The sequence below is a fragment of the Xenopus tropicalis genome, chromosome 8 (assembly GCF_000004195.4).
Source record: "Xenopus tropicalis strain Nigerian chromosome 8, UCB_Xtro_10.0, whole genome shotgun sequence".
Classification (NCBI taxonomy): Eukaryota; Metazoa; Chordata; class Amphibia; order Anura; family Pipidae; genus Xenopus; species Xenopus tropicalis.
The window spans coordinates 85,698,567-85,770,655 of NC_030684.2; the positions used below are offsets into that span (position 1 = coordinate 85,698,567).

The 72,089-nt window shown below is 38.7% G+C and overlaps 2 protein-coding genes across 4 annotated transcripts in view; one reads left to right on the top strand and one right to left on the bottom strand.

The window, feature by feature from the left end:
* Positions 1 to 27,787: 27,787 nt before the first annotated feature.
* On the bottom strand, positions 27,788 to 52,990 carry galc (galactosylceramidase). 2 transcript variants are annotated; one of them, XM_012968598.3, is made up of 17 exons: positions 52,790 to 52,990; positions 50,116 to 50,184; positions 49,097 to 49,160; positions 46,381 to 46,494; positions 45,777 to 45,916; positions 45,298 to 45,336; positions 41,287 to 41,414; positions 34,646 to 34,801; positions 33,053 to 33,177; positions 32,054 to 32,181; positions 31,500 to 31,589; positions 31,047 to 31,136; positions 30,803 to 30,947; positions 29,945 to 30,125; positions 29,461 to 29,624; positions 28,844 to 28,920; positions 27,788 to 28,382 (listed from the first exon to the last, which is right to left on the bottom strand). In XM_012968598.3, exons 1-17 carry the CDS (start codon positions 52,958 to 52,960, stop codon positions 28,230 to 28,232), a joined length of 2,034 nt encoding a protein of 677 aa, XP_012824052.2. In that variant the 5' UTR covers positions 52,961 to 52,990; the 3' UTR covers positions 27,788 to 28,229. The 2 variants fall into 2 exon arrangements, with proteins under 2 accessions (XP_012824052.2, NP_001072270.1); NM_001078802.1 differs by lacking the exon at positions 41,287 to 41,414 and adding an exon at positions 37,248 to 37,378 and having other exon boundaries at positions 52,790 to 52,975.
* A 9,934-nt stretch (positions 52,991 to 62,924) lies between these two features.
* Positions 62,925 to 72,089, top strand: part of gpr65 (G protein-coupled receptor 65) — a 15,306-nt gene continuing 6,141 nt past the window's right edge. Inside the window, exon 1 of one of the 2 annotated variants that reach the window (XM_012969707.3) lies at positions 62,925 to 63,223. The gene's annotated coding sequence lies outside the window, so the exon portion shown is untranslated. Of the gene's footprint in view, positions 63,224 to 70,403; positions 70,493 to 72,089 lie in introns of those variants that run through there. The other variant, XM_002933193.5, reaches the window with a different exon arrangement.

Sequence of the window (72,089 nt, forward strand, 5' to 3'; positions counted from 1 at the left end):
CCCACCCTCAAACTATCCTCACACTACCTACACCCACTGGGCCTACCTCTGCCCAGGCTCTGAGTTCCATTCACCTCCTTCAACAGGTGGGATCCAAAGAGGCAGAGCACATGTTGGCCTACCCCTTTAATGACACCTTCTGGCCAGTTGCTGTTTAAAACCTTAGGGGACTGCCTGAAAAAAGGTCAACTAAACCTGCAGCCCTTTACATGCATAAGAGAAGACTACCTTTAAGCCTTTGCAGCTCACATGTAAGTCAGCCTCAGATGTAAGTTCTACCTTACTTTTGAGCTAGGCTTACATTATGCTTCACCAATTTGCACACTTAAATAGATTTTGCTGTTCAGACAACTTTAGTAAAAGCTGTCTGAGAGGTTCTTTGCCTAGCAGTTCTTTTCATTACAGAAGCATTTATGAGATGTTAGAATGCTGTGCTATGAAATGTTCAGCTGCATTAAGTGGTTGATTTTGAGATGAGACAGACTGGTGATTTTGAGATGCTTGTTTCATGAAAATCTATATTTGGTGGCACATCATCTGTTAAAAGTTTCCTTTAAGATAAACAATGAAGTCACCATAATATTATGGCATTCATCATACATCTTGCTCTCAGTAACGCTGAATGACTGACAGGGCAACACATAGCAACACGCATGTAATTTACTGTACTTACAGAGATGGGCATGAGATGAATAATGGAATGAAAGTGAAGGGAAAAACTGCATATCTGTTCAACTAGAAGCATTTAAATGTGAAGGCATATTCTGAGCTCTCTTCAATAACATTCGCATATCAGCAAAGGTTTAAGTGGCACCAGCACCAATATAAAAATTGCTTCAAGGTTAAAGGCTTTTTGCACTATTCACTCAATTTTCCCTGCTGTAAATAAAATGAAAATATATGTGACATTAAAGTAAATAACCCCATTCTAGATAGACCAGGCACAGCCAAGCGACAGTGCTCAAGATGTTGTTAAACTCATATTCCCACCATATGTCTGGAAGGTCATTTCTGATCTCCCACTATGACAGTAAATCAGTCGCTCAATTTGCTTGAAAGCATGGCCACTTTAAGGTACCAGTGGGCCTGGGGCAAAGATCTCATTGTTGGGCTCCCACTACCCTGAGAGGGGATGTAAAGTCAAATACTAAACTTAGTGTTTATATATATATATATATATATATATATATAGCCCTAAGATAGGAAAGCACTATATAAAGCACTATATAAAAAAATTTAGATGGCAAAGCATTTAAAGTAGGGTTAAAACACAGCTAACTGAAGCTCTGGATTCCTCAGTGTCTGCAGCTGAATGAGCAATGGGCATGTTTTACTTCCTGCTGGTGTTTCACTTTTTTTTCTTTTTAACTTGTATAGAGCAGTCCCTGATTATTTTTTTTCAAGTCTTCATTAAAAAAAATAATTTTTAATGAGTTTATATTGCAAATGTATTTTATTTGGTCTTAATAACACACAAGGATTATGATTTTTGACTTTACATCCCCTTTAAAAAAGGTGAACAAAATTTCCCATGACAACATTGATAAACATAAGGACTGAGAACCAGCAATTGTCTTTGTACAGAAGACACATAGATAACAGTTAGTAAGCAGAAGAGCCCAGGCTGATATCCCACCAACAAAACATACTGGGCCATATATTCCATTTTAAGTCAGTGTAAAAAGCTTTATGTATATAAATAAATTGTATTATAAACATTGCAAATAATGGTTAGATAAAATACAATGCTCATTCTTTATAATGCCTCCTAATGAATGAACATTGTTGTTATAGTAAGAGCAGTGTTAGGTTAAGCAAGGGCATTGTTGATTATTTATTAGTATAGCCTTGATTCCTAGTTGAGTTCATTACTAGAGGACATTAATTCATTCATTCAATACATGGAGAATGTGGGTGTGACTAGAACAAAGTAGTACAGAGAAGTACCACGCTACCGTAATACAATAAACAACAATAAAGGTTTTGAGTAGTTTTAATTGAAATAAAAGTTTAATTCCAGCTCTTCTGGCTGGGTCATCTCTATGACATGTTAGAAAACAAAGAAGCAGTGAATACCTATGCTTCAACTAGTTTATGCATCCTTTTTACCCCTGCTTTTCTGTTATTTGCCGGTCACACAATGTAGATGGTTGCAGTGAAGCTTTATTTAAAAATAATCACTCTTTATGCAGGTAATAAAATATTAAACAGAAAAGGCTTTATGAAACATATTTTTCTATTATGAGCTGCTGCCAGGAATCCCTACAAGCCTTCTGTGAAGAAAAGGACACTTTACACAAAGATGTTATAGATGTATTCTGCAATATTATATACTTTAGGCAAATCATATACTTTGTTACTGACATATATGCCTTTTAACCTGTTAACATGTGTAACTTACAGATATCCACATATTTAGTAATGTGCTGTTTTTCTTTGCTATTAATTTTGACTAATAATGCATCCTAAAGTCTTAGTTATTACAATTTGTCTTCTTTACTTTATAACGGATTCAAGGAATGAAAGTGTTAATGTTCTTCTGCTTCTGAAACGACAATAGCTGCAAATCCTGTGCTTGCACATTTGCTCCAGGAGACCTATGTTCTGAAAAATATTCCTTGACTATGCAACTGTAGAAGTACTTTGGATAATAAGGTTCGCTCTCTCTCTCTCTCTCTTTATATATATATATATATATATAATATTGTATTCTCCTCATTCTATGGACCTTTTCTCAATAACTCTGCCTTAGGCCTTGTTTCTCTTTGTTCTGCCATAATACCTTAATCCTGTGCATTTTGCTCTAAGTGCATTGTGACATTCACAGAGATGATTCAAAATAGAGCCAATACTTTGGAGGCATGAGAAAAAAGTTTTCAACTCTTCATTTAGGAATCACTGGCATAATAATATTGCTAAACACAAACAGCAAAAAGGCAAATTTAAAAAAAATGTTTACCAACTCTGTGTATTCCAATATACCGTTACTACTTTTATATAAACACAACAGGGGTCATTTATGAACATTGCAGCAACTGTGGCTACTTTAAAATGAAAGCAACTTAATACATTAATTAATATCATTTATTAAAAGCACTTGCAAGCAAAGACACTCCTTATAGTTGAACTCAGCACCAGTGTGTCCATCCTGCCCCCTCATCTGAATCACATGCAAGTGTGGCTTTTCATGCAGAAGAACCCAGCAGCTACCACCACCTTCAAGCTGGCAGTGATTCCAGGATTCCTTCTATGGGCTGCAACAACAGGTGTAACATGCTGGCACCCAGTAAATCACACATACATTTCATAATAAAACAGACCACCAAAAATGGCACAATCCCTCTTTTGACTGATAAAGCAATTATGTCTGATTTATAAAGACATGCGCTAGAAATTGCATTGGCTTAGACGCATCACATGCAATTACATCAGACACAGATCAGTATTGGCATCAATGATGCTGGAAATGTGGAAAAAATGCTGGCTTGCACTTTGCACACTGCACTTGAGTACATAAATATAACCTAGTGCACATTTTGGGGATCAGCCCTTCTGAAAAAGAAAGAAATAGCAAGGGGCACATGCACAACAGCTCTGGTGTAAACCTTTGACTTTTTGCTGTATAATTCATCTGTGTTCATGTATCTTTGTTATTAATTCTCCAGTCTAACAATCACAGTTTTTCTAGTGTCATGCATTAGTGTCTAGTGTCATGCCTTTAAGAATGGACACTGATGGCCAAAGACCCATTTCAACGTAATTAGCCTTGTTACTAAATAACCATGTTTCTGTTTTATGAAAGATATGTTAGGTTAAGGATGAGGATTGTAGAGTCATTTGTCTTGGAAGCAGGGTGAAAATTTTGTTTAAGGTCTAACTAACTACTGGTTCTAATTCAAAGCTATTTTTTCAATCGTACTCTAGATCTCTAGATGTAGTTCTAAGAATTGTTTTGATTAGATAATGGAGGTGAACTGACCTTATATTCACCCACCTATATCTCAGCTTTGTATCTTAATATATTGTGTTGCATTATCAGTCACTGACCAGGTCAAAGGCAATCCAACTCTCCCTGTCTCTCGTGCTAATGATGTAAGGTGGTTCTTCTCACTGCACAAGCAATATAAAGTAAAAGATTTAGACATATGCTGACATGCTGCCTGTTTGCGCTGAAAGACTTAATACTAAGTTTTGTGCAGATAATGGATTAGTAAGGTAATGTCCCTGAAATCATCTGAGAACTAAAGAAGGCAGGAAGTGCATTTGGCTTTTTGATAACAAGACCTGGAGGAGAAGCACTCCATGCTGACTAGTTTTCTCATGCACACTGAGCAGCTCAGTCATATCTGTGGAACTAAAGCTCAGTCAGAATATAGTCCACCCCCTAAGGATACATTATACAGCTCCCATCCCTCCCTTGGAACTCTTGAAAAGATAAAAATTTAAGTCAGTGGCATTTTCACAAAAGCGGAAAGGGACAAAGGTTTCTTCTATAACTGGATGAGGCATAAATAAAAGGATATATATTCTATATTCTTTAGCCTGTATTATGAAAGGCAAGTTAAAAAGAGCAGAGGGAGGTTGAAATGCATGAATTAATTGTTCCAGTGTAACGGCTGCTGGGGGAGTAGATGGGTTTGCAATGTCTGAAAAACCTCCCTGTGATGTCTTAACACTCTGAGTACCAGAAGATTTTGAAACCAATTACAATTACTGTTTCTGTGTCTGTAAGCCCTTGGCTTACTTAGTGTCTAGAGCAGCGGTCCTCAAACTACGGCCCGCGGGCCGGATCTGGTCCCCCCAGGGGAATTTACTCGGCCCCCCGCTGCGTCCTCACCCCTGGCAGCGGAGAGCGAGGACTCAGCGGGGAGCAGGACGGGGGAGCTGAGAGGGAGGACAGATGGCAGGTAGGACTCAGCGGGAATGAAGGGAGTGCTGGGGGGCAGGGGTAAGGGGGAAATGTGACCAGGTTGGGCCACATTTTGGGGGGTGTGCTGTTGATGGCGGTCCGGCCCCCCAACAGTCTGAGAGGCCCTTGATACGGCCCCTTGGGTCAGAAGTTTGGGGACCCCTGGTCTAGAGAGTAAAATGATTCACATTTGTTACAAAATAACAAATACATTTAATAACACCATTGGGGGTAAAGCAGGGATTTTATTTGAGCAGTAATTTGATTGTCTTTATTGTACCATGCATATAAATGGTTTCCAGGTCCTGTATCCTGTAATGCTTTCTACTCCACTTTTATTTCAGAAAGCTCATTGCTACTTAATGTGTTTTGGCAGTGAAAGAGTGCAGTAAAACTGCCCTTGCTCACATAGTGATTTACAAGGTTTTCACAGGCACTGTAAAAAAGACAATTAAGAATACAGTTTGTTTCCCAACTGCCTGTGAAAACAGCCCATAAATTGTGGGAATAAAAAGCACAATAGATTGTGTTATTTTTATTATTTATGTCTTTTTGGGAGGTTTATGGGAAATCCATATCTGACAGAATTCTTCACATTAAACTTTTAGCAGCAAAATAGCAGATCATACTGTATGTGATGGGCAGCGTGCATGAATCAGTCAGATTACGTGGGCATCACAGTTTCTTCAAGCACTTTGCCTTAAGGTGCTATGTATAATTCTGATTACAAAAAGACAATGTGTTGCAGCTAAACTTCATGAAAACAAAAGCATGAAAAATACTGTCTAAAATACTTTAGAGAGAAACTATGCTATATTTCTAAGAAGAATTTATGTTTCCCTTTTATATAGAAAATAAGAGTATAGGGCTTCTTTATTACAGGCAAGGTGAAAAAAAAACAGGTGTGCTTGACCCCTATGAATTATGCCCTGCCATTGGCATATGTAATTGTTTGTGCTTATTTCTGGGAGCGCCTTTGTATGTATGTATGTGTGTATATACTGTATATATTTATATATAAAGCGCTACTTATGTATGCAGCACTGTAGACCTGATTGCCAACACTGCACACAAGCATAGTGGCACCTGGCCGATACATGGGTTACACATACCCCCTTATACACCTGTTCTGTGTACATAATTGGTTACATAGAAATTAACCAGTCCAGGGGTATACAAGGTGCTTCTGACCCTGCAATTGACACCTGCAAAAGTTCCAGTGAACTGTGTCCCCTTCCATGTTACAATGTGTTATCCATATCTGTATCTATACGTGCCATGCTGCTTACATTGGCCCAGCTGTTCATCAGTAAATTACAGGGGGTACTCCAGAAATAGCTATTGGGTGGGAAGCGGGCAGGCTATCAGCATAATGGACATGGCTGGGGTGGATCAGGGGCATGGCTATGCTTGCTCATGGGTTTTTCTTTGTTGAAGTTCCATTCTACTTGTTGGCAGGGCTCTCCATTCCGAGGTCCTGAGTGACCAGTGGGCTAATAATTGGGATCCACTGGGGGAGGGCTCTGCTAATTTTGTTATGTGATTACTCATGGCGGCTCTGCAGTAGGGAATGCATTTAATAAGGTCCAAGCTCATAAGCAGAAATGCAAATATGAAGACAATAAATATTCTGTTCACCTTCAAATTTATCTTTTAATATTAAACTAAGCATTTAACAATACGCTTAAACTAACCGCACATGAAATCTTTGTGCCCAGATTTTTATTTACAGTAACTCCCAATAATATATGTAATGCAAAGATAACAGTTTTCTCTGAGCAAACTCTCTCTTAAGTGTTAATTTATGAATAACACCTTGCCATATTAAAAATAACCCCACAGCAGGACAATATGAGTTCCTTGTGCCATGGACCCAAAGACTGGATCAAATCTATAGTGAGCAGATGGATAATTACAAATGCAAATGAATCATAACTTTTATTGAAAATGGACAAATAAAAAAATGTTATTCCAATGAACACACACTTTTAATCCACCAATATAGTTTGTATACTTAACGGATTACTGAATCCAGGATTTGTGCTGCGATTCTGTCAAATCTTTGGATTAGGAGCAAATTTAACCAAAGATTTACAGGCACAGCGTGTAAATTGTGAGTTTTAGTTTAGAATCCCAGTGCTGTGCATACATGTTTTTATGAATCACACACAATTGGAGTTGGCATCTTTAGAGTGAGGATGACGCCACTTCCAGTTTCACAAACGCATGCAGCATCAAAAGAGCATCAGCATCCTATTAGGCACAAGTCAGCACTATCTACTGACACAAGCTCCTGTGGGAAACCTGAAGGTCCAAAGTTTCCCAGTGTCACTAGGCACACTTGCACTCTTTGCATTACAGCAGGCTAGACAGGTATAGTGATGTTTTAAAGCCATGTTACTAGCTCTTGACCATTGAATGTGACAGTTTCTGATGTATAAATGATGTAACATTTTTATTCGCTAAATGAAAATATGCAATTTGAAATGTAAAATTACATGGCAACTTGACAAACAAGAAAACATGTTAGTAATGGGACTCCTTTTTGTTTGTTCTCTTTGTTACACATTCATCCTTCATAGTCTCTTCTTTCCACATAACATTTCTATTTCTATGTCCAGTGCCTCCTTGTCTACATCACTTTTCTCTGTTTTTTACCAACTCATTGGACCATATTTCCATATTTTTTGTCAAAGTACTATATAATCTTTGCTTGCTGCACATGCTCAGGACTGTACAACAATATGATTTAGCTAAGGCCATGGCTGGTCAATTGCACAAAGACCTTGTATAAATCTTAATGCATTAGTGCCCCCTATGGTAATGGAGGACATCTGGTAAAAGAAACAAAAAAGAGAGGCCAAATGAATTAGATGTCTGAACCCACTGGAAGTTCTCATGGTATCCTGGTAGAACAGTCTAGACATAAATCCATCCACATTACTGCCTCTTGCATCCTATATTTAGTATTTCCCATTTATAGTAAGTGTGCTTGCCTGGCATCCATAGTATGTTGTTGAGTGTTCCAGTTGTTCCCAGTTATTCCTGCTTCCCCTGCTGTTGCATATGGTCACTTGCTGCCTTCTCTATGCTAGTACTATGCACCCCAATGTAACCAGTCATATTATGGCCAATCAATAATTTTGCAATAATCGTAAAATCTATTTAAATACAAGACAACTCATTTCAAAAAGCAGTGTTTGTAATATTTTTATTTTAGCTACATTGCCAGAGGCAAATTAAAACATATTGCAGGCATTAGCCCTGGAATCTGTTAGACGACTAAATAATACAAAATATTTCCTTCTCAAAAACCTGCAAAACATATCTTGATTTGCAAAGCTCAGGGTTTGCAATATATGAATGAGACAACATTTTTTTTACCTTGCTTGTCTTTAGTAACTCCTGATGAATATGGTCGGTTAGCATATTCTAATGAAAAAGCACGTAGTGGATAATGCAGGAAGCTTTTCTGATTGTATCATAAGTTAAAGTATAAATGATATGCACTCTGTTAGCAAAGTTGGCAGAAGTTTTGTCTCCACAACTCCTTTTATAAGAAAGAAATTCTTTAAACAAAGCTATTTCAGATTTTGTAAATTTTTACTTAAGAAGCACAAGTAATTATAGTTATTATTTTGTGTATATTGGCAATACACCAAGCAGCTCTGGGGAAATGCATAGAATTCACAGCTACTTGAAAAGTCAATTTATTTGAAGGTCCAGAACAAATAATGTGTCTGCCTTGAAGTTTAAGGGGCCTAATTCTAAATCATCAACAACAGCCAAAAAATTATCAGTATCGTAATTTTTTTCCAAATTTGTATAGGCTTCTATCGACTGAATTGTTTATACTGTAATAAGTAGAATTTCAACTCCAGTTTTCTTACTTCAGCCTGCATATAATGAACTTTAGCTAACTAAGAGACTTCTATCTCTTTCACACTGTTGATAATCTGGTAGAAGTAGTTGAAATGATGATACAATGACAGTTTAAGCTTTATAAATAGGCCATTTCAACACTGCCGGAACCCAATAAAGTTCATTATAAATAGTGCCCTAAAAGTCCACTATTTAAAGTAAAAACAGAAATTACTGGAATGTGCAGCAATAATTCCACAGAACTGGTAATTTTCCAAATTATTTGAGCATAATCAGCCAATGTTTTCATGTAAGACATATTGCTGTCTGTAATATCTGCTTACTGGGAAACTCACAATATCTCTTTCCTAATGTGGGTTTGTGATAATAGGCAGGCACTGAGGGGTTGAACTTGACGGACAGTTTTTAAACCCTAAATCACTGTGGGACTAATAGTTTAATAGACAAGTCAACAGTTTTTACCTTTTTTCAAAATAAATAATGTTGGTGTTTCTTCAATTTTTTATTTTTATTAGTGTGGTGCCACTTGTTAAACAAAATCTAATCCAATACTGAGAGCTATAAGACCAGTTATCCAGAATGCCTTGGACCTGGAGTTTTCCAGAGAAGGAGTCTTTCTGTAATTTGGATCTCCAAACGAAATAATAATTTAAACATCAATTAAACCCCACTGGATTGTTTTGCCTTTAATAAGGATTAATTATGTCATAGTTGGGATCAATTACAAGGTACTGTTTTATTATTATAGAGAAAATACATTTCAAAAAGGTAAATAAATTGCTCATAATGGAGCCTACAGGAGAAGGCTTTCCTGTAATTCAGAGCTTTCTGGATAATGGGTTTCTGACTAATAGATCCCATACCTGTATAAGGATTAAATTAGTAATAAGATTCAAAAACTCACTGGATATTCCTGAGGCTTATCTTCCCAGAACCATAACACAAATGGCTTTTACTATGTTGTTGTTGTTTTTTCAGTTCACACAAACTGGAAATTTCACAAAACTTGAATGTTTGCTTATTTATTAAATAATGTGAATCTAAAAAAAATTGACTGACTAAAGCCATGAAAGAAAAAAAACTCAAAAGCATTATACTCATCATTTTCAATGAGTCTATAAACTCTCAAAAAAAATACAAAATTCAAAAAACTTAAATTTAAAGGAGAAGAAAAGTCATTTTGGCATTTGACTGCCAATAGATTTGCCACATTAGTGCCACCTACTGTAGAATGCTATATTTATTCTGCAGAAAGCATTACCATACATTACCATAAAGAGCCTTAGAAGCTTTCACTATTTGTTTAAGATTGCAGCAACCATTTTAGCTTGGTTTTCTGCTGTATAGCTCCAACCCTTATAGCTCAGATTACACATTCCTAAGGGAGGGGGGAGTGAGTTTTATGAATTCTTATGGGAGGAGGGAGGAGGGAGGAGGGAGGAGGAAGCAGGAGAAGGGAGAGAGGAGAGAACTGTGCAGACTCTGGCCCTAAGAATGAAGGATTTGTCTGAGAGAGGAAGTCTGATACCCAAGAACATGTTTACAAAATAGGAGACAAGAAATCCTGTGTTTCTTTGAATAGAGGACTCAGTGCAGCGTTTCTGTGAGTGCTTATGGCTGTATTTACATAGACCTTTCTGATAAAGCTTACTTAGTTTTTACCTTTCTTTCTCCTTAAAAAAAAGGCTTATATTTTGCCTAGGACAACTGCCAATGACTACTACATGAACTAACAAGCCTATAAATGCTGAAGTTTCAATTCAAGTTTTCCAAAATCATGCTAAGTCTGAAAGTTTTGGCCGCCGCTTACGAGCGCTCAATACGAAAAAGTCGCGACAAGATACGAGCAAATCGTAATGGCTACGAAAAACTCGAGTTTTTTCTCGAAAATCGTATTGGTAATGAAAAAGTCGCGACAATTTCCGAAAAGTCGTAAAGGCGCCGAAAAAAATCGCAAAAAATACGAAAAAGACGCAAAATGTTCGTTTTCCAATCGGAATTTTTCCAATTCGGATTCGAATTCGTGTCTTAGTAAATCAGCCCCTTAGTGTTAGTGGTTGTATATATAGTTTATGTATGTGAGTGTATAGATTGGTAGGTGTGGGTTGTGTGTGCTGGGTTTACTTGGATGGGTTGAACTTGATGGACTCTGGTCTTTTTTCAACCCTATGTAACTATGTAACTATGTATGTCTCAAACTTTCTTTCAGTGACCTGAATCTATCAATCTACACTAAACCATTTTATTGTTTAAGTGTTGACTAAGCGCTAATACGACTTGCTCATAGTCTAGATTAGACTTGCAATATAATGGAATGTCATGGATTAAGATATATTAAGGAGCTCCTGTGTTTTGATTTGTAATATGCATATATCTCAGTTGCTTGATTAAAAGAAATTCTTTCTTTCATTTTGATGTTACAAAAGAACATATGTACATATCTTACTCCTGCCACTACTTTATGTGATTAGGCCATAACACTGCACCAGAAAAAGACTAATAAACCTCCCACACAACTGATTTCCCACTGATGTCACAGTTGCTGCTGATCTGCAACTACAGCTCAATCAAATGTTCTACAGATATCCAGCTAAGGATACATAACCCAGGATTTGCTTGGTGGTAATGCCCCTCTTGTAATTTGGAATCCGGTAGCCTGATCCCCTTTGCATTAATAGTACTGAGCAGGGCCGGAACTAGGGGTAGAAAAGAAGAGGCAGCTCTGGCGATTAGGGGGCGCCAGACAGGAGCCTCCCATGCCTACCTCTAGTCCTCCTATTTTGCATTGCACCCACTGCTTGTCATTAGCGGTGGGGGCAATGACCCATCGCATTGCACCCCGCCGAACTGCGCATGCGCCAAAGCACGGGGGGTTGCGAGGTGGCCGTCCGGGTTGCCTAGGGTGCCTGGTCGGCTTGGCCCGCCCCTGTTACTGGGAACTGGGAATTACAGTGCAGTGCCTCCACCTAGTGGGCACTGAGGAACACACCCCAGGGGAATTCCACTAGGAAATAATCACCAATAAGCAACAATATGCTGCTTGGGAGTTCTCTGATCCCCCTACAATATAATAACAAATAGTGAATTAAATCCATTGTCATTGGCCACTAATTAATAACTAACTAACTGTATTTGTTTGTTGGTTCGTATAACATCTGTCCATATTAATCCACTGCGGTATACTCTAACTTGCTAAAATGAAAATTAGGTAATAGTAGAACAGGTTAGAATGGCTATAAGGTGTTTGGTCTTTTTACAAAAACTTTAAATCAAACTCTATAACTCATGAAGTGAATAGCTTTATTTCTTCCTAAAAGTACTTCCTGAGCTAGGTTAAATCATAGTGTTTTATATACTGCAAGTCTTCTTATAATCCCCTTTCAGGAAGTAACACTAGGCCGGATTTTCTATTTGTGTAGAGGGAAATAAGATCTGAAAGTCCTCAGGGGAGTGATGCTTGTGTGCATCTTTGGAAGGGCAATGAGGCTAAAATATTAGCAACTTTTTTTCAATTTCACAGAGCAGTGCGCCCCACTTCCTGAATGGTTTCTGCATGCAGTTAATGGTCCGAGGCTGTTTTAGGAGGTAACCTCCAAGTCTAGTGTCCTGGCCTCGTACACCTCCGGGTTTCAATCCAGCATCACCGCACAGATCGTAAATTCAAAAGCACAATAGAGAAAACTCTCATAGTCATAAATGTCTAATCCAATTGATTACACATGTGTATAAGCTCGACAGTGAGAGTCTACGGTCTTTCATCTAGTGACAACAGCACAATGCAAGCAGTTTGTATAGCATTCACCAAGAGCAAAGGCATAAAACTAGCAGCTCTATTTAAATAATGCAGATCCACCTGAGATTTACTGAGACATGAGATAGAGTTGTGGAGGTAATATTGTGCTCAGTCGCACTTCCCTTCCAAGGTTTTGGACCAGAAAAGGTTTATGGCTTATTTTAGTAAATCTAATGCAACACAAAAAGGATTTAATTTTCTATGTGGCACTTTGAAAGCCAGACAGAACGAGCAGATGCTGCAGACTAGAACCCTCTGGCTAGAGAAGGGTAAACCCATAAACTCTGCAAAAAAATCAGCTCGTGTAAGGTTATCATCAAGGCAGTAATCAAATGAACCTTGATAAAATGTAGCAAATGAAGTTCACACAACAAAAGGGGGCTGTGTTGTTTTTTAGATGCTGAAATGAACAGGCATAGCAACAGAATTTAAACTAAAACTTTGCCTATCTGTGTGCAGGCGAACCTGGCAATATGCCTGTGATGCTATTGTTTTACAAAGTCAAATTCAAAATGCTTCCCAACAAACTGGTTTATTGCACTGATCTCTGTTGTGCATTTGTACATTCAGCACTGCAGTATATGTCAGTGCTTTCTAAATATGCGTTAATAATAATAACAACAACTCGCAAAGAAATTATGAAACAAGGACATTTAACAAATTTGAAGCACCTGATTTTTCAAAAAATGCCCTGGTGCACAGTAAAGGAATTTGAACTCATAAGAAAAAAGACCAGGAACCATGTATGTACAACTGATGTGTCAGTCCCTGTTTGGGATCTTTCTCAAACATAATAAATAATTTTAGGAATAATAATAATAATAATAATAATAATAATAATAATAAATATGCTATAAATGGGTATGTCCTATCAAAAATCAAAACAATAAAGAAAGATTGTTGTGACAGAAATGTATATTGCTGCAACACCAAAAACCCCTGCAAACAAACCCAGAAAGCTAGCAGGAATATAGGCTGCAAAATTCATCATCAACAGTGTGAAAAAAGACTAAGTGCATTTCTTAGATATCAGTAATAACTGATAGATAACGAGATTAATAGCAGAGTAGAAAGAAGGAACAGCATTTCTTTTGCATGAAAGGTAATCTTGTCATTAAGGCTGATCCTGTACATCACTGGCATTTTTCTAAGGGCCTTGGAGCTGCATCATGGCGACCCCTGTATACAGTAAGTTATGACTTTGAACACCCATTAATTGAACAGCACTGCAAAATATGTTTGTGTTTGATAAATATGCGCTAATAAATAAATAGGCAATGAGTCAAAAATGAAAAAATGCTTAAATAGGTAACTATATGAAATAATGTAACAGATTTTGGAAGTCTAATTTTGGGTGTAAATCAGTATATATTTATGTATATATACAACCCATTTATAGCTGGGATGCTGTGTAAAATGTAAACAAAATGAGAATGGGTTGATTTGCAAACCATTTAAACGCTGTATTTAATTGCAAATAGTACGAAGACAACTTATCACATGTTAAAACTGCGGCATATTACTGTTTTTTTGTTTTTTTTAAATGATATGCTTATTTTGAATTTGAAACATGCTGGATAGCGGCATGTTTCCCACTGCGTTGCATCAGCTCTTCTTAGCTCCACTCCTTTTATTGCTTTACAGCAGGGGTAGGGAACTATGGCTCGGGAGCCAGATGCGGCTCTTTTGATGACTGCATCTGGCTCGCTGCCAAATCTTTAATAAAAAAAATTAACTGGGGGCGTGGCCTGCGCTCGGCGGATAGAAGACATGTTCTAAGCCTTAAAACACATCTTCTTTCCGTCAAGCGCAGGCTACGCCCTCCTCTGCATCGCATCCGGCATCCTTGGCACCCACCCTACCTTGCCCCTGCGCTCGGCGGATAGAAGACATGTTCTAAGCCTCTTCTATCCTCCGAGTGCAGGCCACGCCCTCCTCTTGGGACCCACCCTACCTTGCCCCGCAGCATCCGCAGCCAGACATATTGTATGGCTCTCATGGAATTACATTTTAAAATATGTGGTGTTTATGGCTCTCTCAGCCAAAAAGGTTCCCAACCCCTGCTTTACAGAGTGTGACACACTAAACCATGTACATGCCATGGAGTTGGCAAATACATTATGTGATTTTATTTGGCATATTAACATCCATATTGTTATTGATAGGGTTACAACCTGCCAGTTTTTTAAGCTGTCTATCAAAGGTTGGGAAATTAACAGTTCTGCATTTAACCCAAAAATTACTGCCCCACCCCATTAAGATGTAAAATTACAAATGTAATGTTAGATTGTAAGTTTTCTTGAGATGGATCCTCTTCACCTCTTTTATTAGTTATCAGTTTTATTCTTGTAAGTAGCCTGTACGTTTATTGTTTACACCCATTTATTGTACAGCCAGTGTCCAGCACAGGTAGCGCCCAACATTGATCGCCTCCCCCCAACATTGAAGTAAGAAGCATGGTGGAGGGGTGGCTTGCTGACGAGCGGGGGACTATACATGGAGATCTAGTGGGGATTCAGGGGTAGCAAAGTGAGGGTAACTTCTGAACTAGAGGTAGGCAGAAGAGTTATGGGCTTGGCGCCCCCCACCTCTATTGTGCCCTAGGCATGTGCCTCTTCTGCCTAACATTCCTGTGTACATCGCTGTGAAATATGTTGGTGCTTTATAAATAAATGATAATATTATGTTAACTTCTGTAACAAGCACCCTCTAGTGGCAGTAGGTCAGCAGTTACCAGAATGTGTCTAATTTGGCTGCACCAATATATGCTGCTGAGAAATATTTATATCATACACCAAACTGTCTGTCACATCTACAGATTTGTATTTGTGTACAAGAAAAGAGCGCCCACTCTTGGGGCACTGAAAAACAATGCAGATTACTGATGTCTGTGGCATTCACAGCTCCCAGATGCCACAGAGAGAAATCATAAAGCACAGGCCTTTCTGGGCCTTAAAAAATATCTGCAGAATTTAATGGGTTTTTCTCTGAGATCTGTTATCATTGTGCTCTTTAGATTTATTACTCTGCCTGCTACTCCAGAACAGCTTGGATGAATTTATAGTTATGGATTTTAGGTTACAGTGACAGAAGACCTTCTGTGCAAGTGGCCCCTTGCACTTAATCAGTACATAAAATAAAAGCTCTTTGACAGTTCTCTGTTCTCCAATGGCTAAGGGTACATGAAAAACAAAAATGATAACATTAAAGGGGAACTATGATCTGGTATAGAAGTGAACTGAATATGCAGAAAATGCTTTCCTATGCATTTAATTTTGAGAAAACAAAACTATAAAAGGCCAAAGTCAGTTGGCTGTGCTGGGCTCTGATGTGACAGAGCAATGTCATTGAGCCAGGATGTGTTTAAAAGCAGCTACAAAACCCCTCTTCATGCCAATAATGTTGGCATTAGGAACGTAACATAATTCATCCAATGAGGTTTGCAAAGATATATATTGCAATATAGCTTATTGAGAAACCTTTACTGCACCTCCCACAATGTGTCCTTAATGAGTGTAGACAGATGCAGACAGAATTTGGATCAGGCAACAGAATTTCATAAATAGTACCCAGGTCAGAAACCAGAAGATGAAATTTGAGTCAGGCCAAGGGTAGCAACAGGAACCCAGCAGAATTGCAAGTTTAAGTGCCAGCTACAGCAAGCTAGATCATCCACAATAAGGGGTAGTGTTGGCATCTATTTAAACCATGAGTGCATGTGTCCAGGTGTCATGACGTGCACGCCAAATCACGTATGCACACACACAGCATAGGGGTGCACAATGGCAACCACATGTAGTCAAGGTCTGGACTAGTGTGAAAGACAATAAGGTTTATTTACAAAATGATCACAAAATGCCATCTGTGTTTGGCAGCACTGTAATCATGATGGGTTGCCCTTATCTGTCCCGTTTCAACGTAAAATTCGCGAAACGGCAAGAAAATTTGCGAAACTGCAAAAAAACTTGCGAAATGCATTTGTCGCGCAATTTTTTGTTGTTGCCTGTGGCTATTTTTTTGTCGCCCGCATCTATTTTTTGTCGCCCGCGCTTTTTTTTTGCCGTGACCGCACCCAATTTTGCTGCAACCGCACCCTTATTTTGACGCGTGACAAAAAAAATTTGTGCAACGAATTTTCACAGTTTCGCAAAACAATTCGCCAATGGCGAAATGTGGAAATTCCTGGCGAAAAAATTCGCTCATCACTACTCCTTAACTGTCGATTAATGCAAGTGCAGAGGCAAGTGGAATTTCGGACACAAGTCAACATGTGTTTTTTACCCAAAATGCAGGATTTTCTCCAAATTCAGTGAAATTAGAAATCTGTAAGAGGAAGTTAAAAAGCAACTGCAGCTGATGCATCAAAATGAGTGCATCTTTGCTTGTGTTTTGCCACAACAAAATTGCCTGGAAATTTAGGATTATGCCATATCAGGTACTTTGTTATCAAAATGACATCTCTGTTTCATTATTTAGGCAAAAGTATGCTGCATGTATTTGATGCACACTACTGTGGGAACCCTGGGGCTACAGTTGCTGTCATAAATGATCACTTATGTCTCTCAGCAGGGGCACAAAATGGGTCAGGCTATCTTCTTCTAACCTTAATGTAAAATAAACCATTGAATATTTGATATAACTTTTGATCACTACCATTGCTATTATGGAACTATTTTGATCATTTTGATAACACAGTAATCTGTTTGGCAGAGACACAGGCAGCAAACTGTTTTGTTCCTCGGATCTATTTATGCACTTTGTCTTTCTTTTGTGTTGAAATAAAACATCTAAAAGTGGGTATTTTCTTCTTTTAGCCTGATTATATGTGTCAAGGAGCTAATCTACAAAAGGGTTAAAGAGCTTAATTCTGTAGATGAGATGAAGACCAAGCTGGATTCTAACTGCGCTGACCACTCAAAATTCTGCTTTAATCTGAAATAGGATCTCTGCCTTATCTTGCACACTCGGCTCCACAGCTCACTTGCACTGCAGACACTGGAACACAGCAATGTTCTGCTCTTCCATCAGATGCTTCAGGCTTCAGCTTACTTCCCATCCTCACCTTATCTCTGCATCCTGGGTGGCAGCCTGCCTTTAAATAACAGCTAGCAAAATCATTGATGCATCCTAGCCAGAGGGCTGCCTTGCAAAGCAATAGAACACTGCCTGCCTGAGAGTGGAACTGAGAATGTTTAACCTGCACAGTTGCAGGGTCTTTAGTTTCCTGTTGGTCTGAGCTGCAGTTACTGGTACTTCATGTACGTGAGCATGTAATACAAGGGCTGAAGCTGTTTTAGCTCTTCTTACAAATGATGTTCTCAAAATAATTATGCATACAAATGTGTCCTACAGTTTGAATATTCAAGTGCTTTCCAAATCATTAACTAATGTGAATGTTTAAAAATCGACAGCTGTCTCTGTGAAAAAGAACAGATTTGTTATGGAGCAATTGCTTGGCTATGGAATCCAAGCAGAGAGTGGCTGAGTATTTATGTAGGGCAGGGGTCCCCAGTCTTTTTTACCCATGAGCCACGTTCAAATGTAAAAAGGGTTAGGGAGCAACACAACCATAAGCCTATAAGAGGTTCTGTTTGTCATTACACCTGTTTTTTGTGCAAACAAAACTTGCCTCCAAGCTAGGAATTTCAAAATAAGCACCTGCTTTGTGGCCACTGAGGGCAACATCCAAGGGGTTGGTGAGCATGTTGCTTATGAACCACTGGTTGGGGATCATTGATGTAGGGGATAGGAAAGAAATGACCAAATCGACCAACAATGAATCAATATAGATCCTAGATATCCACACATACATTATAAAAAACACTAGCTAACATGTAACATCACTATTTTGTTCTTATTGTATGCATTATTTATATTAATTCCAACATTTTTTTGCAGCAGAGGAAGCAACTGAGACAAGTGCAAAGGGAACTCTGGAGATGGCAAATGAAATCATGTAATAAGGGAGGAGCAGCTACCACTTTAGAACTCAAGATGACCATTGCTGCCACTCTTACCCGAACTGGCAGATTATTAACCTAGTTATGGCCCCAAAATATTCGATCAGGGTTCAGGATAGTTGGAAAATCTAGTCAGGTTGGACCACACTGGGATGTGGATGCAGTCTCCTCTTGACAGGTCTGGTGAGGGCTACTATCATGACCTGGGGGCCAGATAGATCAGACAGATTTGACCCACCAACCATCTGGAGAAATACTGCAAAGATCTCACTTTGCCATGGCTGAAAATCATTGTATAATTTCTGGGCCAATTTAACAGTGATACAGGTTCTTGGATTTATGTGGAATTTTCTCTCAGGCTAAACATGAAGCAGTTGGTGTTCCCATAAATAGCTTTAGTTTTGTTTGGTTAACTAATAATAAACAATTTAATTGTACAGAATTGTAATGACTATCTTTCCTTCGCTCTAGAAAAAGCATGAGGAAGGGATTAATTCCTCTAACCTGGTATTATGCCAAATAATGACAAAAAAGCAGAGAAGGAGAGTAAAGTGGGGTGACGAAGACAGACAGAGTAGATATAAAAAGGAGAAGTTAAGTAAGCAAAAGGGAGAAGCAAAGGAAGCAAAGAAAGAAGATGGGTGGTTGCAGGAGAAAAAGAAATAAAAAAGTAGTAAAGTGTTTATAGCAGGGTTTTCAAAGAAAGAGAAGTACAATAGGAAGAAAAAGGCATAAGATTGAGAAAAAAGTGAATTACTGCTTAATATGCCAAATAGCGCCACTTTAATATCATGCTACATTGTGCAAATACTATATACTGTATTTACACAATGCCTGGCAGGTCATTTGAAAAAATTGGGGACAAGATATATGTAGCCAATAAATGATTAGCTTAAAAAAAACAAACCATGTTAAAAACCAAGGTGATTCAGCTTCATGCCAGCATTTTATACTGCTATTTAGGTCAGAAATTCTTTGCCATCTGAATTTGTTAAATTGACTTTAATTTATTTAATATGTTCAATTGGGCATAACTGACCATGACCAATCCTTCATTAAACATGCTGATTTGCTCTTTGTAAAGAATAATTTCCATGAACCATTAAGCAGGCTTAAAGATGGCAGGGGTAAGTGTAAGTTACTGAGCCTAAGGCAAATCACTTTACATTAAAACTCTTGGGCCCTCTGTAATTCAGGGCCTATGGCAGTTGCAGGTCCTGGAAGCAGGTCGGAGGGTGGGGGCCTTGCAGGTCAGGGATGCAGGTGGGGCAGTCACATGGGGTGAGTAAATGAGTGGAGTGGGTGTGGAAATGGGCGGAGTATAGGCAGGTCTGGCCTTATAAGCGGTAAACCATCTGCAGAGAGGGTCAGGAAGGGAGGGATGTGTAGGGTTTTACAAATTTGTAATACTGGCCCTGGTACTAGCTGGCGATTTACTGTCTAGGCCGGTCAAATACCAGCTGGGTGGTAGCCCTAGTTTTGGTCCCTCTATAGTAATGCCCCATATGCCCCATTATGATACAGTGTTTGTGGCACTATATCTTACACACCTTTATAATTTTGCCTTTTCAAAAGTTCTTTTAACACCTACATAACAGCAAGCAATCATTTTGTATCTCCACAAAAGAGAAACCCTTTCAATTCCAACCCCCCACCCCCACCCCCGACTTACTAGTGTAAAAAAAACAATTTTCCCTTTCCAACTCAACAGCAGTGTATTTGATTTAGTCTCAGGAGTTTGTCACACTGAATACTTAGACTTCAACAAAGACATTAGTCATAAAGCTTCCAGTCCAAAGGCTCCTTCAGCTGAGAGGGAACATTATGGGCAAGTGAAAAGCAGACAGAAAATAAGCACGTCGATAACCCCATTATAAAGCTAATTAAAATAAAAATGCCAGCAATCTATAAATACAAGTTTCAATCTGAAAATCTCCCTTTTTGAAGTCTATTTTTTTTTCTCGTTCTCCTCCATCGTTCTGACCTAGACCTTCTCAAAACACAAACATAGATGTTGCTGTGGAAGAAAAAAAAATATTCTTAAAGCCCTTTCATTGTTGCAGACAATCTGTTTGGAACAGATAGTAAATGGAGATGTTTCTTCTAACACAAACGGCTGTGTGTGAATTGAACCTTCGGAGTTGCTGACCTCCATTTATTTTACCCATTGTGTTCTATTCTCACCTCAATCCCTATAAACAAAAGGTACTATTCTACCAGGCTGGCCAGCTGCTGGATGTGTAGTAATACTGCCCTCTGCTGGCACAGCTGTGCAATTGCTAATGTTATTTTTTCTTCATCATAAACTTGTCAGGAGAGATAAAAAGTCTTGGAGGTTATGCCACTCTTCTATTTTTCATTTGGAAACCAATCTCAGTGATACCTCTATGGATTTTTCTGAGCACAGATCAGGCAGGCTGTAATGAGTTTTTTTTTTTTTTTTTGTCGCCTTCGGTAGGAGGGTGTACGCCCTCTTGACTTGCTCAACTGGTGCCTTCAAAGATTGCCGGTCACATTTAATGAACTGCAATAGCACGGGTGTTGTTTATCTATTTGCAGTCAAGGCTAAGAGGCTTTTATATATATAGGAGAAAAGAGGATAAAAAGAAGTGCTTTTAACCCTTTTAACTATAGGAGACAGGTAAGCAATTCTTGCTTCTTTTTCTGCAAAATATTTAAAGGCACCTGCCTGTCTCTCTGTACCCTTCCCAGTAAGTTGTATTATGTGCCGCAATTCTAATTCCCTATATAAGCTGGCATTCAGAGTAGCACGTCTGTCCCTGTTACATCTATAATGCTGAGGAAACTCCCAATGGGCACTGCTGCACATGGAGGCAGGTTGAATTGTTGAATTAATTATATGTACACAGAAAATGTGGCAAGTTCTAAAAACATACATTCACCATGCTCAGAACAAGATGGCCTGGACATGCAGAAGTGCCAAAAAATATATATAGTATATATTCATGTATGGTGGGTATAAGGTCTGTCCAGACACCATGTTCCTAGATAACAGAAAAACACTAATATTCTTTAAAAACAGAACCTCAAGCACATACATTCACAGGTGTTGGTACAGACATGCACATGTTTCCCCTGACACTGTATGTATAAAGAACATTATTTAGTATACACTCTGCTAAATACTAACTTATAGAACTATACATAGGACACACCCTTATAAATAGAATGGTGAGCTGCATGTAGTATAAATGGAAAGCTATCACATATAGTAGCCAATAAGTGGTAATTACAATAGAGTGAGGCCTGGACCACTCATGTTCAGAAGGGGCCGTTCTTGGAGGTAATAATTACAATAAGCCATTGTGTCTGTAGGCATGCCTAGGGAAAACACATTTTTTACCCACAGATATTTACACCAATGTGTTTTTATGCATTCGCAGAAACATGGTCTTATTCTGCACCACTGGTTTGCACAATTCAATGCAACACTAAGGTGTAGATTTATCAAAATGTGAGAGAGTTTTCCACATTTTCTATTCATTCCTATGGGATTTTTAGAAGTATATTTATCAATGGGTGAAAGTTAGACTTCACAATTTAATAATTATACTTCTAAAAAATCCCATAGGAATGAATAGAAAATGGACATGTTTTTCTGTGGAAAACTCTAATCTAACATTTTGATAAATCTGCCCCAACATTATTGCTCAGTTGTACACTTAACCTAACAGTATAGCACTCTTGTAGGACGTTCCCTTTAGTACTGTCCCTAAACTCGTACCCATTAGTGAACTTATACCCATTAGTGAACATATACAGCCAAGATGTATCCCCCATTAAAGCACATGAACATGATCAGCCCTAGAGAAAATGCAAATATTAAAGTAAGAAAACTTGGTAAAACTCCAGTGATTTTTAACAAAATCAGAAGTACTTGTATAACCTTTTTTACCGGTAATCCCTTCAATACCATATTGGTCGGAAGCAATGCAATTAAACACTTATGTGGCTTCATGAAGGAAAAAAAGAAAAACACATTCATACAAATGTAAATACTTATTACTAAGGAATGTTTTGTTGCATTTAAAAGCTCCCTATAGCAACTGACAGCTGTATTAGCCAAGCCAAATTTCTATGCTTGCTTACAAAGTTCATGGAGTTTTCTTTCCCTTTGTTAAAGGGATACTGTCATGATTTTTATGGTATACTTTTTATTTCTAAATTACACTGTTTATATAGCAAATAATTCACTCTATCATTTAAAATGTTATTCTTGAACCAACAAATGTTTTTTTTCTAGCTGTAATACTGGTGTGTAGGCAGCCATCTCAGTGCATTGTGCCTGAGTCTGAGCTTTCAGAAGGAGCCAGCGCTACACATTAGAACTGTTTTCAGGTGAACTATTGTTACTCCTACTCCCATGTAACTGGAGGAGTCCCAAGCAGGACTTGGATTTCTGACTATTGAGTTCTATTCTGATATCTACTGGGAGCTGCTGTCTTGCTGTCTTCCCATTGTTCTGCTGATGAGCTGCTGGGGTGGAAAAGGGAGGAGGGTGATATCAATCCAACTGGCAGCGTAGCAGTAAAGTGTGACTGAAGTTTATCAGAGCTCAGGTCACATGGCTGTGGCACCCTGGGAAATGAAAAATATGTGAAATTTCAAAATTAAAAAAATCTTTGTGTGTTTGAAAAACAGATTTCAATGCAGGATTCTGCTGGAGAAGCTCTATTAACTGATGTGTTTTGAAAACACTGTCCCATGACAGTATTCCTTTAAGGAAATCACTGGAATTTCTCATTTGTCTTTCCCTAAACCACCCCATACTCCAGGGACAACATATTTGCTGCTGAAGAATAAGATCAGAGTGATCTTTTCCTTTACTACATCCTTGGTCCACACTTTCCTGTACATCCAGGTGCTCCCCCAACCCCACCTACTTTAATGTAATCCCCTTCCTGTTCACAATCCAAGACTATCCAGCCATAACAGGATTACCAACTTCACCTCTGTATGTCAGCAAGCACCCTCCTTGATGTTCAGCATGGTCACAATTTCCTGCTGTAGTATAACAGTGACATCTTTATTTCTATGCCACAAACAGAACTGATTTTGCTTATATGAGAGCAAAATGAAAAGATAGTTGTTCAATGAGACAAATTCCTTCTGAGATACCCTTTATATGTATAGTACTCAGCAGACATGTATACTGGACCTGCAGTGGTACTGAGTGTCATCCAATAGAAACAAACTTAGTAAGTGCTAATGGGCATATCCCTAACTAACTAGTGGGTTTATCAATTAACTGGCTGTATAGCTAAACAAAGGTAGACATTAAATGTGGTTATTTGGTGGTGGGGCCACATGTTGAGGTATATCCAGAGTCACAGCTGTTGAGATACCTAGGTCAGTCCTGTGCCAGCTAGAAGGTGGTATTATATAAATGTAAGTATTGGTTACTCCTATTAGTGTTAAAGTTATTTTGTTGTGCTTAACAGATTTCCTGTGGCAGGAATATTAAGTGCAACTTCCTCTGCTTTTTAATACAAATGATATTTCGGCTTTTTGATTGGCCAGATTTGACATCCTAGTAATAATCACTACATGCCTTGATTCCTATCATGCAGTCAGAAACAGACAACACATTAGGTATGGCATTTATAGATCTGTACAACAGTAAGAAGATGTTCACAACTGTCAGAGTAACTTGGGTTTAAGTGCCCACTGTGGCTAATAATGCTCTGAGGGAAGCTGCAGGCCATTTTATCCATGTATTGAACACTTAACCTTTGGCAATGAGAGAGGATATTTCTGGAGTTTAATATTTTTCTCACCATAAACAAACACAGCTAAAGGGGTACCATGTGCAGTCACTCGCCATTTATTGATCACTGAAATCCCTCCATTTTTCACATTGTTTGACTTGTTTTTGGCCTCACCTGGCTTTCCATTCAATCTGCTAGAAAATTCAACCTTGATACCAGCTTATAAAACAATTTGCAGGCAATTTCCAAGCTATGGATCGGTGTAATGCAAATCTATACTCCAACAAGCCCTCTTCGATCAGCTAACAGCCTCTGCCCACTTCAGACTGTTTCCCTCGTGCTCCTTTCAAATTACATTTCCTGCCCTACCACAGCTGCATTTTCAGGGAATCCAATCTAACATCTCTCAATTTTTAAAATTCCAATTGCTGTTGAGCTCAGCAATTACTGCTGAATACTCAGCGTGCTCCGTATTCCCTTACAGATGGGGACGTACAGTACAAGTATGTGATGAACATTGCCTGTGTGCACTAAAGTAGCTGCATAAATTCTGTGTGGCTACAAAAGTTACAGACACGCTGCTCTATGGATGCACACTTTTTATAAATTCAGACTGAAAAGCACTTTCATCATCTGCCTAGTTTTTATTTCTCATGGAGGAATGAACAATGCCATTAAAATCCCAACCACCCCCACGCTACTGCTATAGCTATGCTACTGTGCTTTTCCAAGGCAAACTGAATCAGAGGTGTTATTCCAATATACTGCTGTTATGTCTGTCGCACAGAGGAGCAAACCAGCTGCTGTTTGAATCTAGGACTGATTCTGTGAAAAAGAATATATATAACTACTAATTATTTACTAGTTCAATTAAGGAACTTAAATGGCATAAAAGAAAAAAGATGCAAATGAAATAATATGTAGAATTACCTTCAATATAGAGGAGGTAAAAATTCCTTCCCTGTATTCCCTCACTTGCTAAAAAGCCATTCAACCCCTTCTTAAAGATATCTAATGTATCAACCAGTATGACTGATTCAGGAAGAGAATTCCACAACTTTACAGCTCTCATTTCTTCACTTTCTTGAACTTATAAGTTCCCCTTTAAGAGGGGCTTGGATGAGGTCTTGAACAAGCATAAAATCCAAGGCTATTGTGATACTAAAATGTACAATTAATGTTGATATATATGGTTTATGTATGTGAGTATACAGATAGGTTGGTATGGGTCTATGTGTATGCCCTGAGGTTAGCTTGGAAGGGTTGAACTTGATGGACTTTGGTCTTTTTTTAACCCATCACAAAACTTCACACATTGGCAGTGCACTCCATGTCAGCATAAAATGCCACAACAGTTAATATTAAACCTTTATTTACACATCTAAAAAACACAGCTTAAGGTCTTATGCGTTTCGTGACAACGCACTTCCTGAGAGACCTTTTTTCAACCCAACCTAATTATGTAAGTTAACACTCGCTCTGTTCCAAAAAAAGTTAAAATGTAGTCTTAGGGGCCATTTACTAAACATCGGATTTTAGTTTTCTTATATTTTGCGCTAAAAGTCACAGAAAAAAAAGTTGATTTTTTTTCCAATCGGCTAAAACTTGACAAGATCATGTAGAAGTCAATGGCAGATGTCCCTTCCCTTTCCTGAAAGGTTCTTCTTTTGGCTCAAAACTTTAGAGGTTTCAGATTTTTTATGCTGGTTTTTGTGTGACAATTAAAAAAAAATTTCTGGGTAACTTTCGAAAAAGCTGCAGATTTTGCAACTTTTTCTCACTTTTTCCATTCATGGAAATTAATTTGGAATTAAATTATTATACATCAAAATATGAGAAATGTTATAGGTTTAGTAAATCTGCTCCCTAGTGTAGGGCTAAAATGAACGCACAACTTGCTATGCAATGTTCACACTGAATCTTGTTTTCCATTTTGCTGCCCAGTTTTCCAATTTTGTCAAATCGCTCTGCAAAGTGGCAGCATCCTGCATGTGTATAGTTTTGCACAATTTAGTTTCGTCAGCTAGAATAGAAAATGTGCTCTCTATGCCCACCTTCAGGTCATTAATAAACACCACCACTCTTTGTACTCTATCCTTCAGCCAGTTCTCTATCCAATTACAAATATTATGTTCTAGGCCAATATTTAGGCCTCAATTTGATCATTAACTTTCTGTGAGGTACTGTATCAAACGTTTAGCAAAGTCTAAGTAGATGACATCAACTGCCATTGGGCTTTTTCATTACTAAAAGTAACCCTGAACATTTTAGGTCTATAAGAAAAAGATAGTAAAACAGCCCATACATAAAAATAGTTTTCACATAAAACATGATAATGTGATTATCCTGGGGTGAAAAGCCACCCTCTCTCTAACTCAAGCCACACAAACATGGTAGGCTTCATCACAGAGCTGTGTCTTTTGTTCCTATATCTCTGTTTGCTATAGTCAGAACCTGCTTATTCTAACACACATTACAGAAAGAAAGTGGTTGTCTTAAGGTTGATGTCCCTCCCTTCTGGTTCAACCTTTGCTCAAAACAACTCTACAGATAAACCATCAGTATAACAGTCATCCAACCACAGGGCCAACAATAACTATTACAGAAATGCAGGTTTTTACACCAAATCTTACCCTAATTAAAACATATAGGCATCTTACCTAAATCTCCCTCTAACTGGGCTTCAGATTGGGTCCCCACAGCCTCACAGTTTGGAAACCACTGGTCTATGCCTAGGTGGCCTAGTATAGCAACTTTTAATAAACCATTTTTAGTGTTAACTGCTGATTGTTGTTAAGCATTGTTAACATGATCAAGCTGCCAATGCTGCATTTTTAGGCAGCATAGTTTAGTTATACATACCAAGTGTTTATCTAGACAAATATCAGTAATAATAATGCAGTGCTTAAAAAGGTCATCTCAGATGAAACCTAATTAAACTGACCTTTTACCAGTACACACAGAAAAAGAATTTGCACAGCCAAACAGAACAAGCACTGAACGCAGAATAAAGTCAATATCAAAGGAACTGTTGCCAAGCACAGAATATTCAAAGGGTAAGGTTACTACATTTATAAATAATTATTCTTAAGAATAAAATTATAGTCAATTAAACATGTAGTTTTCTTCTGTTGTCTTCTCTAAGTCTAAACTGCAAAGTATTGAGTGCTGCAAAGTAACTTCTGCCAGTCTGCCACTTGTACAGTTTAACCTGATCAAATACTTATAAAGATGCTAAAGTGAGCCACTATTCTGTGGACTGTGGCACTGACCACCATAATTTGGTATATGGTATGTGGTATATTCTTTATAGTCATACTGATGCTTTATTGTAACATGCTACAGAGTTATGTCCAAGACATTATGACATAATTACACATGCACTGATGGTTTCAAACCCACCCTGTGTGCTGGTATGCTCTGAATGTTAAAACAATACAGATTCAAGGTTTTACAGGAAGATAACATCATCATATTAAAAACCTTCCTGGCACTAAAACAAAACAAGCCTCAGTTAGTAGGAGAAAACATTTTATTTTGTGCCTGTAAAAAAAAGTCTCAAAGTCCAGACACTAACTTACAGCTATCATGGTCCAGAAAGTTCCTTATCATTTTTTTGATTTACGTAAACAAAAGTATTGCAATTTCCATTAAGAATCAATATCCTATGTACCCGTTTTTATAGACAAAACAATTTAGCCCCTTCAGGGGTCAAAATATACTTCTTTTAAATATCTTGCTCCATTCACAAAAAGTGAAAAGGAGGGTATCATTCAGTGCAGACAGCATTTGTAGGAAATGCTTCTAAATTCTGTTGTGTTAGAAAAATATATCTTCATATCCCCAGTTAACATGACATCATTTGCTTCAGTTTATCAGTCTATGATAGAACTGTCAGTTCTTCAGTCTTCTATGAGTTTATACAAGACTTGCAAATAAGGCATTCTGAATAAGGCTCACTCAGAATCTTTGACCTCAATCATAAAGTTATCAAACTGTGCAAATTCAAAGCAGCTTGTCCCAATGGCAGCCCAGCCATTCAAAGGTCCTCCAGTCACAACTTCTTTCCACAAGGGATTTCCATTTAGCAGCCCAAATGCATTAGTACCCTGCAAAAACATAATAATGTTACTATGAAAACAAAGGTTTAGGCCCAATGCTAATCTACTTTAAATCAACGGCCTATCAGGCAATATAAATGTAACATTAGGTGCAGATTAGTTTTTGCTTTGCAGCAGCCAACATGTTTTCTGATATTTATTCTATATTTTCCCTTTTCCTGCATGGCTGGGGTGAAAATTTAATGGACAACAAAATATATACCAGCTTACTTTAATATTAATAATACTTTATTTCTCTCTCTACACTTAGGATTGTACTACAGATACTTCCGTCATCATCTGATGACTTTTTAAGTTAATGATAATACTAAGTCATAATTACATTTACATTTCCAAAGGGCAAAAATGAAATTCTATAAAAAATAAAATACAACAAATAAACTGAATTTTATAAATAAACAGCATGTTTACTTCAGCAAATCCATCCAACTTCTTATTCTCCTACTTACATCAATATGTAGGGTCAGTGTATGCCAGCTTCTAGCACGAACACCTGCCAGCCCCTTGCACAGAATAGTCTGGCCCACTGTGAAAGAAACTTCATATTAGTCACCTGTGAAATGAATATACTTTATCCACCTGAACATTACCTTAAAAGCCAAACAGTATATGCATCAAACAGTCACCAGCAGCAATGTCTTTAGTCTTGCAAGGGTTATTAACCAGGTGTATATGGGTTGATAAAAGAGAATCAGAAATGTAACACTATTACCACAATTTTAGCAGACACATATATATATATATATATATATACCTATATAGATGGCCATATTGCATCTATCTACTTAAACAAGAAACATTTTATGGGTAAAACTGTAATTGGAACTTCTGCTTATAGATCACTGAGACGCTGCACAGTTTACCAGATTCTCAACGTATATGGCCACAAGAGCAGATGGTCAAACAGCAAATAAAGAAAAGCAAAATGGAGGTACAGCTACTAGTGAAGTAACCACTTATGGTGCATGCACTGGATTTTACAGGCAATGCTGCAAAACTGTTTATAGCCAGCTTAGGCTGATTGCCAACCAACAGAAGTATTTATCAATGTACCACACATACTTACTTAAATCCCCAGTGACTTTATATGTGCCATCAGCAAACACCCAGAAAAATATACCCTTTGCCCGGTCAGTCGGTGAGCCTCCCTGATCCACTCTAGCAGCAACAAACACCCCTCCGGTGTCCGGGGTTTCAATGTAAATGTCACTTGTCACTGTAACATTAGACCTGAAATCAAAGCACTGTATTAGCTTTACCAAAACTTTTAGTTTAATGTCTTACTTGTGCTACATGCACTCACTGTAAAAATTCTAGGTAGAGATGAGCATAACAGTATAATAGTGCTATACAGAACCAGCAATACTACTACTACTACTATAAAATACAATTTTATTTTCACACACATAGATCCTTCCCCGTGGCCAATATATTTTTAAAAAACGTTTGATTTCAGTGTTTTCTGTACTGACAGTGTCTGTGAGACTTTTTTGCCCTTTACAAAACTCACACATCTCCCTTGCATGACATGCCTATGTATTGCCACTCACCATTGGTAGTTACCAATCACACTAATGGCTTGGTTAGCATCCGATGCCCAAGTAATAGGACGTTGAGTGAGAACTTGGCGAAAGGTGAAGACATGATCGCCTGGGTCAGAAGTATTTGTGAAATATTCAAATACACCAGACTGATCTGCAAAATAAGGGGCCTCTGAGAAGGGGGGGTTTCCTGTAAAAGACAAAGCATATGAGCAAATACATTAACATACATTATCAGCACAAAAATGTCAAACTCTGGTTTACAGGCTAACAGTGGTCACACACAAGCTAGGGACCGGTATCACATCAGCTGTTCCACAGCCCATATTTGTGTAATACAATCACATGTGGATGACCAAAGTGCACTAAACTGAGAGCTTGGTACTTGCCATTAACTCATTTTATGGGGACACAATCTGATCAGATGATTCTACCAAAAAAGCAGTCAAACAATATGTAATACCTGTTCATGTGGATAATATTATGATAATGCTATTAATTCTTTATGACCAAAAGTTTACCGAATAGAATTTTGGCACCTATTCCTCCTCACAACTCACTATCCACCTAGCAAAATTGAATGAATGAATTCAGTACAGGTGGCGTTTCAACTTTGCCACCCTTATCCTATGCCCAACACATAAGGTAAGGAATGACAGAAGCTGCCCATATACTCCAAGGTATAGTACAGTTTTTGCATTTTTTGATATTGACTACCTCAGGATTATGACAATTTTCTTGCCATCATTTTTTTTAGTCTATATTTGGAAAACAATATGTTCAGATAACCTTCACATTTAAATTCTTATAAATCCTGCAACATAACAAAAGTTCATTTAAGGGGAAAGAAACGCACAGCAAACTTACTGACACTGAAGTCATCCTTGTATTTTAGAGGGAAAGGTTTGGATTCAGGTGGATCAGGAAATGAACCCTTCTGTCCAGTCAACAGGGTTGTTATTGTGTAAACTTCATTCACCCCCAGCTGCAATGTGAAAGAACCATTTTGTACCTGAAAATATTTAGACAGAAATGGTTATGCGAGGGCATTCTTTGTAAACCTTCAATAATGAGATCACAAGGTATAAAACCAAAATATACAAAGGGGTACCTTTAGTGGAGACAGTTTTTTGAATGTAACAGGTTTGGTGTTGTTGATGTCCAGACTTGAATACCAAACCTGCAGTTCTTGCAGGTTTTTCTAAAACACAATTAAGACCCAGTTTTAGGTGTTTCCTGTCTTATTTACTCACTCAAAGTAACAGTTAATCAAGACCAGTAAACCTCTAGCTAAATAATTCACCAAAAAACAATCCCGTGCCTTCATTTTAGAATGAAAAGATATGCAATTCATTGTTTGATGCCAAATGTCCAAAACTCACATTTAGGTTTTTTTCGTGGACAAACATAACCACAGCTATCTTAAAAGTGTCTTTTTTGTCTGGAGCACTGTTAACCTGTATTTGTTATTACTAACAGCACGCTGCAATCCAGATAATGCCCAATCAATTCATTTTATCATCTGTTGATGTATCAAGCTATGCGCCAAGCAATCAATACTCACAAAGGAGCCTTGAAGGTAGAACGTAGCATACTGAGCTGAAACATTATAGTCTGGCAGTGGAGGACGGATGCAGATAGAGTTGTTGTGTGACTGTAGAGACAAGGAACATTCAGGATTATTTGTTGTTCTGCATATAACCTTTCAAGGTAAATCACCTAACAGTCTGAAGTTTCCAAGCTTTTATATAACAGTTTCAATATATGCATGCTCTGTTTGCCTTTCATGACATTAACGTACTAAAAATGCATAAATAAATTGCTTTAAGTATTTCACTGTTAGAGATATGCAGAAGAGAGAACTGTATAGCTGTAAAAATTCTGAGAGGAGGATACAACTTGGGTTATTTTACTTCAGATAAGTCTGCTTTGGTTATACTAAGCACATTGAAAAAAATATGATTTGTTTTTATAAGCAAAACAAGGGAAAAAAAACTACAATATACCTATTTAGGAAAATATTCTATATAAGGTAATATCACTGGACTCCTGATAATTAAGTGAAGTATTTTGTCAAATCGCCTGTCAAATGCTTTAATGAAAAAGGGAGAATCTCACCATGGTCTCAATGACAATCGTCAGGTTTCCCAACCGGTCAGTCAGTGCCACGTAGCTTCCACCTTTGTCTAAATGTCCAACCGTTTTGAGATAGTACCAGCCTGGCTGCGTGAACTGGGTAGTGTGTGCTAAAAAAGAGAAAACTGTTAGTGGTGCACTGTCGATAATACTAAAATATACAAACAGTAGTTAGAATTCAATAAATCCGTTTAACAAACATGTATTTGCAGTGCATAATTCAAATATAGCATGCTTGAATCCACATCTCCTTGGGTGTATGTTTATAGCAATTGCTGTTCTTTTTATTACATAATTACAGGTATGGGACCCGTTATCCGGAAACCCGTTATCCAGAAAGTTCCGAATTACGGAAGTGCCATCTCCCATAGACTCCATTTTAAGGAAATAATTCAAATTTTTAATAATTAAACAACACCTTGTACTTGATCCCAACTAAAATATAATAAATACTTAGTGGTGGCAAAACAATCCTATTGGGTTTATTTAATATTTAAATTATTTTTTTAGCAGACTTAAGTTATGGAGATCCAAATTACAGAAAGATCCCTTATCCGGAAAACCACAAGTCCCGAGCATTTTGGATAACAGGTCCCATACCTGTAATTATTAGTGTTAGGAAATGTGGATCCAAGTTAGCTGGTGAGCTAAAGGTTGTTTAAGTCTGCTCCACACAACTATTTATCAGATATAAGAACCAGTAGAGTTAGCATTTTTACGGTCAGTTATGGTTTTCAAACTAGGAGACTTTCCCTAAGTTATGAATGACCAAAAGGCAGGCATCTAAATTGCCTCAGCATTACAGTTACTAAACATGTTTAATGCTTCCTCCTTGATTTGGATTTGGATTCAGATTTCTCTTTAATTGAGATTCTGAAACTCACTTTCTTTTTTTTATCCTGAAAAAAAGTCAGGTTGCTTCTTAATCGGCTCTACCTGCATGTTTAAAACAAAAGATCTTGATATCAGTCTGTAAATTACCAGTGATCCATATGGGTGTTGATACCACATAATTTCCACTCCATGGCTCCTTGGCAGTCATCAGCCCTTCCAAACCAAAAGGTAACTGTTCATAGTAACTGGCCACCATATTCCAAGAGATAGTCCTAAGTCAAAGGAAGGCAACATATCTGTAAAACTCAGAAAAAAATTATATACTTTAATTACCCCAACAACTGCAGCTTAAACAAGCCTCCCTGAATAAACATCAGTAGCACACAGGGTGGATTTTTGCCCTGTAGATAAACTTAAAAAAGCTTTTGGTTGTGCCTGCTCCTGGAGCCACTGCGTCAGCCTGTGTGCAGGCACACACAGCAGAATCCGGAGCAAAACTGTATACGCAAACAGTTTGGTGCTGAATTCCACTGTGTGTGCCTGCACCCGGGCCAACGCAATGGCTACAAGGGCACAATCAAATGTTTTTTTTTACATTTAGGGACAGATTCTCAGCCTGTGTTTGTCAGCAGGCTGAGAATCCACACCGTGTGGCATTTGCCTAAATGTTATACATGAAGTTGTCACTGTATGTGTTCTGGTAGGTATAGTATATACACCTGAAACCACATGTATCATATAATGTGCTATGGGGTCTGCATTGATCATGTCATTTGGGCTAAATAAAAATAGGTATTTTAATTATCTTGGCTCTGGGAAAGAATACATGGAACAAGCACTACATTTATCTTGCCATGTGTTCTGGGGCCAGAGTAGATGAAATTGGCATGTTATGTGTTCTTAGGTACAATATATGAGTTTAACACTACATGTATCCTGACATATTTTCTAAAGGCTTAATAGATGAAATTGGCACTGCATGTAACTTGTGTTCTTGGGTATTATACATGAGAAAGGAAATATTTGTGTACTGCTTTGTGTTCTGGGGGCTGTAAAGATTGACAGTTCTTTTAACCTGTCATGTGTTCTTGAGTATTATATTTGCCCTACCTTGTGTTCTAGGGTATTATACATAGTATTTGGTTACTATAAAAGAATATATGAAATTTATTTTTTAGTCCAAACACAAAACATGTTGAAAAGGGATCCCTTGCATTTATGTAAGTTTTCAATTCTAATTTCAAGCCTGGAACCCAAAAAGTCCCACATACATGGGAAAATGGCTGCTGGGTGAAAGCTTTGATTTATAAAAATGTGATTGTGTGGTGCGGTGAACCGAGGAGATATATGCAGTACAAATTATGCAGTTTGGGTGGGGGACATGTGTCCAACCTTTATAAATGGTAGGAAAATATTGGGTTTACACATTAAAATCCTTCAGCCCTGAGTTGCTGCATGGGTATTGAATATTTGGCAGAATTTAGCTTTTGTGTCCTCTGCCAAAGGAGCTACTAATTGCTGTAGGAACAAATCCTTGAAATCATCTCTATCAGCAATCACCCTTTAAACATGAAAAATGAAGGAGTTCATGATCTCTAGAGAAAATTCGCAATGTTTTGTACATATCTACCATAGTGTGTTTTCATTAGCTAAAAACAAAAACTTTTTTTAAACAGTTTATATGCCTGCATTAATACAGTGCCAATTATTAGAGCACACTTAGTAGGTTGCTTTACTCACGAAGTCATGTTTCCATTCACATAGTTTTGGTTTAGAATCCGAGCCCAACAACCTCCACCGACCTCATCATTGTAAGTGCTGTAATCTTCAGAGGCCCAGAGAGTCTTCCCTGTCAGAATAGCATCCTGTGCTGCGTGGGTTCCAGGATAGTGGGCACTTCATTTGAAAAAAAAAAGGAGAAATAACCACATATACGGAACCATATTGAGAGTTCATAGCAACTTCCAAATGCAAATTCCTTACTTGAAGTGAACGCTAGACCTTTTACCTGTTTCATTTTTTATTGAGATAATGAGGAAACTGCCCAGACCTGGCCATGGAACGGCTTATCAACTGTTTAACTACTTTTGGTTATTTGAAAAGGACTGCACTACATATAAAAAGTTCTGTAATTTCCAAAAAAAAAACCCACCCAATTCCGATGTAAATACCATTGAAGTTAAAGCTGAGGCCTGTAATTTCACTCCAAATTTCTTATTTAACTTCAGCACCAATAATGTATGGTAAATATCTAAAATACCAATAGTTATACTTTTCCAAACTGTACATTAATTTTACATGAAACACTTGTGCAACTGCGTACACAGGAGATATTGGCAAATATAAACCCAAAGGACATGGGTAGGAGCAACTGTTACTACATTATACCCTCCAAATCTCCATTCTATGTAATGAAGCATGCATATATCAAAATAATTAGTATGCTAATCTGCCCGATATTTTGGCTTCTTTGGACTGAGCAATTCCCCCAACTACTACTCCCAATACTGTATATAAGATACCTGAAGTAATGATTTGTGAGTACCCAAGCTAATGGCCAATGTGATTCTTAGAATACACAAAGGTGTATATCTAAATATGCAGTATATTTATTATATGCTTCACAAATAGGAAACCAATTGCTCAGGTGAGCAACTTAAGTATATACTTCATAAACACTTTGTTTCAATAAGCCTACAAGAAAAATGAGACATGGGGCAGAGGACAGAAAGTTATATTCATCCCACAATATAGCATATATTTCTCCCCCCCAACTATTTGGGCACCAGTAACTGGCACAACTGAACACGTTTGACCTGTGAGTGAAACGTAGAGGGGCATGGGTGTATAGTGTTACAGCCCTCTGTGTGGAGCCTAGTACATAACTCAAGTAAAGTACAGGGCTTTGTTGCATCTCTTGCACATGATTTACAGAAGCGGAGCAACTGCATAAGGTATAGAGTTTTACCTTGCACTATGCACAATAATATTAAACAAGGCTCTAAAAGCATGTTACTGTCAGTAGATTGTATAATGTCAAGTGTCTTTCACTTTTCAGTTGTTTGACTTTATGTAGTAATTCTGTATTTGCACTTACTGTGTTAATATGTAATTGTGTTTAAAGGTCTTTTGTATGGTAACAAATTTCTCTTGTACATACATAAACACATACAAGAATCATTACTGCACTAATTAAGTATGTATTTGTTAACCTCTATTAAACACTTCTAACAGTGAATATTACCTATATATAAAGAAAACAAATATCTTAAAATATCATTATAGTATGTTAAGCTTCATAGCCACATAAACATACCCAGTATAGCACAGTTAGCAAGTCCTCCTTCTACCCATTTGACTTTTCTCCTGGGATGGCTCACTTCCATACAACCATACAGAGTTCAGATAAACTCCCTTTGTTATAGTTTTCAAACCATCAAAACAGGGGCATTTGATGCAGTCTTATGTGCTTAAAAAGAATCTGATTGGCTTGCCAGAAATGCCTCTATAATCTATACCTATACACCTATATATACTTTGTAGGGGCAATATACCACCCTTGTTCAACATGATTTTTATGAACTGGGCTTGTGCTGAAAAAGATTTTTTGCCTAATGTTTTAATTACAAAAAATCCATGTTAATATAGGCATGGGTTCTATTATCCATAATCCTTTAAACCTGGTATTTTCTGGATAAGGGTTTTGTTCTGTAATTTGGATCACCACATCTGAAGCCTACTAAAAACATTTAAAAATTAATTAACCCCAATAGGATTGTTTTGGCACCAATATGGATTTGTGCAGCTTAGTTAGGATCAAGTAAAAGGTACTGTTATATATGATGGATGGATTTCCTGTAGTTTGGAGCATCTGCATATAAGGTTTCTGGATAAGTGATCCCATACCTGTATTATGAACCTCCATTAAACCTACAAAAATTGTATCTTAAAAAGTATAGACAAGAAGGTTCATTCCTGACCCCAAGGGGTGCAAGAGTGCTCTACTTAGTGCTCATACAGCACACACTTGTGCCCCCCTGCGCACTATGCTCTGTACTGAGAGCCAAAGTAATATCCAGCGCTCAGAGATGAGCACAACATCACAAGGCTAAGCTAGCCCAATCCTTACGCCTGCCTTATACTGCCAAAAATATTTAAAAGGATAGATTCCCTTTAACTCGCTCCACTGGGCAATATAACTTTCACAGTGCGCAAATTTTTAAAAATGCAGATTCTGCAAGCTGAAGATTTTTTATTTTAATTTTGTTAGTAGTTAGTTTACCCTTTTACTCTGGCGGAACTCAGCACACATTGTTAGGTATAAGAAAGCATAAGGCCATACCCTATAACATCGACCACCCTGAGCAGCTCAGGATCCTGTAGCATATGAAAGGCGATGGGTTGCCATAGGTTATCGCTGGCTATTATCTTCACATGCTCCAAATTGTTTTTATCCAACGTGTAGCGCAAAAGCTTTAAAGGCAGGCACAGTCAGTCAAGAAGAAAAGAAAAAGATTTTTTTAAAAATCAGATTTTGAGATATGTATTTGTGGTTCAATGAGACATGAAACATGAAGCTAAGACGTAAAGGTGTTGCAACACAACTAAAGCACATATAGGGGTGTATTTATTAACATTAGAGACAAACATCACCGGTGATGTTGCCCATAGCAACCAATCAGGCCTTTGCTTTTGTTTTCTAACTTGTAGGTGATCGGTCAATCTAATTGCCGATTGGTTGCTATAAGCAACATCAACCGTGATATTTGTCTCCAATGTTAATAAATACACTGCCAAACAGAGGATGGGGTACCATGTAATAATGCAGTGACAAAGAAGAGGGAAAGAGGGATGCTTTACACTACAGCAATCACAGTGCAACTGTCATTATACAGGCCAACTAGATTTGTCCAATCAAACTGCCTATGGCAAATGGGTTGAATATTTTCTAATTTGTCCAGCCATGCACATAACTAAATAGCATTAATACATTTGTCAGAGGATGAATCTGAACTGGCTGGCTGGGCATTTTCATGTCCCAGCAATCATGGATCACCATTTATAAGCTGAAAACATTTGATACTGCATGGTTAACAACACACCTGGTGATTTTTCTGTGGTCTCAGAAAAAAACAACCATAGTAATCTATTTTCCATGCAATAGGGGTTATACTAGGTGACAAAACACATTCAAAAATACACTCATACTTTTCCAACCCTTATTAAAAAATAAAATATTATGCCAGGTAAGAAGTGACTTACTTACTTATTAACTACAGTCTGGTTTATCCACCCCTAACAGTTTCAAGTCATTTTGTAAACAAGTAACCAGATTTTATGTAATGAATGAAAGGAATGGCCATAACAAATTAATATTCTGCTGGAATGTTCTCTTAATAATGTGCACGTAACAGTAAATCAGATTTCACTGAAGATTAAATAACATATTCAAGGTTGAAATTAGGGATGCACTGAATCCACTATTGTTGGATTCTGATGAACCCCGAATCCTTTGCAAAGGATTCAGCCGAATACCAAACCGAATCCTAATTTACATATGTAAGTTAGGATACATAAAGGTTAACGAGTGCCGCATGTGCCAAAAAAAATTCAACTTCCATGTTTATGAGACAAAAAGTCACATGATTTTAAGGATTCGGTTCGGCCAGGAGCATGGATTCAGTCGAATCCTGCTCAAAAAGGTCGAATCTTGAGCGAATCCCAAACCCAATTCTGGATTTGGTGCATCCCTAGCTGAAATTACTCAAGGGAGGAAATACCAGGCCCCTTGTTCAGTTCAAAGAGGGAACTAAGCACTGTGCTTGATTGATATATACAGGTATAAGATCTATTATCTAAAAGTAAGGTCATTAATGGAATTGGTTTATATTAAGGCAGTCAAACACACAATGTATTTTTTATTCGCTGTGGAAAGCACAATAATATTACTGAATGACCGAACAGGGTAACAAACAAGGGCTGGAGGGTCCTTAGGGTCCAAGCACAATGCATATCCATACAGTACATACTACTGCAAGGTGGAAAGTGCTCGCTGTACTTTGCACCAGATTAAAAACCCAACACAAGGTGGAAAGTGCAGCTTGAACAGGATCAAGGGAGTTTATTGCAGGGCTGCCCATTACCTTGTCTATCCTTGCACTCCCAAGGCAGGGCATTCTGTACGCCGCTCAACATTAGTAACTTTCCAGGGGAAACCTACATGATTCCCACCTCTCCCCCTTTTTGTATGTAGTGCTGCCAATTAAAGGCAAAGCTGAATAGAAAGTGAGGCCACAAGGAGTGCAAAAAGGTTGATCTAAAGATAACCCAAGTGCCACAGTTGAGCTAGTGTTAATGGCACTGGAATGCTCTAGTTCAAGGATATCAATACATGTGCATATATTTATCCATCAAAGAGCTTTTAATAGTGATGAGCAAAAGTTTTCACATGACATGGATTCACGCATAATTTTTTTTACATGCGCAGCAATTTTTTTGCCAAGTGTCATTTTCTGCATTTTCAAACTTCACATTTTTTGGCTAAATGAAACGGGACTGATTAGCTTATTACAAGTTTTTAACACTAATATAGAAAGGGTTATTATTTATATCAGATATGCAAGCAAATATATGATTTGTTAAAAAGGTTTGTTGTTTTTCACCTGTACCCCCTACACATTTTTTGAAACATCTGGAAACGAAATCCACTAATCAATTTTTGGAGTTATTTGTAGAACTTTGTGGCCTTCCTAATTAAAGAAAAAGAACTGAGCTTCAAAATGAGCCCTAGCATTTCACATACACAGAGGCCCAAACAGCCCCCCACAGACACACTAAACCGTGACTGCCTATGACATCTTACAGCAGTTCCTCCGACATTTGCCAGAATCTACAGGGCCTGATGCTAGGCAACTTTGCCTTAAAGGGGTTGTTCACCTTTAAATTAACTTTTAGTATAATGTAAAGTTATTTAGGTTTTTGTTCAGCAGCCCTTAAGTTTGCAATTTCAGCAGATATCTGGTTGCTATGGTCAAATATAACATAGCAACCAGGCAGTGGTTTGAAAGAGAGACTGGAATATGAACAGAAGAGGGAATAAATAGAAAGATAAGTAACAACAATAAAACTGTCTATACATCTGAGGAGCCAGCTAATGAAGGCTTCCTTTTAATATGCCCAGTTCTAGTAATTTAGCTACTGACGCATGGGTCACTCGGGATGAAATTCAAAAAAGACTTGAACATGTAAAGGTAAACAAACGTTCAGGACCGCATGGGATTCATCCCAGGGTATTAAACGAGCTTAGCGCTGTTATTGCCAAGCCCCTTCACTTAATTTTTCAGGATTCGTTGAGGTCTGGCATGGTGCCGAGAGACTGGCGAATTGCTAATGGTGCCGTTATTTAAAAAGGGATCCCGTTCTCAGCCTGAAAACTATAGGCCTGTTAGTCTGACATCAGTAGTAGGAAAACTTTTGGAAGGGGTAATAAGGGATAGGGTACTTGAATACATTGCAGTTCACAATACTATAAGTTTGCCTATCTAATTATGTAGCTTCACAGAGCAATCATTGATGGAGTCAGTGACCCCAATTTGAAAGCTGGAAAGAGTCAGAAAAATAAACAACTCAGCAACTCAGATCATCTTTAAATAGAAGGAATTTCTACTGAAACAATCACATGCCTTGTCACGGTTTCAGTCCAGGCTGTTCTACTAAACTTGCAGTTGAGCTCTCCCCACCAAACAGCCAAAGTGTATGGAAGCTCTAGCTACTCACGGTTTAGAGCTCTGTTGGGTTAAGGATGTGGTGCCTACAGCAAAGTGGCTGCTTGGGGAGATTGCTCAACCAGAGATGCTGCAGAAAGGACTGTGTTGCAATGACAAAAGATTTAAATAGTGAAATGATTCATTTGATTAGCTCCAGGCAAGGTTCCCAAGGACCTTTTATGTGGTAAAGCAAAGCAATTAGAAGAATTCCCAAGGAAACTTCAATGTCTCATAATTATGTTTCACAAAAAAATACAATTTACAAAATCATATTTAGATTCAATAAAATGTAACCACAAAGTTCTTTAAAAAAATTGATAAGAGCATTGCAGCCAAGCTCAAACACATGAACTGAAATTAAGAAGACTATGCACCAGTTAGTCCAGAGAGAAACAAAAAAGGAATGGCCAGAGCAGACTAAAGAAAAATACCAAGACAGGATCCCAGCTGAAATCATCATGCATCCTACAGCACAAGTCCCAAAGCAGAGTAGGAGGGCATGGAAAAGCTGAACACATGCCACACTGCAGACCAAGAGACTAATTTGCAGAGTTTTACTGCCAAGGATGGGATATGTTAAAGGACCTTAAGTTTTATCCTACAAATATAACTTACCCTATGACCTGTACAGCCTCATTAAGATAAGGATCAACTAGCACGTCGTGTGCAATCTCCCAATCTCCATCTGCAGTGATGATGCCAACGTTCGTTAAACCCAGCCTGTCCAAAGTATGCCGCAGAACCTTTGTAACAAATGTTAAAGACTGGCAATTACTGATAGACTGCAATAACCATGGTTAAATTCCAAACTGGAAAAAAATAAAAACCGAACACATTTTAAACTGAAGTCTAAGCATCAGCAAAATTCTTAAATGATTGGTATTTAGGGAGGGACTATGGGAAGCAAATAGGTTTCATTTTAAGCCTAAGCCTTTAGGTTTGGGTCCCTATTCCCGTTATCCAAAAAACTAATTCATCAACTGCAGCAAATGCAGAAACAATATCAGAACCTCAAGACATACCGGACATACTAGTCCTCTCAATACAAGCAAAACAATGCTTAATCTTATCACTGATTTTATTTTAGGACAAAATTTTGTTCGTGATTCATATGAATTACATTTTTTTTTTTTTTTGCAAGATTTAATACTGACCAAATCACTGGGTAATTATTCAGCAGAAAACAGACAAAAAATCCATGTAATTGGTCTTCAAGATTTTAACCACTATAAAATCTATAACAGGGAAGGATCAGCCCTGTATGACTAATCAAACCAGGAGACAATCTTCCCAAGATAATGCAAATAAGCAGGGAATTGCAAGCCTATATAAAATGACCAGAGGTGAATAGTTAGGATGACCATATGGGGTTTACCTTGATGCAGTATGGCAATTTAACAATACAAATATTGTTTTTAAAAATGTATGTATTTGCATATAACGAGCCAAGCAATGGGAAATGATCAATCACTTTTGCATGGCTGAAGTTTGACATTTAATTTATTTATTATTTATTTATTTTTTATTATTTTTTGCAATTAGGCAGTTTAACAAGTAGAAAATATCTAATTAAATTAAAGAACAGGATTCAACATTTGGGTTACTGAACAAATATAATAGCACTATATTCTATCACATCCTTTCTGAACACCAAGAACAAGGTGTGTAGAAAATAACTGTTGGACTGTGGCAGTGCAGCATGGTTTCGTAAGAAAATGTATCCAGGTGTGGGATGCCTTACTGCGAAACCTGATCCAGAAAGTTTAGGAAAGGCCATCTCCCATAAAGTCCATTTTAAGCAAATATATATATATATACTTTTATATATTTTTATATCCTTTTTCTCTGTATTAACAAAACAGTACCTTATACAGGTATGGGATCCCTTATCCAGTAACCCGTTATCCAGAAAGTTGCAAATTACGGAAAGGCCATCTCCCATAGACTCTATTATAAGCAAATAATTCTAATTTCTGAAAATGATTTCCTTTTTCTCCATTATTATAAAACAGTACCTTGTACTTGATCCCAAATAAGATATAATTAATCCTTATTGGATGCAAAACAATCCTATTGGGTTTATTCAATATTTAAATGATTTTTAGCAGACGTAAGGTATGGAGCTCCAAATTACGGAAAGATCCCTTATCCGGAAAACCCCAGGTCCCAAACATTAATAGGTAATAGGTCCCATAGCTGTACTTAATGGCAACTAAGCTAGATGTATCCATATTGGTGGGTAAACAATCCTATTGGGTTTATTCAATGTCTAAATGTTTTTATTAGCAGCCATTAGGTATGGTGATTCCAATTATGGAAAGATCCCTTATTTGAAAACCCCAGGTTCAAAGCATTCTGGATAATAGATTTAATACCTGTACTAAAATAAAATATTTTATTCTCCGGTTAAAAAAGACAAGGTCACTAGGCAATCAAAGAAACAATCACCTGACAATCACCTGGCTTGAAGATTTGAAAAAAAAAAAACTACAGCCCCATAGCCACACTATGGTGTCTTTCATGCAACCTGGCTACAAAGAACAAGTCACAATCATATTAGTCTGGTGCCTCCCGGCTAACACCGGTAATAGAAATAGTTAAATTAGCCAATAGAAAGGCAAATATTAGCTGCAAGGAAGGACTCCCAGAATATTACTTAGGGCAGGGGCTCCCAGACTTTGTCACACTGTGATCTACCCTTGCCACCTGGCCTTTATCATGAGATCTATCTTAATAAAAGTAAGACATCTATCATTTAGCGCATGACGTAAGACAAATTATCACTCTAGATGTTTATGGCAATATATAAATGCAGTACCAAATTCACATTTAATGCCTACATAACAGTATACAAGTGCCAACACAGAAGTATATAACTGCAGTGCCAACTTCAAGCTCAATGTGAAAAGGATTGTACTACTTTTTATTTTCCATTCTTGTACACAGAAACATAGTGCCACCCTCTTCTTCGGTATGTTGGGAGAAAAAAGAAGCGGGATGGCATCCCACATTGTGGTCTACCAGTGATCTACCGGTAGGCCACGATCTACCTCTTGGGCATTCTTGGCTTGGGGCCTATGTTCCATAAAAAAAGTGTTTTCTTTTTGCTAAACCTCAATATATAAACTTCCAAAGGGGGAAAAGTGCAACAGCTTAAACAATGTTGCTTTAGATTTATGGTTCTAGTTCTAGCATTTAAGTACAATAATTTGTTTAGAGTGACAACATGTTGTAGCGTTAAGTTTTTAAATTCATGGGGGTGCTCTAGAAAAACACAAATTCTCTAAAAGCCAGGTGTTTAAATAGGATTTATATTATCAGTCCTGCAGGGTAAAAAGTATTAAAGGTTTGCAGTAGAACTCTTGCAGAGTATTATCACAGTCCAAGATGAAATCACAGGCGTTGCCACTCCAAATGCGGGTCAAACCCAATCCAATCCATAGAAAAAGCAGAGGGAAGGTTGTGCTCTCTGGTATATTAAAATTTAAAACAATTTATTTAAGAGTAAAATAATGTACAGCATATGAAACACGCTCATCAGAAATGTCAATGCAGTGCTCAGTCCAACATTAAAGATCCACGTGTTTAAATAGGTATCACCAGTAAGTGGAACTGACGCATCCATAAGGAGGCGGAAGTGAGATTCACACAAGCAGGGATGAAGCGAAACAGCCCCTCATTGCTTCAAAAATTAGTAAGTAGGTCTAGTGGATGCACTTGCTTTATTCTAAAGTGAGATTCACACAAGCAAGGATGAAGCGAAACAGCCCCTCATTGCTTCAAAAATTAGTAAGTAGGTCTAGTGGATGCACTTGCTTTATTCTAATTTTTGAAGCAATAAGGGGCTGTTTCGCTTCAGCCCTGCTGGTGTGAATCTCACTTCCACCTCTATATGGACACGTAAGTTCCACTTACCAGTGGTACCTATTTAAACATGTTTAATGTAGGTATGCAAGCTTCAAAATGTATTCCCCTGAAGAATCCCTATTCCGGAGGAAACACGTTGGGCTGATATTTCTGATGAGCGTGTTTAACATGCTGAAACTTGTAAGTGCATTATTTAACTCTTAAATAAATTGTTTTTCATTTTATTACACCAGAGAGCGCGACCTTCCCTCTGCTTTTTCTATGTTATAGTGTTAGCTTCCATTAACATAGTTACTGAAGTGTAGTCATGCTCCATTACCAAGAACTGAACATTGAAAAGCAAAGCAGTAAAAGCAAAGACAGATCTTAGCACTAAGCAGTTTAGCAAAAAATGGTACAGGTATAGGACCAGTTATCCAGAATGCTCGGGACCAAGGGTATTCCGGATAATGGATCTTTCCGTAATTTGGATCTCCATAACTAAAGACTAAAAAATCAATAAAACATGAATTAAACCCAATAGGTTTTTTGTGTCCAATAAGAATTCATTATATCTTATCAATTACAAGGTATTGTTTTATTATTACAGGGAAAAAGAAAATCAATTTTAAAATTCTGAATTATTTGATTAAAATGGAGTCAATGGGAGATGGGCTTTCCATAATTTAGAGCTTTCTGGATGACGGGTTTCCAGATAACGGATCCCATACCTGTATTTTGCTAAAAAGAATGAATAACACACAAGCTTACGGTTCCCACCTTTATGTATTTTATGTCATAGGCTCTCTCATTCCAAATCTGAAAAAAACACATGTTTAAGATACATACAGTACATAAGTACATAAGTACATACTGAAAATCTTAATTCAACTGTTGGATACTGTGAAAGAATTAGACTGATTCCTGGATCCTGTATGCAGTCAAAATGACATCATGTGAATAGTAATTGGATTTGTAAATGTGACTTAGTGCTAATAACTGGAACAATTTCATATATTTAACTAATTTTATGTTTCTATAAACATATATATGTATACATAAAAAATAAAAATATCACAGAGGAGAGATAACATTGCTGAATAGTTCAGAGTTGTTTATTTAAATAAGATAACACGAGTCTGGCCAATTGCATGGCATTTTAAAAAGCAACATAAAACAATAAAACCCCAAAAACAAACACATAACACTATGCAGCTTGTCCCATCATTAGTAAGTGAAGTGTAATATTCTAAACTCACCCCAATGTAGTCGATATCCAAGTTATGATATTGCTTGGCACCTATAATCCATGACACAACATAATAAGCCGTCACATCAGGAAAATCGTAAGGCCAGTTTTTGCCATTACCAATCCAGCCAGGAAAAGCCCAAGGCAAACCTAGGAAGTTCAACAGCAAAAGTAAGAAAAGAATACAACACAGTAATTTTTTAACCCTTTGTCAGAGTCCGAGAGTCTATGTGAAGGCACATAAAGTATGTACAATTACAATGTCTTTTAAAGCTGATGGGGCATGACCCTTACATGTACATTGTGTGTAGTTACAGATTTAAAAAACAATGCAGGTATTAGGGATTTTCTTCCCAACTAATGTAAGAATAGACATATTGTATAATAAGAAATGCTTTGTCCAAATATTATAGCTTAGTCAAGCCGAGCAAGATTAATGTCCTTTTCACGGATACATTGGATTTTTTATAAAGGGCAATTTTCTGCATTTGTCCCAATGATACTTCCTGTTTCAAGCCAATAAAAGGTGATTTCCAGTGTTTGGCATTTCGTGTTTTTGGTAATAAAACTGTGGTGACCAAAACACCAAAAATATAGCAGCTGGAAATTGTTACCTATGAGTTTTATTGCAGGGTTTCTCTTCTTTGCCTCTTTCATCAACCACCATTCATAACCTCGGAAGTAGTTCTGATCATCGGGGTAGTGCATATGAGATGGTTCAGTTCCGTCTATGGTGAAAGAAAAAACCTTTATGTAAAGGGACAAAGGAGAAAACCAGTGTAGACTTAAGCATCTAACTTTAAACAAAAGGGAAAGCAACAAAATAAATGTGTAAAACATACATCTTTTTTTGCTTTTTCTTAAAAGATTAATAAAAAGGATGAGCAGTAATAATTACTTTTTCATTTATAACAGGAAAACAATTAGAAATTTTAGCCAGCACCCTTCTTCTCTTTATGTATTCTGCTTCGCTTTCAACACATTCCATCAATGTCAGATCCCAACAATAACTGATCAGAGAAACATCATATGACCCTAAAACTTAATTTTCTATGCAGAGCAACATCACTAGTCACTTTTATAAGGAAATAAATTTGTTAACAAATGAAGTCAGCTGACCTAAATCACCAGTAGGTGGTGCTGTTGTTTCACAAATTGTTGGAGTAAGAAAAAGTCATGTATGTAAATTGCAGAAGTGCTTTTAGAGGGTTCTAAGCAATTTTACATTTAATTTGTTTTATTTTCTTTACTCATGCATTGCCTTCTGTCTGTAACAGCATCCACAAAGTTTGTGCAGTAAGGGGTGGTATTAGTCACATGCAGATCCCCATGTAACATCCAAAAGATGTAATTATAAACATTAGGTATTTAATACTGTAACTGTTACAGAATGATCAAGTAAAATATATTTTAAAATATTCTTAGCTCTGTGCTATTATTATAGTTAAAATAGAACACAATTTGACTACGGTATTGCATGCATATAGAAGTGTTTTTCCAGCCTGCTGGAAAGAGCCCCATAAAATAACTTCAGCCATTAGTTTCAATAAGTTATGACAAACTAGAATATCTGGCTGACCCTCACTAAATTTTGTGCAGAAGAAAAAAAAAGCATGCATAAAATATTTGTATTTTCTCGGAAAAATGTTCAGCTAAGCAAGTAAAAAGGAAGCCTTGTTCAATCTGTGGTATTTGCCCACATGCCTCTTGCTAAATCCTGTGTGTGGGAAAGATGGTGCATAGCACTTACATCATTTGCTGGGTGTCATTTCTAAAGGGGAAATACAGACTAATTTTGAAAACTCTACAGAGGCTTGTGGTTTACTGCCTCAGCAGGGGAGTACAGAAGTACAGGTGGCTTGGGCATTCATAGGAAATCTTTAGAAAACCAAAAGTAAGAAGCACAGCCTAAAGTTTATTTAGGTCAGAGAATGGTTGTTTTTTTTCTTGAACACTGTGCAAAATGTGTATTAATATTATATGATAAATTGTTTTGGCATTTAGGAGCTAATATAGAGTTTTTAAAATTAGGCCGTATGTCCCCTTTAATTGTCTTGCTATGACAGATAAAAGATTTTTTTTTAAAAATTACATTATAATTAGTCAAAAGCATTTAAAGGAAAAATGCATGGCAACTATTTATTTTGAAATACTCAAAAGAAGCCCAGAAATCAAATTGTCTCTGAGATATAATACTTTACTGTGTTAATAAAAAGGTTTAAGCTGCACAGTAGTGTTGTGTGCCCTATGGCACATCCCATTTAAGACTACACTGCACATCAGATGAACAGCACCCTGCATCAAGTCATTAGCTGATTAAAATTTTGTGCCACATTTACTTGCTTACTGCAACACTGCTTCTATAAAAATGTACAAAATGGGGACCATTTTTGTTTATAAGCTTTAGGTAACATGGCCTTAAATTACAATTTTTTTTTAAAAAAGAGGGTATGTTTTCTAGACTGTATAGCTTATAAGGCAGTGATCCCCAACCAGTGGTTCAAGGGCAACATGTTCACCAACCCCTTGGATGTTGCTCTCAGTGCCCCCAAAGCAGGTGCTCATTTTTTAATTCCTGACTTGGTGGCAAGTTTTGGTTGAGTAAAAACAAGATTTACTACCAAATAAAGCCTCCTGTAAGTGATAGTGTGCATTGAGGCTCCATCGTGGCTCGTGAGTAAGAAAGGTTGGGGACTCCTGCTACAAGTATTTGAATATGAGGTAAATGATTACTAAAGGAGGGCAATGGGAGGAGAAAGTTCTAGTCAGCATGAGACAATGACAGCTTGTGCAAGACAAAAAATAAATGCTGAGTGAAAAAGGCTACAGAAAAACATTCATTAACCTCTTATTAGCTTCATTAGCCAAATAAAAAAGCAGATGCTTGCTTGCTTGCTTGCTTTATTTATTTGTTTCCTTTTTCTTGGAAGACACTTGATTGTCCCAGTTTTTATTATTAAAGCATTTTAGGTCCTGTCTGATTACTGCAACTAATATCACATCAGTTTTTATTCCCATCCTGTAGAAATGCAGCCTGCTTTCATATCCAGCTCCCTTTTAATAGGGTGTATGAATCATTTACTTGTATGAGACATGCAACATGTGACTTTCAAGCTGTCCTTGGACAACTCCCAATGAATCCCAGAATGCTTGGGCTATAATTCCACAATAGAACAATCCTACAATTATGACCACACACCACTGTTTTCAAGAAACACAGATTTTCATTATAATTGACAAGAAAGATATTTAGGCAGTACTATGTAGTTGCTTGTTATTAAATTATTTCAAATAAATGAAAAAACAAATGAAAGATTTATTAAATGCTACCTGTTGTTTGTGCGTCACCTCCAATTTCAACCTTGAAGATGTGCAAAGAGGCACCAAAATTTGGCTGAAAAGATAATAAGTCAAATTGTAAATATTTGTGACAATACACTGACAGATCCTGCACTGAACTGACTGAAAAGAGAGATATAAGTTGTCTCTTTCTAACTACTGAAATCCGCTTCCCTCAAAACAGGTAAGGGATCCGTTTTTTCAAAGCTATGCACTATATGAGGTTCATCTCCCATATATTCCATTTTAAGCAAATGAATCTTAATTTTGAAAATAATTTCCTGTTTATGTGTAATAATAAAACAGTAGCTTGTTCTTAATGGTAACTAAGCTGCATGAATCCATACTGATGGCAAAACAATCCTAATGGGTTTATTTAACATTTCAGTGTTTTATAGGGTATGGTGATCCAAATTACAAAAAAAACCTTATCTGGAAAACCTCAGGTCCTAAGTAAAAAACATAGATCCTATATTTGATATATGGATTATATATATATAATCCATATATCAAATATAGGATCTATTTTTTATATATATATATATATATATATATACACAAGGTTAGATTGACAGCACACGCAGGAAGTTTTTCACGAAGAGTCACAAAAGGTTTACATAAGAAAATTTGAGGCTTTATTCAGTCCGACGTTTCAGTTCCTGTCTGGAACTTTCATAAGGGACTGTCCCTGATCTACATTTTCTGCACGGGCACCCAGGAATCATCTGTATTTTATGGTGTGCAGCTTTCCAGCAACTCGTTTCTATATATATATTGTTCATTTTGTTATTCTAACCCAGGCTTTTTCTTTTTTGCAATTGCCAGTAAAAGAAAGATACTCAAATATTTTTTTCCTAAACTAAATAGTTTTACAGTACAGCAAGATGATTCCCAACAGACAGCCCCTCTATGTCACTTTAAATAACTTAAATATTCTTTCTCTATAAAAATGCACTGCCCTCCCTTCCACACAAACAAATGGCAGCCACATAGCTAAGGCAAAATCTTACCTTGAACAAGTAATCCAGGATCTCAGTTCTTTGTGGTTCTGGGTAGTTTACAAGAAGCCGAGACGTTGCCTAAAGTTAACAAAGTGTTAAGATTCTTTTCATTCATTTTAATAGGATGTGGTGAACAAAACACCACTGAAATTATCTATTTTTGAGGCAGTAAAAAAATTTGACCTAAAACTAAATGAATATCTTGCACATAGATGTAGAAGTAACCTGTTCTACCATTTTTTTTTCTTTGACAGTGACTTAAAATGGATTCTATTACCTTAAAGATTTCCTCTTTTAATATATATACATTTCTTTTAAGCAGTTATAGGCTAGTGCTTCCTGTTTTTATACAATTACATATTTTAATAATGCTGTGGTATTGCACCATTGCATTAACAGCCTAGCATACCTACACCACTGCATTCTTAGGCATAAGGGGCAGACAGTAATTTTAGCTTTCTGTTCAGCACTACCTAGATGTCACTGCACATCTCACTTTTCCCCTCCCTCCTCTTCATCTAATTGTGTAGCCAGTGCAAGGGCATGGGCATCTGGTCCCCCATTCTGGCACATAAACAAGATTTTGGCATGATACAAAGCTTGCCTTAATAAGTGTCCACAAAAAGGTGCCGGCCTGCTTGCTTTGATTGAGTAATTCCAAGACGGAAGGAAACAAGATTTATATTATTTATATAGAGTAAGTAAAGTTTATTTTTCTCAACTAACAATATAGAAAATAATTTGGAGTTATTTCTTAGGGTGACAGGTCCCCTTTAAGCACAGACGATACCACCCCAGCCTAGCTACCCTCAAATGGTGCCATCATGCTCACCCCTGCACTCTCTCCCCTGTCACCAGACTAACTCACTGCTGAGTTTGCCACTATCTTGTCCCTATCTTCATTTCCCTCAGTGCTGAAATCTCCATTCTGCTTGCTGCCACCCCCTGCTGTAGACTTCCCATGATTCCCTCTGTCAGTGCTCATTTCCACTCTCTCCCTGATGCCTTGACCACTTGCACCTCTTCTCACTGGTCGATAGGACCACTGATCAGGGTTGCCAGGTTTTCCTGGCAGGTTTTCCGCTAAATTGGGCTACTAATTTAAAGCCCGGGCGGGTTTCCAAAGTACAAACTCGCCAAGGTACAATTTTGGGCTAGTTTTTGGAGCCTTGGCGGGTTTGTAGTTTGGAAACTAGCCAACATTTTTTTTACCTCTGACATGCCTATCCCAGTGCATGCTGTGTAATGTAGGTTGTATCTTATTATTAGCCTACAGCTAAGATTAATATAAAACTACAATACCAAGCATGCAATTATAGACAGAAGCTCCCTTTTCTATTCCTCTTTGCTGAACCTGCATGGACCGGGCACAGAGGGCAGGGAAACATCAACCATCCCAGTAACTGGAGAGGAAGCGCAGGGTTTGGGTAGTGATTACACGCTTTAAAAAGGCATACTTACCCATATATACTTTTATTTTTTAGATATTTTTTTCATTGCGCATATTTGGCTATTTTTCGGCTACTTTCAAAGTGGCTTTTGGCTAGTTTTGGCCTGTTTTAGAACTGATTTTGGCTGATTTGGAAAAGTAAATATGGCAACCCTGCCACTGATATTCCTCTGCCTGTCTTCAGGGGTGGGCCGAGCCGACCGGGTACCTTAGGCAACCCGGTCGACCATCTCGCCCCTGAGCCTGCACATCACTTCGTATCGCACCACCGCCGCCCCCTCCCCCTGTGTGTTGGCGTGCATGCACAGTTTTCGTGCTGGGGGGCGGGTGGGAGAGGGTGGTTTGGGGGTGCGATACCGATCGCAACGGAGAACAGACTAGGGGTAGGCAGGAGAGGCTCCTGCCTGGCGCCCACCAATCATTGCGCCCTAGGCAGCTGCCTCTTCTGCCTACCCCTAGTTCCCGTGATTTTGTTCAAGAGGGACATCGTGGTGGGGTCACAGGAGACCTGTAATTTTGTGCAGTGAGTGCCAGGGGTTTTTTGCTTTTTTCACAGGGGCAGGAACCTAAAGTTATGCCCCTGTCACTGATCACATTCCCTCCAACTGTCTTTACTCTCCCTTTCTCTCGCTGCTCTGTGCTGATTGTGCTGGGGAAGCACCGATTTGGTCTCTCCTGCACTGTGGGCTGCTGTCTGGAGAAGGGCTGAGTTATTAGGTGAAAGGGATCTTCTTGTGTGAGTTGCACCTTCTGAAGGGAGGGGAAAAAGGGCTGGTAGCTGCTGCTGAATCCACTCCTATTTCTGTGCTGAAATCAGAGCCAGACGCTCCTGACATGCTGCACAGTAACATTTTCTCCTCTCTCCTGCTACTTATTTTACTCTCTCTGCACAATAGATCCCCTTGCTGTCATTGCACCATTCTACAAACCTACACTAATCTCACCCCCCTTTTTACTATTGTCTACTAATCCCTCAAAACTTTTAACCCATTTGTGACTAGGATTGTCCCACCCTGTTATGACCCCTTCTACAGTAATTCACTGCTTTGGAGTATGCATTACTTTAAAAGTAATCTGCTCTACTGAAATACACAATTACACAACACGCTCTTCAGCTTCTCAAGCCTTTTGATTAGAACATTTCAGCTTCAGCTTCCGCATAACCAACAGTGCTTAGAAGTTGCTCAGCTGCTCTACTTCCCTGTTTCCCTACCCTTATACTTAAACACTCACTCCTCCTCCGCTGATTGCTCCGATCCCATCGAACATACGACCAAGCCCTCCGAGATCATCTACTGAATACTGGGCTGGGGCTCCTGGGAACAACAGCAATACCAGCCACAGAATAAACATGCCTTCACCACAGCCCGGAGCCCTCCTGGAACCAGCAAGCACCGTCCTCATCCCTCACAGTGTCTGTCATGTGATCAAGTAACGTGACCCAACAGGAAGTGCTGTGCATTCGTTTCACTGGTGACCTGTGACAATTGATGAGAGACAATGCTGAACTTTCTTTTACGTTTGTTCTGTTTATGTGAACTGACATATGAGGGATTAAATAGGATTATAGTCCGTCTTAAAATAAAGAGGTGCTGTTTATGTGTATCTCAATTTACAAAAAGATCCTGGTTGCAGTGCAGGCGCTAATATATAACCATATTCTGGCTAGTATTTGCCAGTACCGGCTAGTAGGTATGAGCACGGGCACATGTGACTCAAACACTCAGGCTGGGCCTTCGCAAAACGGAAGAATTGCACTTGTGAGGTGTTGCGGAACTACAACTCTCCACTGCCACAACTTGTATATAAAGTAATTATGGACGCAAGAGGTTCTTTTGCATTTAACTAGAACTTGGTTTATTGATGGTACACAGCATACGCAGGGTTAATACTCACAGCATTGTCGCTCGTGACATCATGTCCGGGCACCTCCCTGCAGAGCCGCACTTAATTCACTGCTTTCCCCCACGTGACTTGGGTGATGGGCGGCGGTTTCTGCAGTGCGCGTCTCCTTTACCAAGATGGCGGCGGTTGCTTCACGCCAATATGGTGGCGCACACAGCTTGCCTCGTGGAGTAGGAGATGGGCGCGAAAATCACAAAAATACAGTTTTAATAGTCCAGGCACATGGGACAATCGGGGAGAACCTCAAACCCGAACCCACGGCCTTTTATACAGGTATTATTTTAAAGATCAGGCGCTTTGCTTTAGTGAGTCCGTAGCTGCAGAAGCGCTTGTCAGTCACTTTAATAAAGATAATACACGGCAGTGTGCAATAAGGGCCCCACGTTGGGCGCCATAAATGTAACCCTATTCTGGCTAGTATTTGCCAGTACCGGCTAGTAGGTATGAGCACGGGCACATGTGACTCCAACACACAGGCTGGGCCTTCGCAAAACGGAAAAATTGCACTTGTGAGGTGTTGCGGAACTACAACTCTCCACTGCCACAACTTGTATATAAAGTAATTATGGATGCCAGAGGTTCTTTTGCATTTAACTAGAACTTGGTTTATTGATGGTACACAGCATACGCAGGGTTAATACTCACAGCATTGAGGTAGAATAGCACAAATGTCAAATGCAGTTGCAGATAGTAGGAATAGTATGGCACCACTGTGGAAATGGGTATAGGGGATAGCCAGGAGTCCCAAGGGTGTCTGCCTTTTCTGGACCAGATCCCTACAGCAACGGCGGTTCAGGGGTTAATAACAGCCTGAATCCTATGTCTGACACCGTGGTCCCTACAGTAAGGCAGCAGAGCCTTGGGTATACTAAACCCTCTAATTTCTCCTATGTGGGAGCGTACAGCAGCTCATACTAAATAGCCCTGAACTAAGTCACACTCCTAAAGCATGCTATAACAGAGTCTAACCTGCAAATGACTACACCTCATTCACGGGGTCCCTGATCCCCGAATTAGAATCACTAGATGGATTTGGCTTCCTCTAGGGCACAGACTTCTGGGCCTAGTTGAGGTCCCAGGCTCAATGTGCAACCTGCTCTGGATGATAGGAATGCCAAAGAGGAAGTGCCCACACCCTGCAAATCACTATATTACAGTGTGCAGGAAGTGGTCATCCTAACTAAGGGCCAATAAGTACATAGTGACATATAACTAAAGTGGCAACATTACATTCTGCTCAGTAACAGCAGATAGCACAGTGTAGGACTAAAGCCATAGGGAGCTTAATTCCTATGGGTCCCTACAGGTGTTCTCACCATGTTCTGGTCTAGTGCAAAATATGCAATGTAAATTGAACTGGATCTAAAGGGGTAGTTCAACTTCCAGTTAATGTTTAATATGTAGCAACTTTCCATTTGGTCTTCATTATTTCTTAAGGTGGCCATACACGTTCAGGTTCGGATATCGGTCGTACGTTTAAATGCAACAATCTGAAACTAACATTTAGGGGCACATTTACTAAGACACGAATCCGAACCGAATTGGAAAAATTCCGATTTGAAAACGAACATTTTGCGACTTTTTCGTATTTTTTGCGATTTTTTCGTCGCCTTTACGACTTTTCGGAAATTGTCGCGACTTTTTCGTTACCAATACGATTTGCGCGAAAAAACACGAGTTTTTCGTAGCCATTCCGAAAGTTGCGCAAAATCTGGAGATTTTTTCGTAGCGTTAAAACTTGCGCGAAAAGTTGCGCCTTTTTCGTAGCGTTAAAACTTAAAAGGCGCGACGTTTCGCGCAAGGTTTAACACTACGAAAAAATCGGCAGATTTTGCGCAACTTTCGGAATGGCTACGAAAACTTGCGTTTTTTCGCGCAAATCGTATTGGTAACGAAAAAGTCGCGACAATTTTCCGAAAAAATCGCAAAATACCGATCATTACGAAAAAAACGCAATCGGACGCATTCGGCCCGTTCATGGGTAAGTAAATGTGCCCCTTAGACTGAATTTGTAGGATTGAATTTGCCCTTAAAATACAAATCGTTGTATGTTCTGAATATGAAATAGTTGGCAGACACCAATCATCCAAAAGTGACTTCCCCCAATGATATCGTCCGATACACAACACATGCACCACTTTTATCATTATCTGACCGAAATTTTCTAACCTAGCCGATCGACTAAACAACCGATCTCCATGGTACGAAAATTATCGGGACAATAATACGATTTTATCGGTATGTGTATGGCCAGCTTTATATATTTTGAAATATCTGCATTCTTCTGCCTCAACCAAAAACTTATGGGTCTGCAAGGCTACAACTTGATTGTTTTTGTTGCTTTTTATTAGTTATGTTTATATTCAGGCCACTTTTATATCATCTTCCAGTCTCTCAAACAACCAGACTGCTGGTGAAATTCCAAACTTGAGAGCTGCTGAATAAACAGCTAAATCATTTAAAAACTACACAAAATAAAATATAAATACCAATTGAAAAATGTCTCAGAATATTACTGACTATCTTTTACTTAAAAATTAAAGGTGAACTACACCTTTTAAATACAGGAATGTAATTATTCTTATGTAATTTTATGGGGTGACAGGATGTCATGGGGTGACAGTTTTGTGCTGTTATTCACAATGGTTTAGATTTCATAAGGGCGTTTACACGTGGGTGCTTTTTCTGAATCCTCCAAAACCTTTCTAGAGAATTCCATTGTTTAGTATAGCCCTCCGCTGCATTTTGCTGCACAAGTGTCACATGAATAATTGGAACAATCCCATATAGATTGTAAGCTCTACGGGGCAGGGACCTCCTTCATCTTGTGTTCTGACTCTTATTGCAACTGTACCTTGTATTTATTTGTATTTATTGTTGTACTTTGTATTTATCCATTATATTTAACCCCCTTGTCTGTATTAATGAATCCTACTGTACAGCGCTGCGTACATAAGTAGCGCTTTATAAATAAAGATATACATACATACATACATACATACAACAATCGAGGATTAATAGCAAAGGCTTAGCTGTGTATTCTTGGAGGTGGAACTTTTTGATTATTTTATTGTAGAGACTTTCACCTGAAGACAGACCTGATCTATAGCCCCAGTTTGTGTCCTCAATATAGACAGGCCTAAAGCAGGGTGGTGTAAGAGGAATGGTAAAGGCAGTAATGGGTTAGTACTTATTTATAGGTCATAGCTGGAAGAAACGAGACTGCAACGTCTAGCGAACCATATTGCACCCATGGGTAATAATAGACGACTTGTCAGGTTCCTCTTTTCACAGGAAACTATAAGTTGTAATATACAGTTGTATGCTGTAATAACAAAAATGTTTTTGCAACTAACTTGTTTGCCTTATATGGAAATAACTGAATATTGTGCTTCTGATGAAAGATTGTCATATATGAAGGGTTATAAAAGCACTGACTGTTTCTGTAAGCCTCTCGTATGGTCATTGGGAAATTTGATTGGTTGCACGCACGGGGCGCAACCTTATAAAATGTTCAGATGCAGCGGTGAGCCAGCACAGATCAAGAGGACGCAGACGGAAGAAGTAGCTGGAGGGGGAGCTGGAGGATGCCGCAGGGGAGCCGGAGGAAGTAGCTGGGATGGGGGAAGCTGAGGGGAGCCAGAGGAAGTCGCTGGGGGGGGAGCTGGAGGAAGTCACTGGGGGGGGAGCTGGAGGATTCTGGTGGGAGCTGGGGGGAAGCCGAAGGATGCATGGGGGGGTGGGAGCTGGAGGATGCTGGGAAGGACTCTGGGGGGAGCTGGAGGATTCTGGTGGTAGCTGAGGGGAAGCCGGAGGATGCTTGGGGGGGTTGGAAGCTGGAGGATGCTGGGAAGGACTCTGGTGGGAGCTTGGGGGTGGGAGCTGTAGGATGCTGGGGAGACTCTGAGGGGGAGCTGGAGTATGTTGTGGGGGGGAGCTAGAGGACCGGGGAGGGGGGTAACTAGAGGATGCTGGGGGGCCCTGGCTACCAATGTTTTAGGGGGGCCCTGGCCACCAATGTTTTAGGGGGGCCCTGGCCACCAATGTTTTAGGGAGCCCTGGCAACCAATGTTTTAGGGGGACTTGGCTACCAATGTCTGTGTGTCCTTTGTACTGATGGGAGGGGCCATTGGGGGGCAGGGGGCGTGGGAGAAGGGGGGCCCAAAAAATTTTGTTGTGAGGGGCCCCGTAATTTCTGATGGCGGCCCTGTGCTATAGAGACTGCTTCCACAAGACTTGTATTTTGTTTGACTAATAAACTGACTCTTTCTGAGAGAACCTTGTCTCAGAGTCTTGTTTGCAACAAGTAGTGATGAGCGAATCTGTTCCGTTTCGCTTCGCCGAAAAATTCGCGAATCTTTGAAAAGATCCGCGAAACGGCGAAAAATTCGCGAAACGGCGAAAATGTCGTGCGACAAAAAAATTGTCGCCCGCGGCTATTATTTTGTCGCGCGGCTCTTGTTTCGTCGCCCGCGGCTCTTGTTTCGTCGCGCGGCTCTTGTTTCGTCGCGCGGCTCTTGATTCGTCGCCCGCGGCTCTTGTTTCGTCGCCCGCAGCTATTATTTTGTCGCACGGCTATTGTTTCGTCGCGCGCAGCTCTTGTTTCGTCGCGCGGCTCTTGTTTCGTTGCGCGGCTCTTGTTTCGTCGCGCGCTATTATTTCGTCGCCCGCGGCTATTATTTTGTCGCCCGCGACTATTCTTTTTTTACGCCGGCGACAATTTTTGGACGTGCGGCGAATTTTTCCGTGGCGAAATTTTTCATCCATTTCGCGAAACAATCCGCCAATGGCGAAACGCGGAAATTCGCCGCGAATCCATGCCTGGCGAAACTTTTCGCCCATCACTAGCAACAAGGCATGTTGGGCTAGAAAAACTACCAACAAACTAAAGGGGTTTTGAAAAGAGATCAGTTAGGATAAGCATCTTGGATATCTCAAAAGCTAATAGGGACTTACCTGCAGGATGGGGGTACTTTCTGAGCTTTTGTAGGGCCCAGGCTGAGGAGCATGGCAACAAGTGGATGCAGTGGCAGCTGGTATTCCCCCACCCCTGGCTTCAAGAGTGGTTTTGAGGTTGCACATGCAGCAGAATTTTGACAGCTCTGCCACTGAGCCCTGTCAGCACCTTGGATTCAGCACTCCCCAGTAAACAGCAGCAGCAAGCGAGGACATTTTGCAGGAAGTGTAAGCCAGCAAGTTAGGGGTAGGCTTGTAGTGATAAATGAGGGCAGTAGCACAGACCAAAAGGCAAAGAGATGGGGAGCAGAGGAGTGCGACAGTTGCTCTGGGGGAAGGGCACAGAGGCCATCTTTACTACCACATGGAAGAGCTGGAGGGGGGGGGCAAGGATTTAAGGATAGCAATAAGACAGATCTGCCGCAAACAACCTTGGAACACCAGAAACATCTGGTTTGGGAGCTTCAGCTTCAGCACTTGAAACAACTAGGGATTAGTTTGTGATCATTGCTACAGAGTTGGCAATGTGAGTGCCAGGGCAGGAGGGAAGGCAAGTTTTAGAGGCTTTATGGCATGGTTGAGTTACCTGCTCAAAAAGTAAGAAAGCAAGCCACCTCAGAAGGGTGCAGGGCCAATATTTTTTTGGGAACCTCTTAGGCAGACACTGGGGTCACCTGGGGGGTTTCTTCAAGTAGAGTAGTAACCTTGTAGGAGCCAGTATGGCTAGTAGTGTGGCAGCTTAGTCAGAGCCAGTCGGTGTGGCGGGGAGTGTAGGATTCATTTGTAGAGAATGGAGGAGCCACATCTGGGGCAATAACAGAGCAAAATAAGGATGAGGCAGGAAAGGCAGTTCCAATATTAGCTAAAGACAATGGCTATGTATGCTTTGTATTTATGTATATATAGGGCAAGACATAGCCTTACCTGCTTTGTGTTGAAAAAACATCAGCGTGGTCCAGAACCTTCTAGTTATAACATGATAAAATGCTTAAAGCAAGACACGCATAAGGCTATGTGTTGTCCTATATTTACATAAATAAAATTGTTGGGGTTTTTTTTACACTGCCTGTTCATGGGATCTGTGAGTTAGTGATGTGTGGGTCAGAAAAAACTTAACCTGCACCCAACCCTAACCCACAAAACCTAAACCCCACCTTAGGTTCCAAGACAGGGAAACTTTGGGAGCAGAGGAGGAGTGTACTTCCTCATGTGATCCACACCCATTCTGAACCCACATCAGGATGGCTAATCTAATCTGCCTCACCTTAGGGCAGGGGTCCCTGACCTTTCTTACACATTTCCACAGTCAAATGTAAAAAGAGAGCAGCACAAGCATAATAAAAGTTCAAGGAGGTGCCAAATAAGATTGGCTGTTAGGTAGCCTCTATGCACACTATCAGCTTACATGAGGCTTTATTTGGTAGTAAATCTTGTTTTTATTCAACCAAAACTTGCCACCAAGTCAGGAATTCCAAAATAAATACCTGGTTTCGGGGCACTGAGAGCAACATGTTGCTCATGAGTCACTGGTTGGGGATCACTACCTTAGGTTAAACCTGCAGGTTGCTGGTCTCTTCATGGTACAACTGTTTTCTCTTTGAGCTGTAGGTCATGTGCTTCTCGACCCCATGAAATCTTTGTTGAGCTATACTGTGAACCCTGCCCCCCCCCCCCCCCCCAGGCCAGAGTGTTTTCTTTCAAAGAGCAGTGTTGGGGTAAGCTATTATCTTACTAATTTGCATCCCCCAGTTATTCAGCTTTTCAGTCTCCTTAAAATATACACAAGGGACAAATTGTTCTTGCAAACAATAAGCTCTTCACATTGCAAATATTTTCATGACTTTTGTTGCAGTTACCCATGTGCCTCTCTGCTCCTGTTTCTCAAGTAAAGATGCATTTTTTTGTATTTTGTCTTTCACTTTCCTACACAAACATAAACATTGTCAACATCACTAAATAATGCCTTTGTGTACTTTTGTGTCAGGGTGGGGTTGTCATTATTTTTCTCTGTTCCCGGAAAGCGGTTGTATTCATGTTTTTCCTTGTGTTGCTTTGTTGTTGTTTTGTCTTTGATCCAGTAGAATCTGTGAGCTCATGTTGATGCATTTGTGTGTACTGTCAACTTCAGCTGCAATAGCATATTGTAGTGTTTGAGGTTAACATTTTTACCCCAGGTTAAGGTTAAAAGGGGTCATTGTATGTATATTTCAAGTTACATGGTGCCACTTATATATGCAGTGCTGTACAGCAGACCAATAAATTAATAGAGCAAATAAATTAATAGAACAGTGGTCAATACTATAACAAATACAGGTATGGGACCTTTTATGCTGGGGACCTGGGGTTTTACGGATAAGGGGTCTTTAAGTAATTTGGGTCTCCGTACCTTAAGTCTGCTAAGAAATAATTTCAGCATTAAATAAACCCAGTAGGACTGTGTTGCCTTCAATAAGGATTCATTATATCATAGTTGGGATCAAGTACAAGGTACTGTTTTAGAGTTACATAGAAAAAGGAAATAATTAGAGTAAAAGTTAGAATTATTTGCTTATAATGGAGTCTATGGGAGTCTATGGCCTTTTCATAATTTGGAGCTTTCTGAATAATGGATCCCATACCTGTATATACAATGTACAGTTGCATTAATGCTGATATCTGGACTGATGTCTGATCAGGATAGCTAGAAAACCCTCTGTAGATGTGTGCAGGCCCCCCTGCCTACATCCAATCCACTTTCTTGAGCTGACCATGCACATTCTAATAAAATCCTACAAATCTAAATTTCATGCAATTTTTGGTGCAATGGGGAGACATTACCAATATTTACCTAGGAAAACTATACATCATATTTTTTTGTATTTCCAAGATTTAGGGGCACATTTACTAAGACACGAATCTGAACCGAATTGGAAAAATTCCGACTTGAAAACGAACATTTTGTGACTTTTTTGTATTTTTTGCGATTTTTTCGGCGTCTTTACGACTTTTCGGAAATTGTCGCGACTTTTTCGTTACCAATACGATTTGCGCGAAAAAAACACGAGTTTTTCGTAGCCATTCCGAAAGTTGCGCAAAATCGCCCGATTTTTTCGTAGCGTTAAAACTTGCGCGAAAAGTTGCGCCTTTTTCGTAGCGTTAAAACTTAAAAGGTGCGATGTTTCGCGCAAGTTTTAACGCTACGAAAAAAGCGCAACTTTTTACGCAAGTTTTAACGCTACGAAAAATCGCCAGATTTTGCGCAACTTTCGGAATGGCTACGAAAAACTCGCGTTTTTTCGCACAAATCGTATTAGTAATGAAAAAGTCGCAAAATTTTTCCGAAAAAATCGCAACATACCAATCATTACGAAAAAAACGCAATCGGACGCATTCGGCCCGTTCGTGGCTTAGTAAATGTGCCCCTTAGAGTTCTAAATAGCAAAAAGAAAAATGTTCATTTGTCATGATATAGGGATTTAGAAAGATTTGTGTCCCTTGAACATTTGAGCTTGGGGGCTCCCAGAGGCCACCCCATTCGCCGCCCCTCCCCTGATTGCGCATATACATATCCCCTTTTCACTCACATACGGAGCACTGAAGATTTTTGCACATCTCATCCCCAGTGCTCTGTATGGGAGCAAATTTTACTTTGGACTAGGCGGCATGCCGCCCATAAATTTATGCCGCCCTAGGCCCGGGCCTTTGGGCCACACCACAAATCTAGGCCTGTTTGTGTGTGTGCAAATGTGAGTGTGCATTAGTGTAATAAGTGTGTCTTTATGTGTTTGTGTGTTACACTAACCTGGGGTAGCAGGCTGCAAGATCCGTCTGGAGGAGGAGGAAAGTCCAGGGGATAAAGAGGAAGGCGTCTGCAGTGGAGAATCCGGTCTGGGGACAGCACTGGGGGGTCCAAGAGGTTCAGGCAACAGCAGACACGTTTGCCGCCCCTCCGCTCCCAGGCCCAGAAGTGTAGCAGAATAGAGAATCTACATTCAGTGACACTTAGGTACTTTTATCCACAGAACGTATATTCTGCGTTCTGTGGCACTTAGAGGGTTAAAGGAGTAATAATATCTGTAGGTATATTTTGAATCTGACTGTACCAATCATACAATCCTTTTGTTACTATACTGATTTCTGTTAGATTTTGGTATTTACCTTAGTGGTATTCCCATGAGTGTCTGTTGCCAGAAACATCTTTATCATTACTTGTATGGTCAGGTTTTGGTGGCCAAATCAGGTAAACATCTAATTTAGTTACATGCATATTATTTTGCTAATAAATATTCTCTTAATTTGCCAAATGACACTTGTTTTCATGTACTTTCTAGGGAAATGTCAGAAATGACAGAATGCTTTCTTGGTAAGAGACATTTCCTGCTAAAGGTAAAATATTTATACTGAATACTAAACAAAACCGCCAGGATTCAGGTGCCCGGTTTCACTTTAAATAATTAATTATCTTGTGTTGCAGGTGAGTTTCTATGATGATCCATGTTATTGAGTTTTCTTTCCCACACAATTAGGGTACATACAGCATGCTTTGTTTAGCCCCTTTTAGGCAGGTCATTACAACCTCATGACACTATCCTTTTTGTGTTTTACTAAATGATTGTCCTTCACAGCCTCACCAGTCAGGGACAGGAATACCTAGAAACGTTTTAGTAAGTCAGTTGTTGACTGTAAATTGTAGGAACAGGTTATCTAGTAAAAATGCCTTTTTGCAGTGGGAGGACAATGCATTGAATTTACATTACACTTGTAGCTTTTTGGGACAAATTTACTTTACCTGGAATGCTGGGAAGTCACTTCACTGATCTCTTTCTGGTAAGTTTTCAATCCACAGAAAAGCATTGTGTAATTATGTTCCTTATTTTTCAGTCCTTATAACATGAACTTTTTTCTCGCAGATAAGTTAAGCACATTTGTTTTATCAAAAATATGTTTTTTTATATAACTATATAAAGCTGAAAAGAAAAAAGTTGGAACTTAAGTTTTATCAAATTCAACACTGAAACGACTTGCATGTATGTTTTATAATGTATAAACCTAAACAGGAAATCAGCTTTAATATAAACAGTATTTAGTAAAACATTCTTATTAGTTTGCTATTGTGTTTTGTCTTTGTACTGAAAGTCATTTACCTTTCCCCTTGCAATGGAGATTATAGCAATGTCACCCCCAGCACATACTATATAAATAAATGTAACTACATAAGGAAGAGCCAGGGTAATTGCTGATTGGTTCTAGGTGTAACTTCACTAGTGCAGTGTTGACCTTGTGTTAGTTAATTTTGTATCAGCACTATTTTTATAAGAATATGCCTTTAACTTATAATATGTTATAGAAAGAACAATTCTAAGCAACTTTTCAATTGGTCTTCATTATTAGAGTTTTTGAATTATGTGCCTTCTTCATCAAACTTTTTCCAGCTTTCAAAAGAGTGTCATTGCCCCTGGCAGCCAAACACTATTGCACTATGAGGCTGCAATTGTATAGTTATCGTTAGTTTTTCTAACTTTTTTTTTATTCAGTCCCTTTCCTATTCATATATCAGTGTCTCATTCAAGCCACTCCCTGGTTGCTAAGGTAATTTTGGACCCTAGCAACCAGATAGCTGTTATAACTCCAGACTGGAGAGTTACTGAACAATTATTGATTTTCTATTTTTACTGGTTTCTGAGATATTTGCATTTTCAGACTGCTAATACCATGCTTTTGCTCAAATGAGAGTCCGCAACCTGAGGGTTACCTGAATACAGGAAGTGCATAGAATATACATAGACTGACGCTGACAGTCTGGGCTCCAAAGAGAGCTAAAATAAGTCTGCTAATATAAGCCTAATGGGGAAATGTATTTCTGTGCCTTTGCACAAACAAGTTTTTCTTTGCACAAATGTAATATAGCTTTGTGATCCCTGTGGAGGAAAGAGTGTTTAATATGTTTAATAGTCAATAGTTTGCACCAGTGGGAAGTATGTAATAAAAATTCTTGCTAAAACAGTTTTACATTCTCTCCAAAAGATTAATCCACCTTCAAGCATGCTTTATGGTGTGCTATTCGCAATTACAACTTGCAGTATAATAACTGTCTAACGCAGGGGATCTCAACCTTCCTAATGCCATGACCCGTTAATACAGTTCCTCATGTTGTGGTGACCCCCAACCATAAAATTATTCCTAAGACCATCGGAAATATGTGTTTTCTGATGGTCTTAGGCGACCCCTGTGAAAGGGTCGTTCGACCCACAGGTTGAGAACCGCTGGAAAAATAGAACATCACGAAATGCAAATTTATATTCTCATTTGTGCTCATTTTTTTTTTTTGCATTTAGGACTTTTCAAACTTAAATGCAGATGCAAATGGATTCTCAATGAGAATTCTCCCTGCTAGTACAGTGCTTGGCATTCTGTTATCTAGCATATGGAGAACACTGTATGAGTTTGCTCATTAATCTATTAAAACTCATTTGTATAAAGGGCAGCCAGTACAACCGTTACAACTGATAAAGCTGATAATATCACATAAACCACAAAAACAGGAAAGTACTGTGAAGAAAAGTTCTCTTAGAAATTTTACATTTATTTACCGTTTGGGTTGGATTCTTTTTAAACATAAAAAAGCAACCTGTCCTTTTATCTGTCATTATGTTGGATTAAAAACCCCAACATACTGTTCTTCGAGTTTGGCTTATTCTTCCGCTTCTTCTTCCTCTTCTTATTCTTAGCGCCCCCCATTTTCTAAAGACTACTCCTCCTACAGTTTTAGGGGTACAACATCCAAACTCGCCACAATTCTTCGCCCTATAGCGGAGCAGGTTGCTTGTACTTTTCTAAGCAATCCCGCCCCCCGTCTTTTTGTGGCGCCACTCCGAACCCCCCAATTTTTCCATTGACTTTGACAGGGAAGATTTTCAAACTGCTGCCACACTTACAGCTTTGAAGCTACACCCCCAAACTTGAATAACATACTAATTGGGTCACCCCGAATGAAACAGCGACATTTGTTGGATGACCTCAAAGTGGGAGGGGCCAACAACAGCCAATCGAATTTCACCCATTGACATTTATGGGGAAATTGAAACTGCTGCCAATCTTACAGGCTACAGCTACACTCCCCAAACTTGAATCACATAGTCATGGGGTCAGCCTGAATGAAAATATGATGATTGTTGGATGTCCAAAAGTGGGTGGAGCTGTAAACAGCCAATCAGATTTTACCTATTGACTTGGCAGAAATTCAGCCTGCTGCCATTCTCACAGTAATAACACCAGGGTCCCCATACTTTGAAGAGTTAGACACCAGGTAACTGTGGTTCAAGGTTAGAAAAAGTGGGCGGAGCCACCAACAACCATTCAAATTTTAGCTATTGATTTTTATTGGTTTGATGCCAGGGTTCCCAAACTTTGCACAGCCAGTCACTGGGTGACTATGCATTCAAGTTTCTTTTAAAAAAGCAAAGTGGGAGGGGCAAACAACACCCAATCAATTTCACCAATTGACATTTATGGGGAAATTGAAACTGCTGCCAATCTTACAGCTTTGAGGCTACACTCCCCAAACTTGAATCACATAGTCATGGGGTCAGCCTGAATGAAAATATGATGATTGTTGGATACCCAAAAGTGGGCGGAGCTGTGAACAGCCAATCAGATTTTACCTATTAACTTGGCGGAAATTCAACCTACCACCATTCTCACAATTAACACCAGGGTCCCCAAACTTTTCACAGCTGGTCAATAGGGGACTGCAATTTTAGTTTTGAAAAGTAGGTGGAGCCACCAACAGACAATCAGATTTCACCTATTGAATTTTATTGGTTTGATGCCAGGGTTCCCAAACTTTGCACAGCCAGTCACTGGGTGACTTTGTACTCAAGGTTAGAAAAAGTCATTTTTGTTTTCGGTGGGGAAATTGTAACTGCTGCCATTTTCACATGTTTAATGTCAGGGTCCCCAAACTTTGCACAGTTTGTCACTGGGTGACTATGTTCCAAGTTTAGAAAAGTGGGCGGAGCCAACAACAGCCAATCAGATTTCACCTATAGACTTCATATGTTTAAATTTAAATTGCTGCCATTCTTTAAATATTAATACTAAGGTCCCCAAACTTTGCAGAGCTAGTCACCAGGTAACTGCGGTTCAGAGTTAGAAAAAGTGGGTGGAGCCACCAACAGCCAATCAGATTTTAACTATTGATTTTCTATGGGGAAATTCAGCCTGCTGCCATTCTCACAGTATTAACACCAGGGTCACTAGGGGACTGCATTTTTAGGTTGTATAAGTGGGTGGAGCCACCAACAGCCAATCAGACTTTGTACAGTCAGTCACTGGATGACTACATATTCAGGGTTATAACAAGTGGGCGGAGCCACCAACAGCCAATCCCTTTCCACACATTAAATTTCATTGGTTTAACTGATGCCATTATTTAAGTATTAATTCCGGGGTTGTTAAACTTTCCAGAGTCACTAGGTATTTGCCGTTCAAAGTTAGAAAAAAGTGGGCGAAGCCACCAACAGCCAACAGACATTTCACCTATTTACTTTCAATGGTGTAGTGTAAAATGCTGTCAGTCTCACAATTTTTATGCCCCCAAACTTTGCAAAGTTGGTCACTGGGGGACTGCAGTTCAGAAACAGTAAAAGTGGGTTGGGACAAAAACAGCCAATCAGATTTCATCCATTGAATTTTATTGGCTTAAATTTAAAATGCTGTTATTCTCACACTATTTATGCCAGGGTGCTCACTGTTTGTCACTGGGTGACTTTGACTCAAGGTTAGAAAAATTGGGCACACCCACCAACCACCAATCACAATTTACTTATTGGCTTTTGTTGGTTTAAATTTTAACTGCTGCCGTTCTTTAACTATTAACCTTGGGTCCCTAAACTTTGCAGAGTTAGTCACTGGGTAACTGCAGTTCCAGGTTAGGAAAAGTGGGCAGAGCCACCAACCGCCAATCAGATGTCACTCGTTGCCTTTCAGGGGGAAATTTAAGTTGCTGCCATTCAGACACTATTAAAACCAGGGCCCCCAAACTTTGCACAGTGGCTTTTACTATATAACTGTGGTCCAAAATTAGAAAAAGTGGGTGGACAAGATTTTATTCAGCGACTTTACATTTTTCAACCCAACATGAAGTTTGTTCTCAAACTTTCCTTTCTAGTTGCATATTGCATTCTCCCATTTTTTGTATCCTCCACGTCCTTTTTTTCCTTTAAATATTTTGAAAAATCACTGATATCTGTGGAAGTGACTTTATTCCTGGTTTTAAAAAATAAAAATTTGATAAATTTGACTTTTAGTAAATCTGCCCCATAATATTTAGTTCCACAGCCAACTATATGCTTTTTAGGTGCACAAAATATAGTTCAAAGCAAACATTTGGACACCCCTTGAGAAATCACATATTTAGGTAATACTACTACAGGAATTAATGTTTTTTCAAAATATACATTTGCAAAGATTAATGCACAGTTACATTCTATTTCATAGACTTTAAATCAGCAGTTCTCAACCTGTGGTTCGGGCCCCTTTGGGGGTCGAACGACCCTTTCACAGGGGTTGCCTAAGACCATTGGAAAACACATTTTTCTGATAGTCTTGGGAATTATTTTATGGTTGAATGTCACCACAACATGAGGAACTGTATTAAAGGGTCGAAGCATTAGGAAGGTTGAGAACCACTGCTTTAAAGGACAAGGAAAGGTTAATATAAATTAAAAGTAAGTCTAAAGGCATTCTTTTTAAGTACTTACTGCATATCTAAATTCCCAGATCCCTGCTTGCTTCTCTGAGATATGGTGCTGGCAGCCTACATCAGTGTGAAGCCTACAGTGACATCACTGAAATCTCTCTCCCCTTCCTGTAGGTGCCAGCGGCAGCCTTCCTATTCTCTGAGCATGTGTGTAACTGTGACTGAGTAAATATTTGAATAGGTGAGCCAAAAGTGTGGTGTTTTTACTAAACAATAGGAGGACTATTGGGCAGTATGCTTTTTAAATTTTGACTTGCATTCTCCTTTAAATCATTGGAACAGAGAAAATTGTATTTATGGCATGTGCTATGTTTGGATTCCATAGTCAGTCAGTATTTAGTAACACCACCTTTGACACAGATCTCAGCTTGTTAATGCCTTTTGTATCCAGCTAAGAGTCTTTTTGTTGTTGCTGTATTGATTTTTGTCCACTCTTCCTTGTAGATCACTTTTAATTCAGTGATCTTGTTGACCATCTTACATATTTAAGATCTACTCACAGATTCTCAGTGATGTTTAAATCAAGGGACTGTGAGGGACATTCCAAAATCTTTAGCTTGCATTTCTCCCAGTAGCTCATGGTGGCATTTGATGTATGTTTAGGATCATTTTCTTGTTGTAAGTGTCATACCCTAGTCAGCTTTAGCATCTAATTTGCCTGTTTCACATTGACATCCAGAATTTTCTTATATTTATAGGATTCCATTCTCCCTCTAAACCTACCTTCTTGTGCCACTGGCTGCCACACAACCCAAAAACCTTATGGAACCACCCCCTTGATTAACAGGTGACATCATGGTTTTTTTTCTAAATGCTGCTTTTTGTCTCTCCAAACACACATGTGCTGATTATGGCCAAAGAGTTAATTTTTTTTCTACATCAAATGAAGGAGAAATGTCACGCACTCCTTGATCCACTAAAACTCATCTTTATTGTAGAGATCTAAAACAACGAAGTCCTGACGCGTTTCATATTCAAAAATACATAATCATAGGCACCTTTTGTCTATCATGCCTTTTGCATACCTCAGATGCTGACATTTTTTGATGAGGTTGCAGGTATGGCTTTCTCCTGATGCAGATCATTAGTGATGAATGAATCTGTCCCGTTTTACTTTGGCAAAAAAATTGTGAATCTTTGAAAAGATTCGCAAAACGGCAACATTTTTTGTAATGGTGAAAAAAATGGCATGCATCATTTTTTTTACATGCACAACAATTTTTGTTTTACACGGATGACAATTTTTTGACACGCATCAAATTCTTCCGCTGTGAATTTTGTCACCCGTTTTGCCCAAAAATCTGCCAATGTTGAAACGCAGAAATTTGCAGCGAATCCATGCCTGGTGAATTATTTTGCCCATAACTACAGCAACATAACACCATGGCACGCCACAACACCACTTTATGCAAACCTTTCTATGTGTCCTTTGCAGACATGTGAGGGTTTGCCATTCTGGCCAGCCTATGAGCAGGTCTGTCTAAAAGTTTTCTTGGTCTTACAGATCTCACCATGACTTCCACACTTCCCCTTAACTGCCATTTCTTGATGTAATTATGGACAGTGAAAATGTCTTGATGTTTTGAATGCATCAATTAGCTTCATTTTAAGATCACCTAATAAGGTAATTAGGGTCAGGGACCTTGCAAAAAAAATTACTGGAAAAAAGGAAGGGCATCCAAACTTTTACATGAGACACAGTTACTATATTCTGTGTTCCTATGTTTTAAGTTGTGAAATAAAATGTCACTGTGCATTAACATTTTCCAAATATGTCACAGATTCCTGCTGTAGTTATGCACTACTTTTCATTATAAATTTGTAATTTGGCAAGGGGTGCCCATATTTTTGCTTTCAGCTGTAATGTGTACATGGTGAGCATTAATATAGTAAAAATGTAAATGTGATACTATCCTTTAGGTAACAAAATGTTGTGCAGTGAAATCAGTGTAGCTCTATGGAGTGCCACTTACTGCTGATAGAGGCACTGCCTGTACTCTTTAGGGTAAGGTCACACAAGGTGGATATTTCTAGTTGTACCTGCATCCAGACTTGTGTTTGTTTGTGGATATCAACTGTGTGTGCCTGGTGTTGTTTATAATTACAAATAAAACTAAAGCCTCAGTTGATTTGAAATGTCTGCTGAAAAAGTGAAAAAGAAGAGATACTAGACATTATCAGGGTAAATGATCTTGGTAATTCCCTTCTTTGCAATATCCTGTTTGCAACATCACACAGCCTTTTGACGTGGTTAGTTCTGTTAGCAGCCGGGTTTCACGTGGCTGAGGAGCAAGCTTACTAGTATAGACACTAAATGCCTGTGATCTCTGCTAACTGTAAGTATCAGGTCCCTGCTAGTTAAAAATTGTTCTGTTGCCTTAGGTTTTTTGCAGTATTGCTCATTTAATTAGCAACTAAAGGTCAGAGATTTACTGTTTACTGCTTAACTTTTGCTGCTTTATCTTATTACTAATGTATTTTGCTATGCATTTTAATTTATAAAAGCTTTTCTTTTTGCTTATAAAGTAAAAACGGGGGGAAAAAAATGGGGACTCATTCTTCACATTGTATGAACAATAAACATGTAAACATTTGACAAGAATCCAGTGCTGTGCAGGGAATTGTATTATTTTATATTGTTTGTTGTTTTTTTTATTTGTATTCTTGCCTTTTGGGGTTATGTAATAAAAGATTAGGTTTGTTACAGGTCTAATCACCAAAACCAACAAATGAGCAGGTAACATTTACTGGTAACCGGTTTAAAAGCAAACATCTTACTGGTTCATATGGGTCACAGTACCTGGACAAATTGGGTCCCTTTTATTACATATGTTTTACTTATTTTGCCCTCCAGGGTCTAAATATAAAAGAAATTATTTTCCTTTGCTGTTTTACTCACATTGCTTACTTTCCTTGTCCCTTAAGCTCTAGAATGTTATTCTTGAGGGTGACACATAGGATCTCTAAAAGCTGTGTGTGGCAGTAGAAGCTGGGTATTATATTTTACAAACGTAAGCAAATGTAATTATTATTATTATTATTTATATAGCACCATCAATTTACGCAGCTCTTAACAGAGGGGTACAAAAGACAGAACAGTTAACATGTACATATAAACAATTCACAAAAATGGTTTGCAGTTGCATTGGATGAGGGAGGGCCCTGCTTGCAAGAGCTTACATTCTAAAAATTGCAACCTTTTAAAGAGGTGTTTACCTTTAAATTAACTTTTGTAGAAATTGATATTCTGATATTGTGCAGTTGATCCTTATTTATTATATTTTTTATTATATTATATTATATATTTTTTATTCTATTTTATATTTTTATTTTTCAGCCATCCAGTTGTTTTTTGCAGCTATCTGGTTGCTAGGATCTTGTGTAACATATCAACCAAACAGTTGTTTGGATATGAAAGGGACTGAATAGGAAGATAATTAATAAAAAGTAACAATAATAATAAAAATGTAGCCTCACAGATCAATAGTGTTTTGGCTGCCGGTATTAAGGGATTAAGCAGTGCAAAGAGGCATTAGGGCTCTGGCACACGGGGAGATTAGTCGCCCGCGACAAATCTCCCTTGTCACGGGCGACTAATCTCCCCGAGTTGCCATGACCAGCCATCCCACCGGCGAACATGTAAGTTGCCGGCGGGATGGCACACGCGGGAGAAAAAGACTTACATGTTCGCCGGTGGGATGGCGGGTCATGGCAACTCGGGGAGATTAGTCGCCCGTGACAAGGGAGATTTGTCGCGGCCACGAATCTCCCCGTGTGCCAGAGCCCTTAGAGGAAGGCATATAAAAAAACTGTGAAAAGTACATGCAGAGTTGCAATGAATAAGAGATTCTATAACATACTAAAAGTTAAAGGTGACCTACTCCTTTAAATGATTTTGACTAAGGTACTTTGTAGATCTTGTGCAGTTTGTAG

Excerpts from the sequence above, each read along its gene's own strand:
- galc (NM_001078802.1), bottom strand. The coding sequence starts at position 52,960 with ATGAGGACGGTGCTTGCTGGTTCCAGGAGGGCTCCGGGCTGTGGTGAA. Across the intron at positions 31,137-31,499 it reads TCTACCTTCAAGGCTCCTTT|AAAAACCTGCAAGAACTGCA; the intron begins GTGAGTATTGAT and ends ATTGTGTTTTAG. Across the intron at positions 30,126-30,802 it reads CAAGGATGACTTCAGTGTCA|GAAACCCCCCCTTCTCAGAG; the intron begins GTAAGTTTGCTG and ends TGTCTTTTACAG.